General features: G+C 46.6%; 1 protein-coding gene across 1 annotated transcript; it reads right to left on the bottom strand.

Moving 5' to 3' along the window:
• Positions 1-26,412: 26,412 nt before the first annotated feature.
• On the bottom strand, positions 26,413-57,780 carry LOC149442000 (uncharacterized). The gene is made up of 10 exons (XM_089656649.1): positions 57,680-57,780; positions 45,265-45,369; positions 35,987-36,085; positions 33,528-33,629; positions 31,751-31,828; positions 29,175-29,264; positions 28,952-29,014; positions 27,360-27,508; positions 27,151-27,251; positions 26,413-26,638 (listed from the first exon to the last, which is right to left on the bottom strand). The coding sequence occupies exons 1-10, from the start codon at positions 57,744-57,746 to the stop codon at positions 26,533-26,535; spliced, it is 960 nt and encodes a 319-aa protein (XP_089512775.1). The 5' UTR covers positions 57,747-57,780; the 3' UTR covers positions 26,413-26,532.
• Between the last annotated feature and the right edge of the window lie 14,309 nt (positions 57,781-72,089).

Genomic DNA, 72,089 nt, shown 5'->3' with positions numbered 1-72,089 from the left:
CTCTGGACGATGCCGGGGCCACATTGTCATACTCAGAAGACTCCAGGACCACATTCTCATAAATGAGTGATGCAGGGACCACATTCAGAAAGCTGGATCCAGGGTCTGCACCCTCCCTATCAGATTCTGGAAAAACACAGAGTACATAAAGATGAAGGATGGTTGGAGGAAGAACGATGAACAGGAGAGACACTCCAGGAGATTAGAGTCCAGAAGTGTTGATGCCAATAAAATCATTAAATTAAGATCTGTAGGTGCAGGTGACAAGTTTCAGGAACCCAGAACTGCCCCATTCTTCAGGGATGTGTAGATTCGGACACGTCATTTGGTTTGAATGAGGGTTTGGTAAGGACATGTTGATTAGGTAAATATAATTATGTTGAATAAATATGTTTGTATAAATAGTTGGGTGTGGCAGAGTAATTTTGTTGGCCGAGGATTTATGGCATGAATGAGGGTGATTAATGAGGATATACTGTATGGGTTGTGTAAGGGTGGTTTGAGGGAGGCAATGTTTAGGTTGGGTGAGGATATTTGGGTTTGGTGAGAGTGTTGGGTAGGATGAACAGATTGGGGTTGAGGTAGTATGTTTATAATAGAGGAAGGTGTTTGGTCCGGGTAAAATGTTTGGGTTGGGTGATGGGTTAGGAATGAGCGAGGGGACTAGGTTGGCTGAGAGATTTGGCTTGGTAATGGTCTTTTGATTGATTGCAAGGGTAATGAGAAAGTTTGGGTTGGTGATGATGTGGGGGATGGATAGATCAGATGTGATTGGGATGAGTGAGGGTGGGGGGACGCTTAAGGATATTTGAGTTTGACATTCATTATAATTATCATCATTATCCTCTTCAGAGCATCTGCCCTGCCAAGGCCAGTTATAGATTGGGGCAGTTGCCATTTGTTTGTACTGTTGGTATACTGGTGAGGGGACACACTGGACACTTTGGCTGCCATTGTGCTATATGCTGGGTGTCCAGTGCACCCCTGTGCCTTCAAGGAGAGGTGGGCTCCCTCCAGCCATACCTGCCCTCAGTCTATCCATTATTATACATGTGCTTCTACTATGGAGGCTCTCACAATTATAGAGTTAGGACTGCATAAAATACTGGGGTACCGTGAAGAGGTTCTGCAGCTTACACATGTATTTGCAAATGTGTGCAAACTAAACCCCTGTTTTTAATGCAATCTCTCAGACAGAACAATCCGGTTGGTTGCAGGCTGGTTGAGTTGGGATTTTTTTCTCTGTTTGTTGTTTGAGTTGGGATTTTTTTCTCTGTTTGTTGTTTGATATAAATACTGAAGGATGTTCCTGACACTCATTAGAACTGAAGATGATGGTTGGAGAAGCTGTGAAATGTCTTCATTATTACAGAACAAGTCCAGCTGAATGGGATTAACTAGTACTGGTGATGATCGGTGTTCTCACTACCCATCTCCTCTGTCACCTTCCTTGGTCTATTCGTACTTTGACATCTACATCTCTCCAAACACTAATACCATGAATTGTATAATAATCTGCCTGAGGAAGAACAGAGCTGACTGTGTGTGCCAGTGATATGTTCAGATAATGGCCACCAATAGAAGTGTCTTATAGACAGTTGGTGATATGGAGGGTGATGATCATGGTGATATATTCAGGCAATGGCCACCAATAGAAGTGTATTATGGATAGTTGGTTATACGGAGAGTGATGGTCATGGTGATGTATTCTGGCAATGACCACTGGTAGAATAGTCTCATGGAAAGTTGGTGATATGGAGGGTGATGGTTATGGTGAAGTGTTCTGGAAATGACCACCAATAGAAGCGTCCTATAGACAGTTGGTGATACAGAGGGTGATGGTCATGGTGATGTATTCTGGAAATGACCACCAATAGAAGTGTCTTATGGACAGTTGTTGATCGGAGGGTGATGGTTATGGTGATATTTTCAGGCAATGACCACCAATAAAAGTGTTTTATGGACAGTTGGTGATACGGAGGGTGATGGTCATAGTAATGTATTCTTGCAATGACCACTGATAGAAGTGTTTTATGGACAGTTGGTGATAGGGAGGGTAATGTTCATGGTGATGTGTTCTGACAATGACCACCAACAGAAAAGTCTAATGGATTGTTGGTGATATGGGGGGTGATGATCATGGTGATGTATTCTGGAAACGACCACCAATAGAAGTGTCTTATGGACAGTTGGTGATAAGGAGGGTGATGGCCATGGTGATGTATTCTGGCAATAACCACCAATAGAAGAGTCTTATTGACAGTTGGTGATATGGGGGGTGATGGTCATGGTGAAGTTTTCTGACAATGATTACCGGTAGGAGAGTCTTATGGACAGTTGGTGATACGGAGGGGGATGGTCATGGTGATGGAGGGATGGCTTCAGGTACATATCTGCACATTTATGAATTGCTCCTTAGCACTTCTACATTCTGTGACGGTTCGGAGGTTAGATGTAATTGATAAAAAGACGCTCACAGTTGTGGCACAACAGAGAAATGAGATGGACAATCACTATTTGGAGGCACAACCACACAAAACTACATTTGTCTCTTTGGTCAGAAAAGAGACACAAAGATAATTGTAGACATTCCTACACTCACACTGCACAGGCAGACTGCTGATTTGAGCCTCAATTGCTTTATAAATGTTCTCACTTTGTTCTCTCCCAACCCTCCCCAGGTTACCTGCTTTCTGAGCGCTCCTCCGGGCAGACTTGGTGTCCTCCTCCATGTTGTCTCTGCTCTCATATGATGTTCTGTGCTCTCTCCGGCTGGAGGGGAAGTGGTAATGAGACCTGAGAGCTCCTCTGTGGTCAGCCTTGTATGGGGACAGAACAAGAGTGTGACGTCTATTAGAGATGATGGGGCTGATTTTCTAAATAAGGAAAGGAAATAAAGAAATACTGGAGGATCACATGAGAGTGCAAACACAACCCCCGCATCTCTCTAGCAGATGTACAGAGATGACCAATGTGTACGGAGCGGTCCTAGTTTGCCGTTTGGGTAGAATATCCAAATAATGCTGCTTGCATTTCATGCATGAAGGTAAAAAACCTTCTCTGTGCAGCAGCCCCATCAGCACTCCCTAATACTCACCTAAGCCCCCTCTCAATCCAGCAATGTGCACTGGATTCTCAGCTATCCCTCTCCTCAATCACAGCCAGCGAGCCAATGAGGAGAAAGAGAGGGCGGGACCAAGCCATGGCTCTGTGTGTGAATGGACACATGTAGTAGAGGGTGCCCCCATAGAAAGCTGCTGGCTGTGGAGGCACCCAACAGGAGGGAGGAGCAAGTAGCGCCAGTGGGGGGACCTGAGATAAGGACACTCTCTTCCCTGACGAGCACCCAATCAGTGCTCATTACACTGCAAGGTCTCTTTCCTCCCTGCTAGTTCCTGGGTGCAGTGCTGGAGACAGGAGGGGGTGAGGAGGGGATAAACAGCACGTATTAAATATTAAAAGTTTAAGTTGCCATAAAACCCCTTTTGTTTTCAAAAGCCCCAGACATTCCTGAAAGCACCTCAGATTTAATTACGATTTTAGTTAAGAAAAAAAATATTTTTATCTGGACAAGTATATTGTCATGAGAGACAACTTGGGACACGGATTTAGTACCTGGACAAGTAGTTTTTTTCAAAAATGTCCACACCCCTGAAGGACTTAATTCTATCTTATACAGTATATAGAAGGACATATATCATATAAAGAAGTGGATGGCAGTATATGGGAGTCATTATATAAACATTCCAGTATATGGAGGATACGTGGAAAAATACAAAAACGTGAAATGACTTGTTATGGGTTGTGGCACCCTGTGCTGACATGACAGGGCCATTTACACTGATTAGAGGAACCTGGACATGTATTCCACTGATTATGACCAGAAGGCACCTGGACCCTTGCTGAATGGTCTCTTGGTGTTGTCATCCTTCTAGTGTTGGCATTGGGCAGCATACACATGTAGGCAGGTGGAAGTGAGAGTTTCCCTTTATTTCTAGTCACCCCCCTTAGTAGGTGGGCTGGTAGCTATTGCCTGGCTATATTTATATTTAGTTGGAAGAGTTCAATTCTCTTTCTTTGGAGGCCTGCAGCAGTAGAGAAAGATGCCTGGCCAGAGTGAGAGCGCCCCCCCCAACCCTAGAACTTGGGTTAGAGTCCTATGTCCTGGGACGGATTCCAAATGGGACACTCAGTGGGTAGACCACAGCACCCCTCCTGCACCCAGTGTATAGTGGGACTGTTTCTAATTCACATTTTTAACTTTACCCCAGGATTTGAAACTGTTTATTGATGTCCTGCATCTAATACCATCTTTGAATAGTTAATGGAACAACCCCTGTATTCTGCCAATGTAGAGACTGTTACACATTTGTAGCCCCCCCCTCCTAGGTAGATAGGGGGAGCTAGAGTTCTAACTTTCAGTTAGAAGGGCTGAGTAGCAGCCCCGGTGTAATAGTCAGAGGGGTCAAATTTCAGTCAGGAACGAAGCTCTGCAGATCAGCTCTCTGGGAGGGAGACTTTGGAGAAAGTTCTAGAAGCAGTGGGAGGGAGTGAGGAGTGGCTGGTTTGCACTCTCAAGGGATCCTGGTCAATCCTCAACAGGAGGCTTGGCTTAATACCAAGACAGTCCCTAAGAGGAAATGAGCATGCTCAGCTAGAGGAGCAGGAGAGGAGAGAGTTTAGGTGAAATATGAAGAGTTTAGGCTGGAGAGCGGAACCCTGGGAGGGAACCCAATGGAGGGGAGCTCACCTCCAGGCAGGGATGTTGTAAAGGAGGAAAACTCAGCACCTTGTTGGCTCCAGAGAGAGGACCACCTGTGCAGCGGGGAAGGAGCCGGAGCCACCAACCCATCAGTTCACAGACAGAGGACTGAGTGAATAGACCTGCACCCCCTGGGCCAGACAGGGGAAGGTGCACTTCAGTGGGAAGCTGGCTAAGCTTACTGTTGTTCATTTAAAATGAGAGTCATTGGATCCCCTGACCAGGGATTCCTTCAGACAGCCAGATTAGGAGAATCTGGGGTCTGGGGTGGTACTACAGGAGATGCTGGCTAACTCTCCAAGAAGAACATTTTTGTCTAAAGATTTGTACATAATTCCAGGACGTTGTCCTCAGTTACTAAACTCTTGGGCATCCCATACACCCCTTACCCTATCCATGTTCAATTCCAAAAAAACAAAATCCCTAAAAAACAAGCTCAAGGACTGTTTGCTGTCTCCTGGATGCAAGTCTGAGTGAAGGAAATGCCTGTTGCCTGGCTGTGCAGGACTATAAAGGGAACCAAAACTTCAGCAACTCCTAAGGGGGTAGTGCTACAAATTTAAATACTTTTAAAAGTATTAAGCAATGGACCAACTTGTTTTGTTCTTGACTCAGTTGGGGACCAGTATCAGGGTCATGTACCATATGTAGTTACTGTCCTGCAGGGTGTGTGAAGAAGAACACATTCAGTTGAGTGGGGTCCTGGTAATTGTGAAGTGTTTGATGCAACCTGGTCGGTCTCAGAGCTGTTGGTGGTTGGACAGGTGGTGGTCGGAGAAACAGAGCCAACCCCCTGGCAGTGAGAGATGGCTCCATCAGGTTGCACGCACCAGGTGACATGGGCCCTGAGTGTTTGAATGGACTTTGGAAGCTGTGCCCTTGACCATGAGAGTATCACAGGCCTGTGTAAATGTGAGCTCTAAGTGAGAAGGGGCTAAGTAGTGGCTACCAGGGGATGAGAAGAGGCTGTGTGTGGCCTGTGGCATTAGCACACCTCTAAAAGTGAGAGATTGGCAGAAGGAAAGTTCATGCGCCTGAGGCTCTGTGTTATGGGTGGCCCACTCTCCTGCATATGGCCCCCTCATGTGTATGGTATACAGGGTGGTCCCACCCACATACAGCTCTATGCTCAATCCCACCAGCATTTTCCGGGAGTAACGGCATCAAAAATCCCAAACTTAGAAGAAGACCTGATGAAGATATCACTGCTGGCGAGGGAACTGGTGAACTCCACTGTCACAGTATAGCCTGTAGTTCCTGCCGGTGTAATTCCCACCACCTTGCTGCAGCACTTCTTCTAGACCTGATGACTTTCCCATGTGCTGCCGGCTTCTGTGCTCACCTATGGGCACCACCTGCTATTCTGTTGGTTTATATTTCCTTTTCCTTCTATCACTTCCTTGCCCACCTCCCATTTTGCTTCCCTATATAAGACATGCTCAGTAGAGCCCGCACTACCTGAGCAATTCCCTGTTTTCTTTGGGATGCTAGTTTACCTGGCAGTAATTGTATTCAGTATTAGACTTCCCTTGTACCATTTCTAGCTTCATACACAATAATTGCTTGCCTGCTGCCTACCCTGACCTTGGCTTGTTTCCTGGTTTTCCCTTCAGTCTCCTGCAGGTGTACGCTGCACATGCTGGGGGTCTCTGCATCCTCAGCTGGACGTACCTGGGGGTTGCAACCTGGCTCCAGCTTGCTGCAGGTCCATCCCCACCATCAGGGGCCCTGGTGAAGAAGTAGGCTGGGCCTTAGACTCGAGTTGACGTTCTACAAAGGCTCACAACCACAGAAACCTGACAGCCACATCTCTGGAATGGAGGGGAGTATAGTTCCACTTCAACAACCCACTGCAATGTTTTGATTCCCCTGTGCGTATATAAGGAAAGCTGAATTCTCTGTTGACGGCATGAAGGCCGCTATTTAAAAAGGGAGACGGGTATTGAATTTTGGGGGGACCCCACGCAATTCTTTTTGTGTGCGCTTCTCCTTGACATCCATACATATTGGCATTAAAATGGACAGAAATTATTTCAAGAATCTTTTCCCCTGGTATTTGGTTTCAAATTCAAGTTTGCAATTTTCAGATTTTTTGGCCGTGTTCACCAAATCTGCTCTCAAATTGTATCCAGACAGATACACCCATCACTATTCCCCTCTCCTCCCCTCCTATTGCCTCTCTACTCCCCATTCCTTTCCTCCTTCCCCCATATCCCTCCACTCTGTGTCATGGCCTACCCATACTTTCCCCATCTTATCCCTTCATCCAATTTTTCCTTCATTACTCTTTGGTCTTCACACCTCCCCTCTCCTATCCCCCCGCCTCTTCCTCTCTTATCTCCACCCCCCCCTCTGGAGACACACTGAATATATATAATTCTCTTATATTTTACCATTAAACTATCACCTTTGCAGTCTGACCAGAGATGTAAAATTTATGAAAATTTTGAACCATGTTAAAAAGAAACACATTTTTTTCCAGAAAAAAAAGTTAAAATGTTTTGAAAAATTGAAGAAAAAAATTCAGTTTGGAGTAGTTTTATAAATTGAAAGACATTTTGTCACACTGGGAAGTTGAAATGTGATGGATATAAAAGTACGGCTTCTTCAGTGAATAAACTAAACTTGCTTTTTAAAATTTGTGATGATCCAGAAGCAGCATGTCAGGGCTCCGGGTATGACCATAGGTGTGTGGACTGACACAGGGAAACGCAGGCTTCAGGTATAGAGTAAGCAAGACAATTTATTAAAGACTAAACAACACAAACGCAGTGAAAGGTAAACATAATACAGTGCAAACAACCCAACCTTCAACAGATAACCATATATACAAATCAAACGTAGTCGGGCAGGTCGCGTCGGTAGCAAACGGGCAAACAGGGTACCAGGAGGGAGTGGAAGAGTGGTCAGGAATAGCCGAGGTCAGGACAGGCAGAGTTCGTTCAGAGTCAGGTCAAAGCAGAGTCAGGATCAAGCAGAGTCAGGATCAGGCAGGAAGCAGACAGGATGCAGGTACAGGGGCTCATGGGAAACATACACCAAGGCCCTGACTGCAGGCCTGGCCATTCCTTAAATACACCTCCTGCAATCAGCTTCAGGTGATGGCTTGATTGCAGGAGTGAGCTTCTGGCTGCTGAGAGCACCCACTAGCCAGCCCTGGTACTGCATCCCACACGGCAGGTGAGTCCCACCACCAGTGGTGAATCCATTCCTGACACAGCAGAAATAGTGTTTCTGGAAGGATTAGTCTGAAGGGAAAAGCTCCTCCCACTTTCATTATGATTCTCATAATTTCATTCTATCAAGTATTTTTAATGTCTTCTGGCATGCCGGGATGTGTTTTGTCATCTTTGTAGCATTTGGAAAATAATATTTCTTCTCACAAAATTTTCACATTGCAGCTTTGTTCTCAGCAGACACTGCACTGTGGAAATGTTTCCAAACTCTAGATGTTGGTGTCACCATTTTACTGAGAGGAGGAAAGGAAAAAAAAGCAACTTACTGAGCAGACTATAGGGAGACATTATGCTGTGATGGTGGAGAACATTAATAGGAATCATTTAAAGGTTAAAAAGATAAACAAATTTGTCAGATGAATGTCCCCTCCTACCTGTCAATGAAGGCCTGAAAGGAGGACAGAAACTATCATTTACTCTTTCCCAACAATCACCCAACTGTAGGAGATACAAGATGGCACCCACAAGAAAACTAAACTGGAGCTTTTCTTCTGCAGTGCCCACTAGTGGCAGAAATGCACATTTCTCTTGTTTGAGAACTGCATTGAGAAGTACAGTGTTACTTGGATTGTATTCCAGGATTTGCGTGTCTTCAGCTTAGAGAACTTGCAAAATTTTAAACCTTTACATAAACTCTCAGAAATATTTAATTATGTCTTTATGTGGTTTGAATATCATGTCAGAGATACATTTTTAATCATTGTAAAATAATATATTTCACACTCCTTTTTTTCCAGGAAAACAAAACTGGGATTTGGAAAAAAAAAGAAAAAAAAAGCTTTTTTCCCCAAACTTTTCTATTCTTTTCAATGCCATCCCATCTGTAAGTCTGACATGTTTTTAGTGTACAACAAGACTTTGGCTTTTGCATGGGGTATGAGTTATTACACCTTTCAGAATGTTGAAGATTGAAATACAGTTGCAAGAAAAAGTATGTGAACCCCTTGGGATTACGTGGAGTTTTGCATGAATTGGGCATAAAATGTGCTCTGAACGTCATCTAAGTCACAACAATAGAAGAACACAGTCTGCTGAACATAATACTACACAAACATTAGATGTTGCCATGGTTTAATTACACATAACATGTAAACATTCACAGTGCAGGGAGGAAAAAGTATGTGAACCTTTGGGCTTAATAACTGATTGCCCCTCCTTTGGCAGCAATAACCTCAACCAAACGTTTCCTGTAGTTGCAGATCAGACCTGCACAACAATCTGGAGTAATTTTGGACCCCTCCTCTTCACAAAACTGTTTCAGTGTAGCAATATTCTTGGGATGTCTGGTGTGAATCGCTCTCTTAAGGTCATGCCACAGCATTTCAATCGGGTTGAGGTCAGGACTCTGACTGGGCCACTCCAGAAGGCGTATTCTGTGCTGTTGCAGACATTGTTTTGTTGAATGACTTGTATGCTTTGGGTCATTGTCCTGTTGCATCACCCATCCTCTGCGGAGCTTCAGTTGGCGGACAGATGGTTGTACGTTTTCCTGCAAAATGTCTTGATAAACTCTGGAATTCATTTTCCCATCAATGACAACAATCCGTCCAGCCCTGAGGCAGCAAAGCAGCCCCAAACCATGATGCTCCCTCCGCCATGTTTCACAGTGGGGATGAGGTTTTGATGTTGGTGTGCTGGGCCTTTTTTTCTCCACACATAGTGTTGTGTGTTCTTCCCAAACAACTCAATCTTGGTTTCATCTGTCCACAGTATATTTTGCCAGTAGTGCTGTGGAACATCCAGGTGCTCTTTTGCAAACTTCATACGTGCTGCAATATTCTTTTTGGACAGCAATGGCTTCTTCCGTGGTGTCCTCCCATGTACTCCATTCTTGTTTAATGTTTTCCTTATTGTAGATGTGTCAACAAAAATGTTAGCATGTGCCAGAGATTTCTGTAGGTCTTTAGCTGACACTCTGGGATTCTTCTTTACCTCATGCAGCATTCTGTGCTGTGCTCTTGCAGTCATTTTTACAGGGCGACCACGCCTAGGGAGAGTAGCAACAGTGCTAAACTTTCTCCATTTGTAGACAGTCTGTCTTACCGTGGACACATGAACATCAAGGCTTTTGGAGATACTTTTGTAACCCTTTCCAGCTTCATGCAAGTCAACAATTCTTGATCGTAGGTCTTCTGAGAGCTCTTTTCTGCGAGGCATGGTTCACATCAGACAGTGCTTCTTGAAACCAGTAAACCCAAAACAGGTGTGTGTTTTTTAAGGGCAGGACGGCTGTCAGCAACACATCCAATATCATCACACTGATTGGAGTCAAGGTTGGCTCACTCCTCGCTCCAATTAGCTCTGGGAGAAGTCATTAAGCTAGGGCCTCACATATTTTTTCTTGCAACTGTACATACATTTGTCTCTGAGGTTAGGGGAGACTTTACTCCTTGTCTGTGCTAATCTGGGATGTAGACACACCATCTGGTGTCCAGTGGGGAACACACAGGATATAAATGACCCCCATAAGGAGGATATACAGAATAAACATTTGGCCTCCCTTTGACACTTTATTACAGTCTGTCATAGCGTGTTTGCTACTATTTGTAATATTTTTATGAATACATGATTCAGGCATATTCAGTTTTGGTTGGATTACGACACAATCCTTCCATTCTTCTCACTTTCCCTTCTCTAACCTCCTGTCCTTTCCTTCCCTGAACTCTTCTTTCCTCTTCTTTCCTTTCATCAATCCTTATTTCACTTCTCCTTTTCTAACTTCCTCTCTTGAACAGAGGCGTATTTACCAGAAGGCAAACAAGGCATTTGCCAAGGGTGGCATTTTATAGGGGGGAAGCATTGCCTCCTGGAAGAAAGGACATATGCAGCGTGTGGACCAGGTCGGATCTGAGAGAGGCTATGGGCTACTTGATGGTGTATGAAGAGCCCGACTGTCATTCACAGGGATGTCCAGAGCTGTAAAGGTCTCTCTGCTGCGTAACCTACTATGAACACTCTTTGCCCAGAAGAGACATCTGAGGACGGTGCAAGAAAAGTCTCCTCATCCTTTCAATCTCACAAGACACAGTACATCAGTACACACATATTGGTACCAAACGTTTTATTATCTGAGAAATACAGAAATCAACACAAAACAGAAAATACAACTGTGACTCCATCTGTACTTTATATACAATTCAGGATTATTGTACAGAGAACAAAACATTCACACAATGCCTTTCCCACAGATAAAGTTCAGTTCAGTATAACAGTTCTCCAGTGTCAGACGTGATCCCAGCTTGGCACATGTTCCAGTCCCTTCGGTGACAGTTCTAGATAGGAGATGAATGGTAGAGAATGTACACAGTGATTGAGGATGAGCAGTAAGAAGATGGGGGTACAGAGGAGACCATGGAGTAAAACACGTACAGAGACCTCTACGTATGTAGTTGGGTTGGTGCACACACCGGCTGTCACACTCCAGTGTCTGGTGATGAGGAACCATAGAGGACACTGCATAGATATAACACGTCCAGTCCTATACAAGTGAATGGGGTCAAGGGGGGTATCAGAGGGGTCACTCGGGCCCATGAGGGACCCACTGAGAGAAGGGAGAGAGTGAGAATTGTCTTAGAATCTATAAGAGATTGGTCAGCATGGGGTGTCAGAGAAGATCTGTCATAGCCGTGGGCTGCTGATTAATGACACCACTTATTTGTACTTATTCATAGAATTCTCAATGGCTGTCAGAGCTCTGTAGAGGGAAATGAACTGTCCTGTCACCCATTCAGAGTGTGAGCCAATCATTGTGGAGGCAGAGAACCCCAACCCTGTGATACTTACTCTGTGCTTCCATCTGTCCATTTTCCTGTCCACACTCCACCTTGGGTGTAATAATGGGATATTCCAACCCAGAACTCCTTTCCTGTGATGGTCACCAGTCTCTGGAGAACACAATACACAGCAGATTATTCCCATCATCTACCTGGATGTCTCCTAAGTAGTACCAGCTTCTCCCCACCCCCCATCCCATCGGTGACCCCGACACTGACCTGTATGGTCTTCTCCTTCACAAGGGCAAGACTGGAATCACGTTCTGCACAGTCTTTGGTGCTCTCTGGACGGGATTTCTTCTCCTCAGAGAAGAAATAACACATATTATTGGTGGGGATCCAAAGATCTGGACATCTAGGAGACCGTCCTGTAATATGGAATGACAGAGACAGTCAGGAATGATGGAGAGACAGCCGGACACAGGAGAGACCGTCCTGTAATATGGAATAATAGAGACAGTCAGTAATGATGGAGAGACAGCTGGACACAGGAGAGACCGTCCTGTAATATGGAATGGTAGAGACAGTCAGTAATGATGGAGAGACAGCCGGACACAAGAGAGACCGTCCTGTAATATGGAATAATAGAGACAGTCAGTAATGATGGAGAGACAGCCAGACACTATTTATGGTATTTCCTGAGTGAATGTAAAGTTGTTCCATGTAAACAATGGAATGATGGGAAATGTTGGGTTTTCTGCTCAGGATTCCTAGAATAGAACGCTCCGTCTAGAAGCCGGACTCGGGATTCCTAGAATAGAACGCTCCATCTAGAAGCCAGACTCGGGGTTCCAAGAATAGAACTCTCCATCTAGAAGCTGGACTCGGGATTCCTAGAATAGAACTCTCCATCTAGAAGCTGGACTCGGGATTCCTAGAATAGAACGCTCCATCTAGAATCCAGACTCGGGATTCCTAGAATAGAGTGCTCCATCTAGAAGCCGGACTCGGAATTCCTAGAATAGAACGCTCCATCTAGAAGCCAGACTCGGGATCTCTAGAATAGAACGCTCCATCTAGAAGCCGGACTCGGGATTCCTAGAATAGAACGCTCCATCTAGAAGCCGGATTCGGGATTCCTAGAATAGAACGCTCCATCTAGAAGCCAGACTCGGGATTCCTAGAATAGAACGCTCCATCTAGAAGCCGGATTCGGGATTCCTAGAATAGAACGCTCCATCTAGAAGCCAGACTCGGGATTCCTAGAATAGAACGCTCCATCTAGAAGCCAGACTCGGTATTCCTAGAATAGTTCGCTCCGTCTAGAAGCCGGACTCGGGATTCCTAGAATAGAACGTTCCATCTAGAAGCCGGACTCGGGATTCTTAGAATAGAACGCTCCATCTAGAAGCCGGACTCGGGATTTTCTGCTTTCATTCCAGGAAACCTTCCAGCCAACACAGGAAATCCTCTCCTAACATTCCTGGATTCTTCCTCCTCCACTTACACAGAACTGATGTAGATTCGCTCTCATTGGACGATGTGTCATGGACATTCGGTATAAATACGCCCCTGTGTGTTGCCGGTTCCGGTCGCTCGGATCACTTCTGCCGTCACATGACACGGCTTTACCTTTTGTCTTCATTTGGAACGTGAGGGGAAAGCATTGACTATTGGTCTCTCCCGGGCTGCTGACAGTCATGTGATTGGCTTTGTGTGAGATGAAAGCTCCTTACTGTACCAATCAATGGCGGAGGAGAAGTGTACAGCCCTGGTATGATTATGTCCCTCCCCCGAGGATCACACATTTTTATAATAAATTGTGGTTGTTCCTTTTATTATTCATCAGTTATGTTTTAATTTCACAACTATTGACGCCACTTTAGGACCCCCCATAGCAGATATAATGCCACAGGGCAGCCTTCCTGTACAAAATCATGTATATAAATGCCTAGTTGGGGGCGTGTACGTTTGCCGCTGGCGGGCAGCTTCCACTGTGATTTTTCACATCAGAAGCCAATCAGTGGGTGCCAAGGAGTGGATGTCTTCCAGCACTCACCAATCATCGGGCAGAGACACAGATCGGAGCTCTGCCTATATGAACAAGGGAGAGCTCCCTTCTGGCAGGAGGGAAGTGACGGATCGTGTGTCCCTGCAAAGCCAGGAAACAGATCCATCACTTCTCTTAGTATAAGAAGCACACAGAGTACACAGAACACATTGTTAGACACACAGGTAACCCTCAGATCCCCCTAGATGTGTAACCCTTCCCAGCCAGTGCCATTAGTACAGTGACAGTGTATAGTATGAGCCCTGATCACTGTATTGGTGTCACTGCTTCCCACAAACTGTCAAAAGTGGCAGTTAGTGTCAGATTGCCCGCAGTCCCGCTATAAGTCACTGACTGCCACCATTCTAGTGTAAAAAAATACAATAAATACAAATTCCAGTATATACACCATTGTTTGTAGATGCTATAAGTTTTGCATGAACCAATCAATGTACATTTATTGGGACTTTTTTTTAACCAAAAGTATGGAGCAGAATACACTTCGGCCTAAATTTATGAATATATTATTTATTTATTTATTTATCTATCGAGTTTATATAGCGCCAAAGGGTTTGCTCAGCGCTGTACAATAGAGGGGGGGACAATACATGAAACAGTACAGTAACATCAAACAGCACACAAGGGGTAAGAGGGCCCTACTCTTTCGAGCTTACAATCTAGGAGGGAGGGGGTAGTGGTACAGGAGGAAATGGCTGTGGGGGATGGAGTGGTAGTAGGAGGGAAGGGCAGCGGCTGTTAGGTGAGGGTGGGGTAGGCTTCCCTGAAGAGGTGGGTTTTCAGGGAGCGCCTGAAGGTGGGGAGGGAAGGTGACAGTCTGATGGATTGGGGTAGTGAGTTCCAGAGGATGGGGGAGGACCTGGAGAAGTCTTGCAGTCGTGCATGGGAGGAGGCGACCAGGGAGCAAGATAGAAGGAGGTCCTGTGAGGAGCGAAGGGTACGGGTAGGGTGGTACCTGGGAATCAGGTTGGTGAGGTAGTTAGGGGCAGTGTTGTGAATGGCCTTATAGGTCAGAGTGAGCAGTTTGAATTTGATGCGTTGGGCAATCGGGAGCCACTGGAGGGAGTTAGGCAGAGGGGGGTGGCAGAGGTGGAGCGGTTGGTGAGGTAGATGAGTCTAGCCACTGAGTTCAGGATGGTCTGAAGCGGGGAGAGCTTGCACTGGGGTAGGCCGGTGAGGAGGGAGTTGCAGTAGTCAAGGCGTGAGATAATCAGGGAGTGTACGAGTAGTTTAGCGGTGTCTGGGGTAAGGAAGGAACGTATCCTGGCGATGTTCCGGAGGTGGAGCCTGCATGTGTTTGTAAGTGATTTGACATGAGGTTGAAAGGAAAGGTTTGAGTCCAGAATGACGCCAAGGACCTTGGCTTGCTGGGCGGGATTGATGGTGGTGTTGTTGGTAGTGATGGAAAGGATGGGGGGGGGCACGGGAAGGGGGAAAGACGAGAAGCTCGGTTTTGGAGAGGTTGAGCTTGAGGAAATGGAGCGACATCCAGTCAGAGATGTCGTTTAGGAGGTGAGTGATGCGGGCGGAGAATGTGGGGGTGAGGTGAGGGGTGGATAGGTAGATTTGAGTATCATCAGCGTAGAGGTGGTAATTGAAGCTGTGGGAGTGTATGAGTTTGCCAAGGGAGGAGGTGTAGATGGAGAAGAGAAGGGGTCCAAGGACAGAGCCCTGGGGGACCCCAACAGAGAGGAGGAGGGAAGAGGAGGTGGCACTGTTGTAGGAAACGCTGAAGGAGCGTTGGGATAGATAGGACGAGAACCAAGAGAGAGCGGTGTCTCTGATGCCAAGGGAGAGTAGTTCATTAAGGAGGAGGGGATGGTCAACTGTGTCAAAGGCCGCGGAGAGGCCTAGGAGAAGGAGGACAGAGTAGTCGCCTTTGGCTTTGGCGGTTAGTAGATCGTTGGTGATTTTGATGAGGGCAGTTTCGGTGGAGTGTAGGGGACGGAAGCCGGACTGTAGTGGGTCAAGGAGGTTCCTGTCAGTTAGGTGGGCGCTTAGGCGATCGTAGACCAAGCGCTCAAGGAGCTTGGAAGTGAGTGGCAGCAGGGAAATTGGTCTGAGGTTGTTGAGGTCAGTGGGGTCCAGGGAGGGCTTTTTGAGTATGGGGGTGATGTGCGCATGTTTTAGGGGGGAGGGGAAGACGCCAGTAGAGAGGGAGAGATTGAAGATGTGGGTAAGGGAGTGGATGAGGGAAGAGGGGGGTGACCGGAGGAGTTGAGAGGGGATAGGGTCCAGGGGGCAGGTAGTGAGGCAGGCTTCTGAGAAGACTCTGGTGACTTCCTCAGTGGTAGTAGGGCTGAAGGAGTGCAGTGATGGGGTGGTTACGGTAGGCAGGGCCTTGGGTGTGGTGGGGGGCAGTGCCGTTGCGAGGTCAGAGGAGGGGAGAGATGAGGGGGTGATGGAAGGGGGGAGGCTAGATGGGGAGGTAGATGCAAGTTGACTATGTCCTTGCGGATTGCGTCAGTCTTGTTGTGGAGATGAGTGGCAATCTCGTGGGCGGTAAGTGAGGTACTGAGTGGAGGAGGGGGGGGGGAGAGAGCAGGGAGTTGAAGGTGGAGAAGAGTCGGCGAGGGCAGGTGGAGAGGGTGTTGATCAGGTTAACGAAGTAGGCCTGCTTGGCGGCGTGGAGGGAGGAGGTGTAGGTGAGGAAGGCAGATTTGTAGAGGGAGAATGCATGAGGGGACCTGGTTTTGTGCCATAGTCTCTCCAGCGCACGACTGCGTCGTTTGAGGCATTTAGTATGGTCGTTCTTCCATGGTTGGAGCGGTCTGGGTTTGATGTTGCGTGTGGTTAGGGGTGCCAGAGAGTCTAGGGTAGCTGACAGTGAGTCGTTGTACGTGGAGGTGGCTAGGTCAGGACATGACAGTGGAAGGATGCTGTCGTGTAAGCGGTCGGCAGCAGAGTGGAGGGGGGCCGGGTGCAGGTTGCGGAGGTTGCGGCTGGTGATGGGGGGGGGGTTAGGGGAAGGGGAGATGGAGAACGTGAGGAGGTGGTGGTCGGAGAGAGGGAAGGGGGTGTTAGTGAAGTGGTTAAGGGTACAGAGGTGGGAGAAGACGAGGTCCAGGGTGTTCCCATTGATGTGGGTGGAGGATTGAGTGTATTGTGTGAGCGCAACCGAGAGAGGGGGTGATGGATGCGGGGAGGAGGGGGACAGGTATGAGGTTGAGGGGGGATATTAGAGGTTGAGGGGGGATATTGAGGGGGATATTAGATTTTTTTTTTTTTATTGGATACTTTTTTTTTAATGCTTTTGTTTATAGCGCAAACAATAAAAAACACAGTGTTGATCAAATGCCACCAAAAGAAAGTTCTATTTGTGGGAAAAAAAATGACACAAATTAAATTTTTGTACAACATTGCATGACCGCGTAATTGTCAGCTAAAGTAACGCAGCGCCGTATCACAAAAAAAATGGCCTGGCCAGGACGGGGGGGTACATCTTCTGGAGGACAAGGGGGTAATTCATGTAAAGATCTTAGAATTGTCCTACTGTGATATTTATTATCATTTATGATGTGCTATGGATTCGGTGCCCTTCACCTGTACGACCCGCACATTGAGAAGACAAAGAACGAGGCAGGTCCACACATCACCTGATGATCCTGATGATCCTGGTTCTGCACCGACTGACTCCTGGTCTTCTCTACCTGGAAATTGAAGCAGAAACATAAAGGATAGGTCCACCTTTTATAACATGTTACATGCTACACCCATATTCAGGGAGTAATATGTTGTGAAATGCCTGCCCCCGCTCCTTTCCATTCCCCATTAGCTGGTATGATATTACTTTGCAGGAGGATTTTTTTTTTATTTTGAAAGCACTCAACAAATACATTACAATGCATGGTTGAAAAATCTGTGAAGTGTTACTCTCACAAATCTACATGAGCTACTTTGGCGTGTTTGTATCATCCATAGGGCAGCCTTTGAAATCAATGGGCTGCCACATACATGTAACAAATAACACGCACACTGACACCCAACAACACGGAGCCAATTCACACTCAATACACCCGAGGGGCAACTGCAGATTCATTGTTTAAACAAATGTGAAAACTCCTAACTTGTTCCTTCCGTCACATGAAACACTAAACCGCGATCAAGTCAGAAATAAATATGGAGGAGTACGGAGGAGCACGGAGGAGTCCTGTCAGTCATTTGTTTGATGATAAAATGCGATATTGCAATCAAACCCATGAAGCTTCCAATGAGGAAGATTCACTAACACTGGAAAGTGGAGTACAAAGAATCTTTTGCACCTGTGCATAGTAACCAATCAGCTTGCAGGTTTTATTTTCAAAGCTTAATTGAAAAATGTGAAGTTAGAAGCTGATTGGTTCCTCTGCAAGTAGTATGTAAATCTCCCCCAATGTGTGGCAGCGGTCCCAACCACAACCCCACAGAGGGTTCCTTTTCTTTCTATGTATAGTGCATCCTCCTCACCTACATATCAATTATGTAAACTTTAGGAAATGATGGGATAGGAATCTCAATGACTCGGGTTGTACGTTGATAATTCTCCTCTAAAGATGTTCCTTTGATATATTTTCTCCAAAAGCAAGTTTAGAAAACAATTTCTCCTCACAGACTTGTGTGACAGTTGTAAAAGCATTGCGCCAATCTCCAGTACAAGTCCTGGCCAGGTACATGGATTGGTGCACGCTGCACGACTTTAGGAATTCCCACAAGACACTTTAGTATGTACAATCAGCCCCACCCCTGAGGAATCTTTTACCTGATAATCGGAGTGATATCAGCAGTGACTGCAGAGTGGCACATGTCAACAGCAACACCATGAGCAGTGCAGGAACCAGACAACCACAGCGGGGTGCTCCATGGACCACATGCTTTCTTCTTGATGATGTGATGACCTCATGCTGAGAGCTGAACATTTTAGGAATATTGCTGGACGATGGCAGGGCCACATTGTCATCCTCAGAAGAATCCAGGACCACATTCTCATAAATGAGTGATGCAGGGACCACATTCAGAAAGCTGGATCCAGGGTCTGCACCCTCCCTATCAGATTCTGGAAAAACACAGAGTACATAAAGATGAAGGATGGTTGGAGGAAGAACGATGAACAGGAGAGACACTCCAGGAGAGTAGAGTCCAGAATTGTTGATGCCAATAAAATCATTAAATTAAGATCTGTAGGTGCAGGCGACAAGTTTCAGGAACCCAGAACTGCCCCATTCTTCAGGGATGTGTAGATTCGGACACATCATTTAGTTTAAATGAGGGATTGGTAAGGACATGTTGATTAGGTAAATACAATTATGTTGGATAAATATGTTTGTATAAATAGTTGGGTGTGGCAGGAGTAATTATGTTGGCCGAGGATTTCTGGCATGAATGAGGGTGATTAATGAGGATATACTGTATGGGTTGTGTAAGGGTGGTTTGAGAGAGGCAATGTTTAGGTTGGGTGAGGATATTTGGGTTTGGTGAGAGTGTTGGGTAGGATGAACAGATTGGGGTTGAGGTAGTATGTTTATAATAGAGGAAGGTGTTTGGTCCGGGTAAAAAGTTTAGGTTGGGTGATGGGTTAGGAATGAGCGAGGGGACTAGGTTGGCTGAGAGATTCGGCTTGGTAATGGTCTTTTGATTGATTGCAAGGGTAATGAGAAAGTTTAAGTTGGTGATGATGTGGGGGATGGATAGCTCAGATGTGATTGGGATGAGTGAGGGTGGGGGGATGTTTAAGGATATTTGAGTTTGACATTCATTATCATCATTATCCTCTTCAGAACAACTGCCCTGCAAAGGCCAGTTATAGATTGGGGCAGTTGCCGTTTGTTTGTACTGTTGGTATACTGGTGAGGGGACACACTGGACACATTGGCTGCCATTGTGCTATATGCTGGGTGTCCAGTGCACCCTTGTGCCTACAAGGAGAGGTGGGCTCCCTCCAGGCATACCTGCCCTCAGTCTATCCATTATTATATATGTGCTTCTACTATGGAGGCTCTCACAATTATATAGTTAGGACTGCAGAAAATACTGGGGTACCGTGAAGAGGTTCTGCAGCTTACACAATTATGCAAACTAAACCCCTGTTTTTAATGCAATCTGTCAGATAGAACAATCCGGTTGGTTGAAGGCTGGTTGGTAAGTTGAGCTGGGAATTTTTCTCTGTTTGTTGTTTGATATAAATACTGGAGGATGTTCCTGACACTCATTAGAACTGAAGATGAAGGTTGGAGAAGCTGTGAAATGTCTTCATTATTACAGAACAAGTCCAGCTGAATGGGATTAACTAGTACTGGTGATGATCGATGTTCTCACTCCCCATCTCCTCTGTCACCTTCCTTGGTCTATTGGTACTTTGACATCTACATCTCTCCAAACACTAATACCATGAATTGTATAATAATCTGCCTGAGGAAGAACAGAGCTGCCTGTGTGTGTGCCAGTGATATGTTCAGGCAATGGCCACCAATAGAAGTGTCTTATAGACAGTTGGTGATCAGAGGGTGATGATCATGGTGATGTATTCAGGCAATGGCCACCAATAGAAGTGTATTATGGATAGTTGGTTATACGGAGAGTGATGGTCATGGTGATGTATTCTGACAATGACCACTGGTAGAATAGTCTCATGGATAGTTGGTGATATGGAGGGTCATGGTCATGGTGAAGTATTCTGGAAATGACCACCAATAGAAGCGTCTTATGGACAGTTGTTGATCGGAGGGTGATGGTTATGGTGATATTTTCAGGCAATGACCACCAATAGAAGTGTTTTATGGACAGTTGGTGATACGGAGGGTAATGTTCATGGTGATGTGTTCTGACAATGACCACCAACAGAAAAGTCTAATGGATTGTTGGTGATATGGGGGTGATGATCATGGTGGTGTATTCTGGAAACGACCACCAATAGAAGTGTCTTATGGACAGTTGGTGATACAGAGGGTGATGATCATGATGATGTAATCTGGCAAAATCCACCAATAGAAGAGTCTTATGGACAGTTGGTGATATGGGGGGTGATGGTCAAGATGAAGTTTTCTGACAATGATTACCGGTAGGAGAGTCTTATGGACAGTTGGTGATACGGAGGGGGATGGTCATGGCGATGGAGGGATGGATTCTGGTACTTACAGTATCTGCACATTTATAAATTGCTCCTTAGCACTTCTACATTCTGTGACAGTTCGGAGGTTACATGTAATTGATAAAAAGACGCTGACAGTTGTGGCACAACAGAGAAATGAGATGGACAATCACTATTTGGAGGCACAACCACACAAAACTACATTTGTCTCTTTGGTCAGAAAAGAGACACAAAGATAATTGTAGACATTCCTACACTCACACTGCACAGGCAGACTGCTGATTTGAGCCTCAGTTGCTTTATAAATGTTCTCACTTTGTTCTCTCCCAACCCTCCCCAGGTTACCTGCTTTCTGAGCGCTCCTCCAGGCAGACTTGGTGTCCTCCTCCATGTTGTCTCTGCTCTCATATGATGTTCTGTGCTCTCTCCAGCTGGAGGGGAAGAGGTAATGAGACCTGAGAGCTCCTCTGTGGTCAGCCGTGTACGGGGACAGAACAAGAGTGTGACGTCTATTAGAGATGATGGGGCTGATTTTCTAAATAAGGAAAGGAAATAAAGAAATACTGGAGGATCACATGAGAGTGCAAACACAACCCCCGCATCTCTCTAGCAGATGTACAGAGATGTCCAATGTGTACGGAGCGGTCTTAGTTTGCTGTTTGTATAGAACATCCAAATAATGCTGCTTGCATTTCATGCATGAAGGTGAAAAACCTTCTCTGTGCAGCAGCCCCCTCAGCACCCCCTAATACTCACCTAAGCCCCCTCTCGATCCAGCTATGTGCACTGGAGTCTCGGCTATCCCAGGATTCCCTCTCCTCTTTCACAGTCAGTGAGCTAATGAGAAGAAAGAGAGGGAGGGGCTGAGCCATGGCCATGTGTGTGAAAAGACACACGGAGCAGAGGGTGCCCCCATACCAAGCTGTTGGCTGTGGAGGCACCCAACAGGAGGGAGGAACCAGGAGCACAGGCGGGGGAACCGAGGACACTCCCCTTCCCTGACAAGCACCCAATCAGTGCTCATTACACTGCAAAGTCTCTTTCCTCCCTTCTAGTCCCCGGGTGCGGTGCTGGAGACAGGCAGGGGGTGAGGAGGGGATAAACAGCAATTAAAAATGTTAAACGTTTAAGTCGCCACAAAACCCCTTTTGTTTTTAAGAGCCCCAGACATTCCTTAAAAGTACCTCAGATTTAAATACGATTTTGGTTAAAAAAATTTCTTTTTATCTGGACAAGTAGATTGTCATGAGAGACAACTTGGGACACAGATTTAGTCCCTGGACAACTGAAAGACCAAATTCTATCTTATACAGTATATAGAAGGACATATATCATATAAAGATGTGGATGGCAGTATATGGGAGTCATTATATAAACATTCCAGTATATGGAGGATACGTGGAAAAATACAAAAACGTGAAATGACTTGTTATGGGTTGTGGCACCCTGTGCTGACATGACAGGGCCATTTACACTGATTAGAGGAACGTGGACACGTATTCCACTGATTATGACCAGAAGGCACCTGATCCCTTGTTACAGTATATGGTCTCTTGGTGTTGTCATCCTTCTAGTGCTGGCATTGGGCAGCATACACATGTAGGCAGATGGAAGTGAGAGTTTCCCTTTATCTCTAGTCACCCCCCTTAGTAGGTGGGCTGGTAGCCATTGTCCGGTCTTCTCCCTTTATATTTAGTAGGAAGAGTTCAATTTTCTCTCTTTGGATGCCTGCAGCAATAGAGAAAGATGCCTGGCCAGAGTGAGAGCGCCCCCCCAACCCTAGAACTTGGGTTAGAGTCCTATGGTCTTGGACGGACTCCCAATGGGACACTGAGTGGGTTGACCACAGCACCCCTCCTGCAACCCAGTGTATAGTGGGACTGTTTCTAATACAAATTTTGAACTTTACCCCAGGATTTGGAACTGTTTATTGATGTCCTGTATCTAATACCATCTTTGAATAATTAATGGGACACACCTTATATTTTTCCAATGTAGGGACTGTTACACATTTGTAGCACCCTCCTAGATAGCTAGGCAGAGCTAGAGTTCTAATTTTCAGTTAGAAGGGCTGAGTAGCAGCCCCGGTGTAATAGTCATAGGGGTAAAATTTTGGTCAGGAGCTGAGAGGCTCAGCAGAGCAGCTCTTTGGGATTTCCCCCTGTATTAGATCTTTGGATAAAGTTCTAGAAGCAGTGGGAGGGAGGAGTGGCTGGTTTGTACTCTTAAAGGATCCAGGATAATCCCTAACAGGAGGCTTGGCTTTGGACCAGGACAGTCCCTAAAAGGGACTGAGCATGCTCAGCTAGAGGAGAAGGAGAGGAAAGAGTTTGAGTGAAAGATGAAGAGTTGAGGCTGGAGATCGGGTTCCTGGGAGGGAACCCAGATGGTCTGGGGTGGTACTAGAGGAGATGCTGGCTAACTCTCCAAGAAAAACATTTTTGTCTAGAGACTTGTACATAGTTCCAGGACATTGTCCTCAGTTGCTAGGTCTTGGGCATCCCATACACTCCTTACCCTTTCCATGTTCAATTCCCCTAATAAAATCCAAAAAAAAAAAAAACTCACAGACTGGTTACTGTTTCCTGGATGCAAGTCTGAGAAAAGGAAATGCATGTTACCTGGCAGTGCAGGACTATAGGGGGACCCAAACTGTCAGCAACTCCTAAGGGGGTAGTGCTACACATTTAAATACTTTTAAAAGTTTCAAGCAATGAACCTACTTGTTTCATTCTTGACTTAGCTGGGGACCAGTATCCGGGGCCATATACCATATGTAGATACTGTCCTGCAGTGTGTGTGAAGAAGAACAAATTCAGTTGAGTGGGGTCCTGGTAACTGTGAAGTGTTTGGTGTAACCTGGTTGGTCTCAGAGTTGTTGGTAGTTGGAATGGTTGTGGTCAGAGAGGCACAGTCACCCCCCTGGCAGTGAAAGATGGCCCCATTAGCTTGCATGCACCAGGTGACATGGGCCCTGAGTGTTCAGATGAACTTTGGAAGCTGTGTCCTGGACCATGAGAGTATCACAGGCCTGTATAAATGTGAGCTCTAGGTGAGAAGGGGCTAAGTAGTGGCTCCCATGGGATGAGAAGAGGCTGTGTGTGACCTGTGGCATCAGCGCACCTTTACAAGTTCAAGCTTGGCAGAAGGAAGGTTCATGTGCCTGAGGCTCTGTTCAATGGGTGGCCTGTTCTTCTGCATGTGGCCCACTCATGTGTATGGTATACAGGGTGGTCCCACCCACATACGGCTCTGTGCTCAATCCCACCAGCATTTTCTGGGTGTCATGGCATCAAGTTGGCCGAAGTTCCCAAACTTACAAGAAGACGTGATGAAGATATTACTGCTGGTGAGGGAGCTGGTGAACACCTGTCAGAGCCTGAGTCCAAACCTGGACCTTCTGCGGTGAACAGTTATGTTTCTTCTTGCTGAGCCACATGGAATGCTGGTCAGCTTCCTTGGTAATTATTTGAATGATCATTCCTTGTCCTTGTTTGTCATGAACCTTGAACCCTTTACTCCTCCGATGAACTTCCTGATATAAGCCATGTCTCTGAACTTCCTGTTTGCCAGATTATTGTACTCTCCAGCCAGTATCTCATCCTTGCCTTCTCTGCTGTCATCCATATTTTGCTATTTTTCATTATTGACCCTTGGCTTGTTCTCAGCTACGCTTCTGCCTGATCCCAACCTGCGACTGGTTATTACTGACCTTTGGCTTGTTTACTGACTACGCTTCTGTTTGGATCCTTACCTGTTTAATACACTACTGGACCTCCGCTTGCTCACCTCCTGGTGGGGTGATCCTGAGGACCGCAACATGGTGCTAACATGCAGCCAAATCCATCTCCACCATGAGGAGCTCTGGTGTACACCAGTTAGTACTTAGACTCCGCACCTCAGGTGAGCCCTCTCCTCCACCAAGGTGACCTGCCTGTGTACCTATCCTGGTGGTTTCGGTGTGAGCCTTTGCACTGCCATAGCAACTGGTCTTTGAGCCTGACCCCTGATCGTGACAACGCCACTGCCACAGTATAGCCTGCAGTTCCTGCCGGTGTAATTCTCACCTCCTTGCTGCAGTACGTCTACTAGACCTGATAACTTTCCCATATGCTGCCGACTTCTGTGCTCACCTATGGGTACCACCTGCTATTCTGTGGGTTTATATGTCCATTCCCTTCTATCACTTGCTGGCCCGCCTCCCAATTTGCTTCCCTATATAAGACATGCTCAGTAGAGCCTGCGCTACCAGAGCAACTTCCCTGTTTCTCTGGGATCTTGGTTTGCCTGGCAGTACTTGTATTCAGTGTCAGACTTCCCTTGTACCAATCCTGGCTTCATCTACCATTATTGCTTGCCTGCTGCCTGCCCTGACCTTGGCTTGTTTCTTGCTTTTCCCTTCAATCTCCTACAGGTGTACTCTGCACATGCTGGGGGTCTCTGCATCCTCAGCTGAACATACCTGGGGGCCATGACCTGGCTCCAGCTTACTGCAAGTCCATCCCCACCATCAGGGGCCCTGGTGAAGAAACAGGCGGGCCTTAGACTCGAGTTGGTGTATTGCAAGGGCTCACTACCACAGAAACCTGGCAGCCACCCATCCATAAGTTTGAAATGTTCTTACTGTGCAGCCAGGCTTTTTCCTTTGCATGGGGTATTAGTTATTACACCATTCAGAATGTTGAAGATTGAAATTCATACATTTGTCTCTGAGGTTAGGGGAGACTTTACTCCTTGTCTGTGCTAATCTGGTGTCCAGTGGGGAACACACAGGATCTAAATGACCCCCATAGGGAGGATATACAGAATACACATTTGGCCTCCCTTTGACACTTTATTGCAAGTCTGTCATAGCAGGTTTGCTATTTTTTTCAACATTTATATGAATACATGATTTAGCCATATTCATTCTTGGCTGGATTACAACACAATCCTTCCATTCTTCTCACATTCCCTTCTCTAACCTCCTGTCCTTTCCTTCCCTGAACCCTTCTCTCCTTTCCTTTCTTCAATCCTTATTTCACTTCTCCTTCTCTAACCTCCTCTCTTGAACAGAGGCGTATTTACCAGGAAGCAAACAAGGCATTTGCCAAGGGTGGCATTTTTTAGGGGGGAAGCATTGCCCCCTGGAAGAAAGGACATATGCAGCGTGGGGACCAGGTCGGATCTGAGAGAGGCTACTGGCTGCTTGATGGTGTATGAAGAGCCCGACTGTCATTCCCGGGGATGTCCAGAGCTGTAAAGGTCTCTCTGCTGCTGGGGGGGGGGTGTTAGTAAAAGTCTCTCTCGAGTGGGGCTGATGATGGGGCAAGGGTGTTGTTGCTGACTTTAAGGCTCTCTCCTCTGGGGGGGGGTCTGGTGTTGGTTGATGCCAGCCTAGGACAGCACAAAACCCAAATACACCACTGCTCTTAAACCCTTTCCTATTTTTCTCCCCCCCTTCTAAAAAGCTCCATTGCAGTGTAACCTACTATGAATACTCTTTGCCCAGAAGAGACATCTGAGGACGGTGCAAGAAAAGTCTCCTCATCCTTTAATCTCACAAGACACAGTACATCAGTACACACATATTGGTACCAAACGTTTTATTATCTGAGAAATACAGAAATCAACACAAAACAGAAAATACAACTATGACTCCATCTGTACTTTATATACAATTCAGGATTATTGTACAGAGAACAAAACATTCACACAATGCCTTTCCCACAGATAAAGTTCAGTTCAGTATAACAGTTCTCCAGTGTCAGACGTGATCCCAGCTTGGCACAGCTTCCAGTCCCTTCGGTGACATTTCTAGATAGGAGATGAATGGTAGAGAATGTACACAGTGATTGAGGATGAGCAGTAAGAAGATGGGGGTACAGAGGAGACCATGGAGTAAAACACGTACAGAGACCTCTACATATGTAGTTGGGTTGGTGCACACACCGGCTGTCACACTCCAGTGTCTGGTGATGAGGAACCATAGAGGACACTGCATAGATATAACATGTCCAGTCCTATTACAAGTGAATGGGGTCAAGGGGGGTATCAAAGGGGCCACTCGGGCCCATGAGGGACCCACTGAGAGAAGGGAGAGAGTGAAAATTGTCTTAGAATCTATAAGAGATTGGTCAGCATGGGGTGTCAGAGAAGATCTGTCATAGCCGTGGGCTGCTGATTAATGACACCACTTATTTGTACTTATTCATAGAATTCTCAATGGCTGTCAGAGTTCTGTAGAGGGAAATGAACTGTCCTGTCACCCATTCAGAGTGTGAGCCAATCATTGTGGAGGCAGAGAACCCCAACCCTGTGATACTTACTCTAGGCTTCCATCTGTCCATTTTCCTGTCCACACTCCACCTTGGGTGTTATAATGGGATATTCCAACCCAGAACTCCTTTCCTGTGATGGTCACCAGTCTCTGGAGAACACAATACACAGCAGATTATTCCCATCATCTACCTGGATGTCTCCTAAGTAGTACCAGCTTCTCTCCACCCCCCATCCCATCGGTGACCCCGACACTGACCTGTATGGTCTTCTCCTTCACAAGGGCAAGACTGGAATCACGTTCTGCACAGTATTTGATGCTCTCTGAATGGGATTTCTTCTTCTCAGAGAAGAAATAACACATATTATTGATGGGGATCCAAAGATCTGGACATCTAGGAGACCGTCCTGTAATATGAAATGATAGAGACAGTCAGTAATGATGGAGAGACAGCTGGACACAGGAGAGACCGTCCTGTAATATGGAATGATAGAGATAGTCAGTAATGATGGAGAGACAGCCGGTCACAGGAGAGACCGTCCTGTAATATGGAATAACAGAGACAGTCAGTAATGATGGAGAGACAGCCGGACACAGGAGAGACCGTCCTGTAATATGGAATAATGGAGACAGTCAGTAATGATGGAGAGACTGCCGGACACAGGAGAGACCGCCCTGTAATATGGAATAATGGAGACAGTCAGTAATGATGGAGAGACTGCCGGACACAGGAGAGACCGTCCTGTTATATGGAATAATAGAGACAGTCAGTAATGACAGAGAGACAGCCGGACACAGGAGAGAGCGTCCTGTAATATGGAATAACAGAGACAGTCAGTAATGACGGAGAGACAGCCGGACACAGGAGAGAGCGTCCTGTAATATGGAATAATAGAGACAGTCAGTAATGATGGAGAGACAGCCAGACACAGGAGAGAGCGTCCTGAAATATGGAATAACAGAGACAGTCAGTAATGATGGAGAGACAGCCGGACACAGGAGAGACCAGGGGCGGACTGACAACTCATGGGGCCCCGGGCAATAGGGGATCATGGGGCCCCTGTGTCCTTGCCCAAACTCAAAAAAGCCTATGAAAAAGGTACCAGGGGCATCTCATGGGGTCCCCTACTGACCCCGGGCCCTCGGGCAGTGCCCGAGTTTCCAAATGGTCAGTCCGCCCCTGGGAGAGAACGTCTTGTAATATGGAATAATAGAGACAGTCAGTAATGATGGAGAGACAGCCGGACACAGGAGAGACCGTCCTGTAATATGGAATACAGAGACAGTCAGTAATGATGGAGAAACAGCCGGACACAGGAGAGACCGTCCTGTAATATGAAATAATGGAGACAGTCAGTAATGATGGAGAGACAGCCGGACACAGGAGAGACCGTCCTGTAATATGGAATAACAGAGACAGTCAGTAATGACGGAGAGACAGCCGGACACAGGAGAGAGCGTCCTGTAATATGGAATAATAGAGACAGTCAGTAATGATGGAGAGACAGCCAGACACAGGAGAGACCGTCCTGTAATATGGAATAACAGAGACAGTCAGTAATTATGGAGAGACAGCCGGACACAGGAGAGACCGCCCTGTAATATGGAATAACGGAGGCAGTCAGTAATGATGGAGAGACAGCCGGACACAGGAGAGACCGTCCTGTAATATGGAATAACAAAGACAGTCAGTAATTATGGAGAGACAGCCGGACACAGGAGAGACCGTCCTGTAATATGGAATAACAGAGACAGTCAGTAATTATGGAGAGACAGCCGGACACAGGAGAATCCAGCTGTAAGAAGCACACATTGAGAAGACTAGGAAAGGACTCATGTCTGCACATTACCTGATTGCCCATTTGATCCGGATGTTCCTGATTCTTCACTGCATGATTTCAGGCCATTTCCTTCTGGAAATTGAAGCAGAGACTTAATCCAACCCATCTCCATGCTGACTTACACATTGACACAGAGGGGTCCAGCATCCCAGCTACAGTCTCCTGGCATTGTACTACTCAGCACTTCTATAATATGCATTTCCTTATACACAGAGACATTGTCGGTACTCACTTGTGGCCACCACAGATATGACGGTAATCAGAATGAGACAGACGGTGATCAGCACACCAACCAGAAGCTTCACATGTCTTCCATCCCAAACTGAAAAAGATAATTGTTATTAGTATTATTAATCAAGACTTATAGAGAACCAACAAGTCACAGAATAGAAGGAATACAATCAAGGTGAGGGTTAGGAGGACTCTGCTCCTGAGATCTTACCATCTAAAAGGGAGGGGCTAGTGATACAAAATGATAATAACAGTGTGGAGATGAGATGATGAAGAGAGTAAACGTTCACAACCCTATCCATTCCAAAAACCCCAATTCATTCTAAAAACTTGATCCAATTCAAAGACCTAAACCATTTCAAAAACCCAATCCATTCAAAAAAACGCAACCCATTCCAAAAACTGAATCCATTCCATAAACTCAATCCATTCCCAAAACCCAATCCAATTCAAAATATCAATCCAATTCAAAAACCCAATCCATTCCAACAACTCGTCAAAATCAAAAATTCAGTTATTCCAAAAACTAAATCCAGTCCAAAGACCCAATTCAAACCCAACCTAATCCAAAAATTCAATCCATTCCAAAAATTAAATCCAATTCAAAAACTCAATCCAATTAAAAAAATCCATTCCAAAAACTCAATCCAATTCAAAGACCCAGTTCATTTAAAAAACCCAGTCCAATTAAAAATTCCAACTAATTCCAAAATCTCAATCCATTCCAAAAACTCAATGCAATTAAAAAAAACCAAAACTTTCCAAAAATCCAATCCTTTCCAAAAACTCGATCCATTGCAAAAACTTAATCCAATTCAAAAACCCAAACCACTCCAAAAACTCAACCCATTCCAAAAACCCAAACCATTCCAAAAACCCAATCCATTCAAAAAATGCAATACATTCCAAAAATCCAATCCATACCAAAAACTTCAAAAACTTAATCCAATTAAAAGAATCCATTCCAAAAGCTCAATCCAATTCAAAGACACAAATCATTCCAAAAACCCAATCCAATTCTAAACTAAAATTAATTCCCAAATCCCAATCTAATCCAAAAACCCAATCCATTCCACAAACTCAATCCAATCCAAAAACTTAATCCATTCCAAAACCAAATCCATTCACATAACCCAATTCAAAAACAGTGCCTTGTGTGGGGAATGTGTCTTTGGTCAGATAGGTCAGTTGCCACCTTGTGTGAGGAATGTGTCTTTGGTCAGATAGGTCAGTTGTCACCTTGTGTGGGGAATGTCTCTTTGGTCAGATAGGCCAGTTGTCACCTTGTGTGGGGAATGTCAGTTGTCCTTTTGTGTGGGGAATGTGTCTTTGGTCAGATAGGTCAGTTGTCACCTTGTGTGGGGAATGTCTCTTCAGTCAGATAGGTCAGTTGTCACCTTGTGTGGGGAATGTGTCTTTGGTCAGATAGGTCAGTTGTCACCTTGTGTGGGGAATGTCTCTCTGGTCTGATATGCATGTTGTCACCTTGTGTGGGTGAAGGTCTCTTTGGTCTGATATTTAGTTGTCCTCTTGTGTGGGGAATGTCAGTTGTCACTTTGTGTGGGGAATGTGTCTTTGGTCAGATAGGTCAGTTGTCACCTTGTGTGGGGAATGTGTCTTTGGTCAGATAGGTCAGTTGTCACTTTGTGTGGGGAATGTGTCTTTGGTCAGATAGGTCAGTTGTCACCTTGTGTGGGGAATGTGTCTTTGGTCAGAGATGTCAGTTGTCACCTTGTGTGGGGAATGTCTCGCTGGTCTGATATATCACTTGTCACCTTGTGTGGGTGAAGGTCTCTTTGGTCTGATATGCATGTTGTCACCTTGTGTGGGTGAAGGTGTCTTTGGTCTGATATGCCAGTTGTTGCATTGTGTGGTGGAGGTCTCTTTGGTCAGATAGGTCAGTTGTCACTTTGTGTGGGTAATGTCTCTTCAGTCAGATAGGTCAGTTATCACCTTGTGTGGGGAATGTCTCTTCAGTCAGATAGGTCAGTTGTCACCTTGTGTGGGGAATATCTCTCTGGTCTGATATGCATGTTGTCACCTTGTGTGGGTGAAGGTCTCTTTGGTCTGATATTTAGTTGTCCTTTTGTGTGAGGAAAGTCAGTTTTCACCTTGTGTGGGGAATGTGTCTTTGGTCAGATAGGTCAGTTGTCACCTTGTGTGGGGAATGTGTCTTTGGTCAGATAGGTCAGTTGTCACCTTGTGTGGGGAATGTGTCTTTGGTCATAAAGGTCAGTTGTCACCTTGTGTGGGGAATGTCTCTTTGGTTAGATAGGTCAGTTGTTACCTTGTGTGGGGAATGTGTCTTTGGTCAGATAGGTCAGTTGTCACCTTGTGTGGGGAATGTGTCTTTGGTCATAAAGGTCAGTTGTCACCTTGTGTGGGGAATGTCTCTTTGGTTAGATAGGTCAGTTGTTACCTTGTGTGGGGAATGTCTCACTGGTCTGATATGTCACTTGCCACCTTGTGTGGGTGAAGGTCTCTTTGGTCTGATATGCCAGTTGTTGCATTGTGTGGTGGAGGTCTCTCCGGTCTATTTAGAGGAGGTCTCTCTATCTTCTATGTCTGTAGACTTACCTTGTGTAAATAAAAGTTTCTTTGCTTTGATATGTCCATTTGCTGTAGACTCGCGGAGCATCTGAACATCTTCATATGCTTGGGAAAGAGACAAGACATATACGTACAGTGCGGTGAATAGGGGACATTATATATCATGCTATTGAAAGCCTCATCCTTAGGGAGAAGACCCCTGTACACAATGCAACTGTAGGGACCTCTGTATACAGTACTCTCATATTCCATTGTAGTCTTCTGTTGGGGGGTTATGAGAAGTGGCCCTCCCCAAGCAGGGTGTGGTGCTAAACCTGCATGCAAATAATAGAATCAGAACCTTCACTAAGTGGAAGATTGGGTTTGATAATAAAGTTGGCATTGCCTTCACCCAGGACAGGGCCTCCACCTACGACAGGGCCTCCACCTACGACAGGGCCTCCACCTACGACAGGGCCTCCACCTACGACAGGGCCTCCACCTACGACAGGGCCTCCACCCAGGACAGGGTCTCCACCCAGGACAGGGCCTCTACCTACGACAGAGTCAGCTCATACTAACTTGGAATAAACCTGCTTTAGGAAAGAAAAGGCAAATTCCCAGGGCTGTATATACTATGAGGCACTCATGAGACTGTAATATATATAAAGGTGCAGCACTAATAAAATTAAGAACCAAGTAAAATCAATGATTCAATAACAGCAAATAATTCAATAAGAACAATTAATAATAAAAATATATAAAAAGTTCCACTGTATATTCAATAAATAAGATAAAAGGTGACTCTGGTGCTCTGGTAACTCTGGACCCGGTAACAGTGCAATAGTGGTGAAGGTAATGCGCACTCACTGGACGCGCATGTAAAATGCGCTTTATATAATTAATCCAGATGTCATCAGATAAGGAAGGGTCAGAAACTGGAAGGTCTTCCCTCTAAGGGACGGTGGGTCATCAAACAGGATACTATGGGATTGATATGGGTGGTCCTCGTCCTCAAGGGCTCCCCTTTTCAAAAACCTGATGTTGCTCCCTGGGTATGTGGATATCCACTATAGGTATGGTGATCCATCCTGGAGCAATGGGTCTGCGAATGTAGAGAGCTCCTCTGCTGCCACTTCCACCAACTTCTCCTCTCCACTTCCTCCTGAAGCAGCGCCAAGCTAACTGGACAGGACAGTGTGAGTACTTCTACATTCTCTGGGCCAGAGAAGGGAGAAGGCAGTGAGGTGCCATACCTAACTAGTTCTCTTAACTGCAGATCTTGGAATCCCTTGCCCAGTGACACCGTAAGTACAGCCGGGTGAAAGAAGGATTCATCTGGGCTCTGAGGAGGTACACCAAAGGGGACTTAGTGCTCCTTAAAGAGACAATTGCTGATTTTTGTCCACATTTTGTACAGTGTTGTTGCTAAGAAGTTTGTCCTCAGGTTTTACAGTTCCTTGGACATCCCATGTACCCCTAGACCCCGTCCAAGTTGTCACCCCTCAATAAAAACATCAAAAACAAGCTCAAGGAACGTTTCACTGACTCAGTAAGTAAATGTGGAAAATGCGTGTTACCTGGCTGTGCAGCACTTAGGGGGACTAAAAAAGGGATTAGCGCTACCCATGATATGACATCACACAATGTATTTAATACACGGGCTCTGAAGGTCATCACTACGCTGACAACATTCATCTCATTGGCTGATTCTCTTCCAAAAATGTATGATTTGTTACTATGTGTCATAATTTAGACTTTGCTCCAACTTTACAATGGATGTGAATAACAGGTCCATCATTTTAGGTGATGACATCATTCTTACCGTGTGTGGTCTTGGTGGTGGTTGTGTTCTCCTTCTGTGCTGACTTCTTGGGTTTATTGATGGCCGTGTACAGTAAACTGATATCTTTTGCCTGCCGAGAGACTAAGATCACGTGACACATAAATTCCCCTACACAGGCTATGACATCACACCCTCATACTGAGCAGGGATCACGTGACACATAAATCCCCTACATAGGCTATGACATCACACCCTATACTGAGCCGGGATCACGTGACACATAAATCCCCCACACAGGCTATGACATCACACCTTATACTGAGCAGGGATCACGTGACACATAAATCCCCTACACAGGCTATGACATCACGCCGTTATACTGAGCTGGGATGACGTGACATATAAATCCCCCACACAGGCTATGACATCACACCCTATACTGAGCCGGGATCACATGACATATAAATCCCCCACACAGTCTATGACATCACGCCGTTATACTGAGCTGGGATGACGTGACATATAAATCCCCCACACAGGCTATGACATCACACCCTATACTGAGCCGGGATCACGTGACATATAAATCCCCCACACAGGCTATGACATCACACCCTCATACTAAGCCAGGATCACGTGACACATAAATCCACCAACAGGCTATGACATCACACCCTCATACTGAGCCGGGATGACGTGACATATAAATCCCCCACACAGGCTATGACATCACACCCCCATACTGAGCCGGGATCACGTGACACATAAATCCTCCGCACAGGCTATGACATCACACCCTCATACTAAGCCAGGATCATGTGACATAAATCCCCCACACAGGCTATGACACCACACCCCCATACTGAGCCGGGATCACGTGACATATAAATCCCCCACACAGGCTATGACATCACACCCTATACTGAGCCAGGATCACATGACACATAAATCCCCTACACAGGCTATGACATCACACCCTTATACTGAGCTGCCTGCTCAGGCCCCAGAACTTCCCTTTTTAGCCCCCAAACACTGCTGCCCATGTGTGATTTGTATCCATATTGCCATCCTTTCCTTAGGAAGGGAAGAGGAAGCGCAGATCCTTTATGATGTACAAATGTATCTCTATGGTAACATCATCCGGATATGACGGAATAGATCGAATAGAATAGACAGAAGAGATCTCTGGGATATACAGATTAAGGTACAGCATAGGAAAGAGGTGGAGCCTGATATGGGAAATCCATTTTTTTTTGTTTTGTAAAATTCGGATATCTGCTTGGAAGTGTGATCTATATACCACGGACCTGCAGACACAACCATCTGAACTGAGGAAAAGCTACGTCACCGGAGCAGAATAGAGGGACTCCTAATCTACCATCAATCTGCATTCTTTTGGACATCCGGCGCTCCTTCTTACCTGTTATTCCAAGTCTATGTGTGGAAATGGTCTTAAGGCCGAACCAGAAAGGCAGCAGCCCAATCCTTAAGAGGGTATACCGCCAGTATCCACCATTAGGCACAACCGACTGGAGGGACATCTCCCTACCCACCCGCTCAACCAGCGACTGTTCCAGCCAGTCCAGTGCTATCTTCAGCACAAACAGAATAGAATAGAATGGAATAAAACAGAATAGAATATAAAAGAAGAGCATATAAAAGAATGACATATAAAGGAATGGGATAGCATACAAAATGTAATAATAAAATAGAATACAATAGAAAAGAATAGAATAGAAAAAAATAGAATAGCTTTAGAACAGAATAGAATATCTTAGAATAGAATACAAAAAATAGAATAGAATATAAAATAAAAGAATATAAAATAAAATAATAGAATAGCCTAAAATAGAATAGAAAATAGGATAGAAAATAAAATAATAGAATAGAAGAAAAATAGAATAGCTTAGAACAGAATAGAAAATAACAACATAGAAAATAAAAGAACAGAATAGAAAAAATAGAATAGCACAGAATAAAATATAAAAGACTAGATTAGAATATAAAAGAATAGAATTGAAAAAATAGAATAACTTTGAATATAATAGAATATAAAAGAATAGAATATAAAATAAAAGAATATAATAGAAAAAATAGAATAACTTAACATAGAAAATCATAGAACAAATATAGCCACTTCGGAAAGTTCGAATTTCAAATGTCAATATATACGAAACAAATCCCAAAAACAAAACAAATGTTTCTTTTATGCACACCTTCATCTTCCAGTGAGGACACCTGTCCTGGTGACAAATGTCTGAGGAATTCTCTCACTTTGTAGAGATGTCCTCTCACTTCCTGTTGTGTATGTCAGACAGGAAATGAGGGGACATTTTCCCAAAGATGGCAATGATAGAGGCTACAATCCTCCAGTCTCTACAAAGAAGGAATGCTTTGCCTGGCGTGACACCAGAAGAAGGTGAATGTTGTGCGGTTGGAGGTGTTCAGCCCTCAACCTTCATTTGATGGTACTGTTTCTCATTCTATGGAAGCTCTACCTTCCTCCGTCTTCACAGGTTTCTTGTTCTTGTCTGCTTCCTTCTTCTGTTTGTTCACCAAGGCGTATGTGACTGAGGGGGCATCTGGCTGTGGAGAGACTGAGATACCAACACACAATGAGGAACCATTGGAGATATCACACACACAGCGATCGTATAACCCAAACCGGCACAAAATAGCTCAAATGTTGAACATCTCCTTTCTGTTGGGTCATTGGAAATTACAGCTCCAAAGGTTCAGCTACCTCAACAACCACCAAGTGATGAACCCCAAAGTGTCTCCACCCAACAGTGCCCATTTCCTCCATCTCTACCAGTGCCCAACAGTCGGGGCAGCAGCTGGCTTAGTTGTTAGCAGTATCTGCCTGGAAGGTCGTTTATTGGCCTGGCTGATGAAATTTGAAATGTAGGGTTAAGAGTAGACAATGTGACGAAGAAATGGATCAGAAGGCCATTATGTTGTTTTTACAAAATGTTAGATTTCCCTGATCCTCTGACCCCAGGGTGCCCGGCCTGATCTCGGCCCAGAGAGATAATACAATAAGATATATGCCCATTTGATTTCCATCCTAAATTTGGCACCGCCAGCTTATGCCTCCCGCTGGGCAGCTGACATTGACACCCTGCTAGAGCCTGAGAACTGGTCCAAATTCTGGAAATCTACAAAATCATCTACAGTTACTATAATACATTAGCACCAGAAATGAATTATAAAGGCGTATTCCCCTCCCCCCTAAAGCATGCGCACATCACCCCCATACTCAAAAAGCCCTCCCTGGACCCCACTGACCCAAACAACCTCAGACCCATCTCCCTGCTGCCACTCACCTCCAAGCTCCTTGAGCGCTTAGTCTACGATCGCCTAAGCTCCCACCTAACTGACAACAACCTCCTTGATCCACTACAGTCCGGCTTCCGTCCCCTACACTCCACTGAAACCGCCCTACTCAAATCACCAACGACCTGCTAACCGCCAAAGCCAAGGGCGACTACTTTGTCCTCCTTCTCCTGGACCTCTCCGCGGCCTTTGACACAGTTGACCACCCCCTCCTCCTTAATAAACTGCACTCCCTTGGCATCAGAGACACTGCTCTCTCCTGGTTCTCCTCTTACCTATCCCGACGCTCCTTCAGCGTTTCCTACAACGGTGCCACCTCCCCTTCCCTTCCCCTCTCTGTTGGGGTCCCCCAGGGCTCTGTCCTTGGACCCCTTTTCTTCTCCATCTATACCTCCTCCCTTGGAAAACTCATACAATTCCATGGCTTCAACTACCACCTCTATGCTGATGACACTCAAATTTACCTCTCCACCCCTCACCTCACCCCCACAGTCTCCGCCCGCATCACTCACCTCCTAAACAACATCTCAGACTGGATGTCGCTCCATTTCCTCAAGATTAACCTTTCCAAAACCGAGCTCCTCGTCTTTCCCCCTGCCCCCCCCCATCCTATCCATCACTACCAACAACACCACCATCAATCCCGCCTCGCAAGCCAAAGTCTTTGGCGTCATTCTTGACTCAAATCTCTCCTTCCAACCTCATGTCAAATCACTTACAAACACATGCAGGCTCCACCTCCGCAACATCGCCAAGATACGCTCCTTCGTTACCCCAGACTCCACTAAACTACTCGTACACTCCCTGATTATCTCACGCCTTGACTACTGTAACTCCCTCCTCACCGGCCTACCCCAGTGCAAGCTCTCCCCGCTTCAGACCATCCTGAACTCAGCGGATAGACTCATCCACCTCACCAGCCGCTCCACCTCTGCCACCCCTCTCTGCCTCTCCCTCCACTGGTGTCACCCCCCTCTGCCAATCCCTCCACTGGCTCCCTATTGCCCAACGCATCGAATTCAAACTTCTAACTCTGACCTACAAAGCCATTCACAACACTGCCCCTACCTACCTCACCAACCTGATCCCCAAGTACCACCCTACCCGTACCCTTCGCTCCTCACAGGACCTCCTTCTATCCTGCTCCCTGGTCTCCTCCTTCTTACGCACGATTGCAATACTTCTCCAGGTCCTCCCCCATCCTCTGGAACTCACTACCCCAATCCATCAGACTGTCACCTTCCCTCCTCACCTTCAGGCGCTCCCTGAAAACGCACCTCTGCAGGGAAGCCTACCCCACCCTCACCTAACAGCCGCTCTCCTTCATTCCTCCTACCACTCCATCCCCCACAGCCACTTCCTCCTGTACCTTTACCCCCTCCCTCCTAGATTGTAAGCTTGAAACAGTAGGGCCCTCTTACCCCTCGTACGTTGTTTGTTATTGTTGTATTGTGCCATGTATTGTCCCCCCCCCTATTGTACAGCGCTGGGCAAACCCTTTGGCGCTATATAAACTCCATGTAATAATAATAATAAAGTATTAAGCAGATGGTACTTAGTTCCAGCCAGAATACCTAAAATATTGCCTTCATACCCTTCAAACTGTTTTAGGGGTCGCCCTGACGAAGGAGCCCATATGCATACACTGTATGGTAGGCCTGTCCAGAAGTCTCCTTATTTTGGACTGAAGTATTTGGTAGGCTTTCGTTCCTATTGGACACCCAAATTCCACCTGATCCGGCCACAGCTCTACTCAGCAATCATCCCCAAGATCTGAAGTCTGCACAATTCAAACTCCTCCCACTGCTACTAATCGGACCATTGCTAGATCTTGGAAAAAATCCACCTTGTGCATCCTTGAGGTGAAATATAGAGTAACTCAATGCATGAGACACAGCAACATTGAGGCTACATTGCTGGATCTTGTCCCAAAACACCTGAAATTCTGGCAACCATGGGTAGAACATTACCTGCCACCCAACTTTGATCAATCCTTGGTGGAACCCTAGCTGCTCCAAGAGGAGTCTGCATGCTTCTCTTGCCTGTTGAGGTGTTGTTTGCCTGTGAGAGACTCCAAACATTCACTTCCCATTCTCCCCATTCTCTTATTTTTCTCTTCCTTCTCCCAGCTTTCCTCTTCTACATTTTAATTTTCCTGTTGCATTTGTCTTTTGCAATAAGATGTGTTATCATTCACTCTGAGTAGGGCACCTTGGAGCTTTGGGTGCCTCACCTTGCCTGTATGACAGGGAGCTGACAGGGAACTCAGGAGTGTCTTAATAGCTATCATTTGCTGAGATATTGCTTATACAGTAAAACCATTTAATATACAGTGATTGGTGCTAATACAAAGCACTGACACTGTACTAATGGCGCTGGACAGGAAGGGGTTAGCATCTAGGGCAATCAAAGGGTTAACTGTGTGCTGTGTTACTAGGGAGACATGCTGTGCAGAGAGATACAAAGCAGCATGTCCTTGCTGACAGGGGATAGACCTATGCTATTTACACACAGGTCTCTCCCCTATCGGCTTTCCCCGACAATAGCCGAGGAGTTTCTGGCCCGGGACCCAGTGATTGACATCCCCAGCCGCCAATGGTGGTGCAGGTAGGGTGGCACACGTGCGCGCATTCTCTATCCGGAAATGAAAATCACGTATGTATACATGATTTTCAGCAGCCCTGACACCCTGTAACAGTATTTTTGCTATAGGGTGGTGGGCAAGCGGCTAAACATCTCCACAACTTTATCCTTGACCTGTCTGGTGTGTTCTTTGGCCTTCATGATGCTTTTTGTTTTTACTAATGTTCTCTAACAAACCTCTGAGGGCTTCACAGAACAGCTGGATTTATACTGAGATCACATGACACACAGGGGGATTCTATTTACTAATTAGGTGACTTCTGAAGGCAATTGGTTCCACTAGATTTTAGTTAGGGGTATCAGAGTAAAGGGGGCTGAATACAAATGCACGCCATGGTTTTACAGATTTATTTGTAAAACATGTTGAAAACCATTTCTCATTTTCCTTCCACTTCACAATTATGTGCCACTTTGTGTCGGTCTATCACATCCAATCCCGATAGATACATTGTAACATGACAACATGGGGGGATACATTGTAACATGACAACATGGGGGGATACATTGTAACATCACAACATGGGGGGGATACATTGTAACATGACAACATGGGGGATACATTGTAACATGACAACATGGGGGGGGGGATATATTGTAACATCACAACATGGGGGGGGATACATTGTAACATGACAACATGGGGGATACATTGTAACATGACAACATGGGGGGATACATTGTAACATCACAACATGGGGGGGGGGGGGATACATTGTAACATCACAACATGGGGGATACATTGTAACATGACAACATGGGGGGGATATATTGTAACCTGACAACATGGGGCAGATTTCATGGCAACAAAATGTAACAAAATTGCCCTTTTTTGAAAGCTCTGTTACAATCTGTACGCTGATGGTTTCTACAATAAAATATTTGAAGAGGAAAATTTCCACCAGGAGCTCTATGTTCACACCATTAGATATTCTACCCATACTGGGGTGAGAAAAATCTACGGATGAATTTGTTGGCTTTCACACTATTTCATTTTCTTTGACTTTGGTTTAAAGTGGAGAAGATTTTTTGATTACTTCCTGTGATGTCTTTGTGGAGATCTCACTTGTGACAGGAAGGCACCAAGAGCCATAGGCGTATAGTCAGACATTTCCCCCCTTCGCTGCTCTACTAAAAATGGGTTTTGTTGTTGTCCATGTTCCCAGTGGGAGGTTTTTCAATCAATTCCTGTCCTTACAGGGAGTCAGAAAAAATGTCCCCAGCAAAAACAGAGAAGACTATAAAAGTTGGGCTCTCTGACTCCTTCCCAACCAAAAAAATAGTAATCTGGATGAAGTTGGGCATCTCAGCCTTTATAACTACACCACCAGAAGCCTTCCAGAGAACATAATAGAAACCTCTGATGACAGGAATATACAGCACAACCAGCTACTCAGGTACATTGCAGCCAAAATCTTTTATAGAGGCGTAACTAGAACCTCCAGGAACCTGGTGCAAGAAAAATGCACTTTCCTCCAGTCCCAGATGCTTTCTATTGGTCCCAGAACTCTTTCCTACAATTCCAGGGCCCTTTCCTCCAGTCCTGGGCCCTTTCTATTGGTCTCAGGGCTCTTTCCTCCAGCCTCAGGGCCCTTTCCTCCAGTCCCAGGGCTCTTTCCTCCAGTCCCAGGGCTCTTTCCTCCAATCCTGAGCCCTTTCTGTTGGTCCCAGGGCTCTTTCCTCCAGTCCCAGGGTCCTTTCCTCCTGTCCCAGGCCCTTTATATTGGTTCCAGGGCCCTTTCCTCTGGACCTGGGGCCCTTCTCTCCTAGCCTGGGGTCTTTCCCACTGATCCCAGGGCCCTTAACACTCATAAAGTTGCACAACAAGTCAAAACACATTCATCTAATTGGTGCATTCGAAATCAATGCGGCTCAAAAAAACATTCCTGCACTATTTTTCTGTGACTTTAGTGCAATTCGAGCGCCATAGACTGCAAAGCTATATCACAAAAGTCACAAGGAAATTGCAAGCAAGTCACATGACTTTGAGGTCACGGCAGTGTGAACCGAGCCTTATCCTAGGTGCCCACATATGTGGTGCAGGAAATGCAGTATTTCTGTGCGTTTCTCGCACCGCATTGCAATGGCGCTGTGTTTGCAAACCACTGTGGGAGTCCATACAAGGTTAACCACACCCCAGATGGATAGAAATGTAGTGCGGTTTGCCTACACTGGGATTGCACCTGATCACATCTGATCACATAGTACAAAATGAACAAACAATCCAAAAAAGGCTCCAAAAACGGTACCTGTGAAATGGTGCGATTTGAGCCTATTCAAAATGAATGGTCTCAAATTGCACCACACTGAAACGCGGGTGAATTGCACAGAAATGTCATGCAGTTCCTGTGCAATTCACATGCGGGTTATAGTGTGAACCAGGCTTACGGTCCCACAGCGAGACCCCTTCTGCCGTCTTGGGTCAACCCCCCATGGTGGCAGAATGCCAAGGCCCAGTGTGACCTTTGTGACCTTGGTAGTTCCATCATTGCTTTATTACCATATTACAACCCATTTCTGTCTTAGTCATTGGGCCATTAGGGCCATAAATAGTCTGCCTATAGCAGAGGTGGAGTGATAGCTCATGGGGCCCCCTACTGCCCCTGGGCCCTCGGGCAGTGCCCGAGTGCTCGAATGGTCAGTCCGCCCCTGGCCTGTAGTATAAAGACCTTCACTTCTCATTCTTTGCATACATCACATCAAAGCAAAGAGCTGGAGCAGAGAACACAACACATCTCAGATCTTCTCCTCTTGGACCTTTGCTTTGATATTGTGGTTGAACAGACTGGAGGGGTGAGTTTTATACTACAGACAGACACACTTCTCGTTATTGATAGATTTTTCTCTGGGGTCTTGGATAAAGAATATCAGTGTTGGTGTGGTGAGGAATTCCAGAACCCAGGTAAGTCTTTGTTGTCTGGAGAACATCAATCCATGAGTCAGGAGACTAATGCAGCTAACGCTCATTCCTGTGCAGCTAATGCACATGTACCAGCACACAGACGAGCTCAGGATAATATCCAGCGTGCACTGAGATGTAGGTGCATTTGTGCATCGGTGGGATCGTCCTCCCAACATTGGCACCAAGCTGCCTATTTAAAGGAGATCCTGCTGAGTTCTAATGGCTGGAAGCTCCTCAGCTCCCGTGTTGCTGCTTTTGCTGACTGACCTTCTGTTCCTGACCTTGCTCTGTGGAATCTGGATTATGACCTTGACTTGCATCTGACTATTCTCTGCCTGATCTCCTGGTACTGACCTTGCCTTGCTACTGGACTTTGCTCTGCCTGCTTCCCTGGTACCAACCACGCCCTGCTTACTGACCATGCTGCTGTCTCACCGTGTATGACCCTGCCTCACCTTGACTACATCCCTGTCTGTGGCATTCACCTGCAATCTAGCTACTGGCACCCATGCTTCTTTGAGCCTTATACTTCTGTCATCACAAGGGAAGCCGTCTCGTCAATTCGGCCTCCAACCAAGGCATGTGGCACCATGAGCAAGAATAAAACCAAGCATTCATGATACCGACCCCAGCCTGCTTACTGACCACACTGCTGTCTCACCATGTAGGACCCTGGCTCACCTTGACTTACTCCCTGGCCATGGCATTCACCTGCAATAAAGCGACCAGAACCCGCGCTTCTCTGTGCCTTGTACCTCTGTCACCACATTCCAGGGCACTCGGACCAGAGCCGTAAGAGAAACCCTTTCGTTAACTAGGCATCCAACCAAGGTACATGACACCATGAGCAAGAATAAAGCCCAGCATACTTGATATCAACCCCAGCCTGCTTACTGACCACACTGCTGTCTCACCATGTATGACCCTGGCATCGGTGTTGGAGGGTCCAGGAACCAGTACTTTCAAAAGGATGTCATCCAAGAGACCCGGTACCAGGACAGGTTCATCCAGCACCCAGGACAAGGATGCAGAACTGTGACTCCCTCCCCCACTGCTAATGCCTGGCGTAGACCTGCACCTATTTGTTGTCTTAATAATATGTGCAGGGTGTGTTTGTGACATCAGTAGCTATTACAGCAAACCTTAACCACTTCATGTCCGGACACTTCCCCCCCTTCCAGTCCGGACACTTTCCCCCCCTTCCAGTCCGGACACTTTCCCCCCCTTCCAGTCCGGACACTTTCCCCCCCTTCCAGTCCGGACACTTCCCCCCCTTCCAGTCCGGACACTTCCCCCCCTTCCAGTCCGGACACTTCCCCCCCTTCCAGTCCGGATACTCCCCCCCCCTTCCTGCCCAGGCCAATTTTCAGCTTTCAGTGCTATCACACTTTGAATGACAATTGCGCGGTCATGCAACACTGTACCCATATGAATTTTTTAGCATTTGTTTGAGACAGATAAAGCTTTATTTTGGTGGTATTTATTCACCGCTGGGATTTTAATTTTTTTTTGCTATATAAATGAAAAAGTCCAAAATTTTTTAAAAAAATTGTTTTTCTTATAAAATTTTGCAAATAAATAATCTTTCATCATAAATCTTGACCAAAATGTATTCTGTTATATTTTTAGTAAAAAAAAAAAAGCCAAATTAGTTTATAACCAAAAATTATAATTTTTAAACATTTTATTTTAATTTTTATATTATTATTTGTTTTTTTTTGTTTTTTTTTTTACATACTGTCACCCTAGCAGTACAGTGTCACCATGGTGACCCTGTACTACTTGTGGGGGGTGATGAAGATTTTTTTTTTTTTTACAGTGATTGCTTTTACACCCATATAGGATGTAAAAGCAATAATTTCTCTTTCTCTCTGTCTGCATTCTTGCAGTCATTGAGAAATACTGAGTGAGCTGTGATTGGTCACAGCTTGTCACATGGTACAAGGCTGTTGTGAGTGGCCCTGTACCATGTGACCTCTGTGATCATTCACAGATTTCACACGTAGTAAGCAATGATGTCACAAGTGACATCTTGCTTACTACTTTGCATGTGATCACTGATTTGCCAATCAGTGATCACATGATCGGGACCTCTTATCGGTCACATGATCGGGACCTCCCATTCGACGATTAGTGTTTCACTCTGTCCGGAGGACACAGCGGGCACTGGATCACCAGCACCGGATCCCAGGGCACCTTGGGATCTGGATCCCAGGGAGCGCGCACAGCTAGAAAAGGCGGGTGCTGTTTATGAACGGCAACCCGCCCCTGGAGTGCCACTGCCCTGCCGTTTATAAACAGCAGGTGGACGGCAAGTGGTTAATCCCACTGCCACTGATCTGGATCATGCGTGTGGTGAGGGTGTCCCCTCTACTGCTGCACCCAGGGCAGTTTCCACAACTGCCCACCCCTTGTCCAGGCCCTGAAGAGACATCTATAATTTGCTCTCTTTAGTTTTCATTTCAATCCAGTTTTCAGCAGTTAAAGAACCTGAAGATGGGTACACAAATTAGCAGACCCAGGAGAGTTGGAGGTTTTATAAATCCAGATAATTTGTGTTTTTCCAGCTTTGACTTGGCGCAGTATGACACCCCTGTACCAAGGATGGGAAAACTCTGTTGAAGAACTATCAAACATCAATGCCTGTAGGTCAGATAATTATTGAGCTACTAAATTGAACAGTTCCCAGATAGAAGTGTGTAACCACATGTGCGTGAGAGCTCACAAAGACCAGAGTTCCTCTAAGTCCCTCTTCTTGAGGAACCTGACAACATATACAGTGCTCCATAGCCTTATACATCTGCTGATATTATGTGTTGCATCTGACATATTCTACAAGAATGCTTAGGGAATGAGTGAACCAGCATCACGTAGAGAACACAAGAATGGAGGCTTCACCTTGTTGGGTCAGGTTCGATTTTGTGTTAGATTTTGTCTTCTTCTTTCCTTCTGACTTGTTCTTCACAGCTGCATATGTGGTCACGTCTTCGTTCTGTGCAAAGCCTGAAAGGATACAGAAGACGGGAACTAATTTCATATTTACAGATCATTCACTCATCTCCCCCCACCTAGAAACTAAACTACACGATGTCAGCAGCCATTAGGAGGTAACAAGTCTTATTTCATAGACTCACCTGCTCATTGGATTCTCAGCTGCAGCAGGAAGGATCCTCCAACCATAGTATATATTTATTACATGTAGCTCCATCCTCATCAGGCTGTTAGGTAAATTTAGTTTTTGGGCTCCTTCAAAAATCAAGGAAACAGAGATTGTTTGGCCTGGTCTGTTCAGGGTTTCACAGGCTGGGAATTTGATTGCTTCATTCTGCTTCTAGAAGATGCTTCTAGAGCTTAGGGAGGGAGAATTAAAAAAAACCCATCCTGAATATTGATCAGAGCCTAGCCAATGCCTGGGGAGGTATGCCCAAATGGTGGTTGGGAAGCTGATAAATTATTATTATACAGTATTTATATAGCGCCAAAGGGTTTGCTCAGCGCTGTACAATAGCAGGGGGGACAGAACATGAGACAAGACAGTAACAGTACATGAGGGGATCGAGGGCCCTGCTCTTTTGAGCTTACAATCTAGGAGGGAGGGGATAGTGGTACAGGAGGAGATGGCTGGGGGGGATGGAGTGGTGGTGTCAGAGCCTGGAATCGAACCTGGGCCTTCTGCAGTGAGAGACAGTGTTTCTTCTCACTGAGCCACCTGGAATGCTGGACAGCTCCCTTGACAATTTGTTGGATGATCCTGCCTTTGCCCTGTTTTGTCTTGAACCTTGAACTCCTTGCTCCTCCCATGAACTTCCTATAAAAGCCATGTCTCTGCACTTCCTGGTTGCCAGATTATTGTGCCTTACCAGCCAATATCCCGCTTACTGTTCCTGCTGCTGTCTTCATCTACGTTACCGACCTTTGGCTTGCTACTGACTACGATTCTGCCTCATCCTATCTACTACCATTGGTGACCGACCCTTGGCTTGTGACTGACTCCGCTTCTGTTTGATCCCTGAACTGTTTGATCCGCTTTTGGTTTCCAGCCTACGCGTTCACACGCAGCCAAATCCATCTCCACCATTAGGAGCTCTGGGGAAGACCGGTGGATGCTTAGACCCCGCACCTCAGGTGAGCCTGCGTCATTCCCAGGGTGGGCCACTGGTGTACCAATCCTGCTGGTTTCAGGTAAGCCTTACAACTGCTGTAGCAACTGGTCTCTGAACCTGACCCAGATCGTGACAGGTGGGAGGAGTAGAGGAGGTTAGTTGTTAGGTAAGATCGGGTGTTAGGTGAGGTTGGGGTAGGCTTCCCTGAAGAGGAGAGTTTTCAGGGTGCGCCTGAAGGTGAAAAGGGTAGGTGACAGTCTGATGGATTGGGGTAGGGAGTTCCAGAGGATGGGGGAAGTCCTGGAGAAGTCCTGCAATCGGGCATGGGAGGAGGAGACCAGGGAGCTAGAGAGTAGGAGGTCTTGTGAGGAGCGGAGGGCACGGGTAGGGTAGTATTTGGGTATCAGGTCAGTTATGTAGTTTGGGGCGGCGTTGTGAATGGCTTTGTAGGTTAGAGTTAGCAGTTTGAATTTGATGCGTTGGGCAATCGGGAGCCAGTGAAGGGATTGGCAGAGGGGGGGAGGCAGATGTGGAGAGGTTGGTGAGGTGGATGAGTCTAGCCACTGAGTTTAGGATCTACTGGAGTGGGGATAGCGTTCGTTTGGGTAGGCCAGTGAGAAGGGAATTGCAATTCCAGGCGTGAGGTGATGAGGGAGTGTACGAGTTGGGAGTGGGAGAGGGAGTGTAAATAGTCTGGAGCCCTGAAAAGATTGTCTTTCCACAGTAAAGGGAATTTCCAGCTTCAGGGGGCTATTTTCCTAGAGGCAGCCTATGGACTGGGTTGCAGTTCTGTAAGGTCTCAGTAGGTGCAGGGCTGGGACATGGAAGTGATTGCAGGACTTCATCAAGGTCTCTGGTCTGGAGAAGGACTGCCTCATTCACTGGATTGTGTCCGGAGGAGGCTGTAAAGTGGCAGCTATCTTGGAGACTTGTGAGTAAAGACCCTAAACTGATCCCTGTGACTGTGTAGTGTTCTGGAGATTGCACTGGGTACCAGCAGTTGTGCATTAGTGCAAAGCAACCAGATGCCCAAGAGACGTGCCCCATGGCCTTCAGCTGTGAGAGAATAGACTGTTCATTGTTCATGTTTGCTTGATAAGATCATCCTCTAAATTATGTTTGTTCTTTGTTTAGGAATATCCCATGCCCTAATCCCCCTCCTATTACAGGTTCTGCAAGCAATAAACTACACATAGACAACCCCTAGACTGTTTATTGGAGCCACAGTGCATGTTGCTTGGGTGACTGGTGTCCTCTGCACTGGGAAAGAACCAGATATTATCTGCTGCCCCCAGGGGGGTAGAGCTGCGTACGCATCATACTGTTTGTATTAAGTATATTTTACAATTTAAAATGACTCAAAATAATATTCAAGTGACTGTGGTGACCATGAATGCCGAGAGCTCTGGATCTGGTTGACCGGGTGATGGAGATTCACTGTGTGTTGTGACTCAAGAGAAGTGTTGTCCATGCGTCTGTTACCCTAACACTACAATGTCTATCTTTCCCAGCAACTATTCATTGTTCCTTTGCCTTAATGAGCTCTGCACTTGTTCTTCATTAATCAGATATACCCCTCAGCATCCCTATCTAGTGTCCCTTGCCTTGTTGACCTTGTATCCTCACTGCCTGCCTGGTTCATGGCCTTCCTCTGATTATACGCTATTGGCTGACTTGTTGCTTAGTCATGTTTTTTTCACCATTTCACCCACCCTCCCCCCCCCGGTGTCTGGAAGATCCTTCCTCACTCATTGGTGTCCTTGGCTCTGCTCAGCTATGACTATTTAAAAGTTCTACATCTTGAGAGTGTCAGACTTCATTACTGTTATAAGCTCTGAAGAAAGTTGGGCATTTTAAGGGTTCTGAGGGTTCTGCCCTCTCTATGCATTTCCAAGATTGAATGTGTTTGTTATAGCATAAAATTAATTCCTCCAATTGATTTTGGTCACCATCCCATATCATGAACATATCATCGATGTACCTGTGTATCAGTCTCGTGGGGGAAGGGTGCTGACTGGGCCACGAGCAAGACAATCAACAAAAGTTTAAAATTATGTGGTTTTGGATCCATATTATAAATGTAATGGTTCTGATGGGTAATTGAGGCTGAGTAATTACAGTCTTGGTGCAGAAATTTATAATGGAAAGAGATTAAATATTTGTAACTGAATTGAATGCACTTTACTATTACTATTTACTTTTGATGCTTTAGTGGATGAAATAATAAAACATATAAGAATGTTAACAGTTTGTCACTGTGATCATATGAGTAACTAAAACTCATGAAAAGTTTCCAGTATTGGGGAGTCAAACAAAAACAAGAAATATATCCTCACTATGTCTGGTGATATGAGGCAGCTCACACCAGGGTCCTGACATAGCTGATTGAGATACGCCTATCGGCAAAACACGTTCACGTCACACATCAGTGATGACACGTATGGCCACGATCCCATGGTAGATCCCAGCCTATGATGGAAGGCCAAGACTACGGCCTGTGGAAACAGTTAGCAGCTCTAATGAAGGACATAATGGCAATTACAACAGGCAGTGGCAGAGAAGACCCATGAGATGATATTTCAATCATCGGTTTGGCAGATATCACGGTAGGAAATACTCTTCTGACGAGAGGGTAAGCACAAGTACTATGGATGACACATAGTGAACCAGTGAGCAAGAAAGCCTTTTACATTCACCAAAAGACCATTCTTTATCCTGCTGGTATTCCGGGGCTGGAGGCTTGTGTTGAACTGCCTATACTTACTACCATATATATTGCCGCTGACGCTCTGTGTGGACGTATTATCTGTGCTGCTTTGCCTGTGTCATTAGCTGACTTTTAGTTTCCCAATATAAACCTGCTCTTGATAATCGTCTCCATGTGCACAAGACCATCTGATTGCCAGTCAGGCAACAAGGCATTGATGGCCTGTCCTTGAATGGGATTTGTAGAACTTCGTGTTAAGATTGGACAAGCCACGCTGTGGATCCATACTGCCAGTCTCCATACCGTTCAGTTCAGCTGCACTAATTACATCCACAGCCATACCGGGCTGCGTAATGACTTGTTATGACTCTCAACATCTTTACCCTCTATTATTATTATTATACAGTATTTATAAAGCACCAATAGTTGGCTCAGCGCTGTACATTACAAAGGGGGACAGAACATGTGACAGAACAATACCAATACAATGCAAAACATGAGGGGATTGAGGGCCCTGCTCCTTGGAGCTTACAATCTAGGAGGGAGGGGATGGTGGCACAGGAGGAGAAAGCTGTGGGGGATGGAGTGGTAGGAAGAGTGGAGGAGGTCGGCAAGTTAGCAGGGGGTGGGGTAGGCTTCCCTGAAGAGATGGGTTTTCAGGGTGCGCCTAAAGGAGAGGAGAGTAGGTGACAATCTGATGGGTTGGGGCAGGGAGTTCCAGAGGATGAGTGACACCCTGGAGAAGTCCTGGAGGCGGGCATGGGAGGAGGAGACCAGGGAACTAGAGAGAGAAGGAGGTCTTGTGAGGAGCGGAGTGTGCGTGCTGGGCGGTACTTGGATATTAGGTCAGTGATGTAGTTCGGGGCAGTATGGTGCCCATAAGGATCTGAGTGATAGCTAGATAGATGACTAGTGTTATAGTCGCTATTTGGACTCTTACACTTTCTGGTTTATGGCCATACTGTGACTTCTGATTTTACTATTTGGGGGACAAACAACGTTGTCTGGGGTGAGGTGATGGATATGTGAGTTTAGACTGTTGATCTTGATTTCTAATCATATTTATGTGATTGTGCATTCAATAAATGTCATAATTTTGTGATATACTGCACTAGTCCTTTAAATAACCGCTTTTTGGTGGACATTATGTCTACATATCCTCTTTATACAAGGCAGTATAACAAACCTATGCCAATGTATCCAAATTAAAAGAGTGCAGTGCCAGTAAAATAAAACCCCTTGCTAATGTCCTATTGGACGAAACATGTTTGAGAGGAGCTTTCAGTGCTGATGTTACTGCGCATTCCTGGGTCGGCAGCGGCTATACATGTGTTTTTATCCATTCCTTTTAATAAATGTTACACTGTTAAAGATGTGTCTGCTTCTGGTGAGCCTTATCTTGTCATAGCACGTTTCTACCAAGAAGTACCTGTGGATGCAACTATTGGGCAACTACGTCTACACACTGGGTTTTTGATATGACATTTGGGCACTTATGCTGTTGTAATGGCAGATATCAGTTCTGGTGAGTTTTGAATTCACAGGGAGGTGGTGGTGGACCTCTTTCTTTATATGAAGAAGAATCACATTTGGTGGAGGATTGAAATGTTCACATTTCTTTGCTTGAACTTTATGTTATGTGGACTGTTTTTTTTCATTTTATGTTTAAAAAAGATTTTTGCATAACTATTTTTTGGATCACATTCTTGTATATGTAAACTTATTTTACTGGCGCTGCACTCTTTTAATTTGTTTCCAGTATTGGTGTTTGGCCAGTCTGTGTTTAGGTACTCGGGTTTTGTTGTATTGATGCATCAGAGTATAATAGCTGAATAGGTAACCATGACCACAATGAGATATAGATCAACAAAGTGGGAGGATGATCATAGATGGGTCAAGGGACAGAAGTCAGGAGATCAGAACCAGACAAACAGAAATAAGGAGCAGCATGACTTCACAGTGGGCAGACAAGCTGCAGTGAATCAGGAAAGCATGGACACGCTGGATGGGTTAACTCAACTAAAATGAGGTATAGATGGACCAGGTAGAAGGATGATCATAGATGGGTCCGGGGACAGAATTCAGGAAGTCTGAACCAGACAAAAAGAGAAGTGAGGGGCACCATGACTTCACAGTGGTCAGGGCAAGCCGCAGTGATCCAGAAAACCAAGGACAAGCCGTAATGGCTAGATAAAAATTGATGATCAGTGGATAAACTGACAGCACCCCAGAAGCAGCAAACTAACTGCCAGCTCCAGAGGCTTTGTAGGGAGGGATAAAGTCTTCAATCCTGGGTCCTGATTTTGAGAACACCCAGCACTCTGATTGGGCAGTGCTTTTATTAGAGGCATGACTATGGTTCATGACTTCGCCATGGTGGACAGAGGAGGTCTCTGCCCGGGAGTCAGGAGGGCTCCACACAGGAGACAGATGGGGGGGCCAGTATAGCTGGGAGCTACATAGTGGGTACATTGAGTTTGTGAAAGAAGATTGGAGAAGACAAGGGCCTGGGTATTGAGGCCAGATCCGTGGTGCTGCAAGTGCAATCCAAGAGGCTGAAGAACATTTGTTTTTGTGGCAGAGACATGCTGAGAAACCCCTGCGAGGGAGACCACGTGTGCTGAACTGGAACTTTGTGTTAATAAAAGTGGGTCATTAAAGAAAACTGTAAGATCAAAGGAGAAGAAACACTCCAGTTCTGTGGACTGCACTCATAGTGAGGATTTTCAGTATTGAAGGCAGAGCCGTCTTAATAGCATCATGGGCCCCTGAGAAAATAATGCACTGGGGCCCCAACCAGGCTGCCCCAATTTACACACCTAATATCAAGAATGAAAGTATAAATGGTTGATAGATTTGAACATATACTTATTGGTACTTTTAATAAAAACTATTTTAAACAATAAGAAAATATGCCATAAATCAGAGACTAATCACAGCAAAAGGGCGCAGTACGGGGGGAGGCAGAAGAGCATAGTAGGAGGGGGGGAATCAGGACGGCACAGTACTGGGATCAGAGGGGCAAAGTACGGGGGGGGAGGGGGAAATCAGGACGGCACAGTACTGAGATCAGGCGGGCAAAGTATGGGGAGGAGGAAGAAGAGCACAGTACGAGGGGGGGAATCAGGAGGACACAACACTGGGATCAGAGGGGTGCAGTACAAGGGGGGGGGGGGGGGAATCAGGAGGGCACAATACTGAGATCAGGCGGGCAAACTATGGGGAGGAGGAAGAAGAGCACAGTGCGGGGGGGAATCAGGAGGGCACAATACTGGGATCAGGTGGGCAAAGTATGGGGAGGAGGAAGAAGAGCATAGTACGAGAGGGGGAATCAAGATGGTACAGTACTGGGATCAGAGGGATGCAGTATAAAGGGGGAATCAAGAGGGCACAATACTAGGATCAGGGGGGCAAAGTACGGGGAGGAGGAAGAAGAGCATAGTGCGGGGGGGAATCAGGAGGGCACAATACTGGGATCAGGGGGGCACAGTACGGGGAGGATGCAGAAGAGCCCAGTACGAGGGGGGGAATCAGGAGGGCACAATACTGGGATCAGGGGGGCACAGTACGGGGAGGATGCAGAAAAGCACAGTACGAGGGGGGGAATCAGGAGGCCACAATACTGAGATCAGGGGCACGGTACGGGGAGGAGGCGGAAGAGCACAGTACAAGGGGGGAATCAGGAGGCTACAATGCTGGGATCAGGGGGGCACAGTACGGGGAGGAGGCGGAAGAGCACAGTACAAGGGGGGAATCAGGAGGCTACAATACTGGGATCAGGGGGGCACAGTACAGGGAGGATGCAGAAGAGGAAAGTATGAGGGGGGGGGGGGAATCAGGAGGGCACAATACTAAGATCAGGGGGGCACAGTAGGGGGAGGATGCAGAAGAGCACAGTACGAAGGGGGAATCAGGAGGGCATAATACTGGGATTAGGGGGGCACAGTACGGGGAGGAGGAAGAAGAGCACAGTACGAGGGGGGGAATCAGGAGGGCACAATACTGAGATCAGGGGGGCACAGTACAGGGAGGAGGTAGAAGAGCACAGAATTGAATTGCTAGTTCAATTTTGTTCTCAGCTCCTTTACCCATTTCTCTAAGAGCGGAGGAGGATCAGATCCCTCCATATCAATAAGGATCTTATAGATCCTGGAGATAACATGTTTTTGAACTGTATTTAAACTTAACATTTTTTTCAAATGGATACACATCCTCCAGCATCCTAAGTGGTTGTGGGAGAACTGCAACAAAATGTTCTAGTTGATAGTATCGCCATTAATATAATGTGAAAAATATTTTTTTCCTTTTAAATCTTGAAAAGTGTGTAATTTCCCTTTTTCTACTATACCCTTTAAACTTGTATTTCTGTCTTTAATCCATTTCCCCAAAATATTATCTTTCCTGGTGGAAAATACTCCGTTCCCACCAGAGGTATTAATATTGAGTTATATTTCCAACCCATTTGCCTGTGCAATGCATCCCATACTCTTAATACTTTCCGTGTCAAAGTGCTATTGTCTCCATCTAATATACGAAACCTATGTGCAGGAGCGGACTGACAACTCATGGGGCCCCCGGGCAATAGGGGATCATGGGGCTCTTGTGTCCTCGCCCACACTCAAACCACACCCAAAAAAGCCTATGAAAGGTAGCAGGGGCATCTCATGGGGCCCCCAACTGACCCCGGGCCCTCGGGCAGTGCCCGAGTACCCAAATGGTCAGTCCGCCCCTGCTTATGTGGTATCCAAATAATCTTCTCTAATTGTGCCTTACATAAAATACCTTCCATGTTTACCCAACATTTCCCTTGTGAATTATGTGTCCAATCTACAATTTGTGATAATGTCACCGAGTGATAGTATTTTCTATAATTAGGCAGGTTTAACCCCCCTTTCCCCTTTTTATTACACAAGACCTCGTATTTAATTCTTGGTTTCTTATTTGCCCATATAAACCTGAGTATCATTTTTTTATTATCCCAAAGAAAGACCTTGGTGTATGCCCTTGGAACGTGTGAAACTTATACAAGATTTTTGGTACTATAACCATCTTTACCAAATTTATACAACCTATCCAGGAGGCCCTTCCCCTTGAACGTCTCCCCAACTCATCCTTTATTTCATTTATTAGTGGGATATAATTTGCCTGGTATAGGTTCTTTATTGATGTTAAATTTATTCCCAAATGACTTAATTCCCTTTCCCTCCATGAGAATGGGAATTCTTTTTGTAGGACCTGCTTCTCTACCTTTGAAAGGTTAATATTCAAGATCTCCAACTTTGAGGGGTTTATTTTCAGATTTGATAACTCTCCATATTGGCAGGGACATATTTACCACAAGGCATTTGCCTAGGGCAGTGGTGGGCAACCTTTTTTTTTCAACTGAGCCAAATCTCGCCAAAACCACGATTGAAATTTATTTTGAGAGCCACATTTTTAAAACTGAAAATACATAGGATGGTACACTGTTTTTAGTTTCAATAAGTTTTTATAGTAATTCATCCCCCCTATAGTAATTCATCCCCCATATAGTAATTCATCCCTCACAGTACTATTCCCCCCCCAAGTAGTAAGCCAAGTCCCCCCTGTGTCAATTCACTTACCTTTGCTCCGCGCGTTCCTCTCGCCGTGTTCCCGCGCCGTTCCGGTCTTCAGGGCGGACTGTGAGAGGAGCCTAGCTCCTCTCACGTTCGTCACGCTGTCCCGCCTACACACATCCTGACAGCCAATCACTGGCTATCAGGATGTGAGTGGCAGCGAGACTGGCCAATCATTGCATTTGAGCGCGCTGCCCTGGCTGTTTTTTTTTTTTTTTGGATCACACTGCAGAGTCCCTGCCGCCCGAGAGGAGGGAGGGGAGCGGGCGCCCGGCACACAAGAGCCACATTAAAGCGTGTAAAGAGCCGCATGTGGCTCGCGAGCCACGGCTTGCCGACCACTGGCCTAGGGCAACATCTTTTTAGGGGGGCATTACTGCCCCCCCGGAAGAAGGGGCAAATCCAGCATGGGGACCAGGAGGGATCTGAGAGAGGCTGTGGGCTGATTGATGGTGTATGCAGAGCCTGATAGTCCTTCCTGGAGATAGCCAGAACTGTGGAGGTGAGTATCTTTCTCTCTGTTGCCGGGGGGTGTGTGTGTTAGTGGAAGGCTCTCTGGTGTTGGTCAGTTTCATGCTGTCTCCGTGGGGGAGGCGCGTTCTGGTGTTGGTCGGTGTCAGGCTCTCTCCGCAGGGTGGCCATGTTCTGGTGTTGGTTGGTGTCAGGCTCTCTCTGTGCACCGGGGGGGGGTTGGTAGTGCAGTCTGGTGTTGATTGGTGTCAGGCTCCCTCCATGGGGGGGAAAGGGGAGTGAGGTCTGGTGTTGGCCAGTGTCAGGCTCTCTCCGTGGGGGGTAAGGTGGGTGCATTCTGGTGTTGGTCGGTGTCAGGATCTCTCCGTGGGGGGTGCATTCTGGTGTTGGTCGGTGTCAGGCTCTCTCCGCATAGGGCAGCACAAAATCTAAATACACCGCTGCATATTGGTTTAGCAGTCTCGCTAAATTTGGTAGCGATAATCTGGGGTTCTCCATATAGAGCAGATCATCTGCATGAGCTGCTACTTTATGTTCCACTTCACCTATCTTAATTTCTGTTACATCTACACTCTTGCCATCGCTAGTAAGGGTTCCAGAGATATTACAAACCGCAAAGGAGAGAGTGGACATCCCTGTCTTGTATGTTGGGCCCTCAGGCCACCCTCATGAAGTCTGTTTCTGATTGTTTGGTCAGAGACATTCACACCAGTGGCCTGCTGGAGGTCATTTTGTAGGGCTCTGGCAGGGCTCATCCTGTTCCTCCATGCACAAAGGAGCAGATACCGGTCCTGCTGATGGGTTAAGGACCTTCTACAGCCCTGTCCAGCCCTCCTAGAGGAACTGCCTGTCCCCTGGAATCTCCTCCATGCTCTTGAGACTGTGCTGGGAGACTCAACGTCTGGCAATGGCAGGTATTGATGTGCCATCCTGGAGGAGTTGGACTGCCTGTGCAACCTCTGTAGGGTCCAGGTATGGCCTCATGCTACCAGTAGTGACACTGACCCGAGCCAAATGCAAAACGAGTGAAAAACAGTCAGAAAATATGAGCAGGGAAAAATGTCAGTGGCCTCCACCTGTAAAATCATTCCTGTTTTGGGGGTCATCTCATTGTTGCCCATCTAGTGTACCTGTTATTCCTTTCATTAACACAAAAGCAGCTGAAACTGATGAACACAGTTCTGTATCTAAGACATAATGTATCTATATATAATGTGCTGTATCTAAGATATCATGTATCTATATATAATGTGCTGTATCTAAGATATCATGTATCTATATATAATGTGCTGTATCTAAGATATCATGTATCTATATATAATGTGCTGTATCTAAGATATCCTGTATCTATATATACTGTATTGTATCTATATATAATGTGCTGTATCTAAGATATCATGTATCTATATATACTGTATTGTATCTATATATAATGTGCTGTATCTAAGATATCCTGTATCTATATATAATGTGCTGTATCTAAGATATCCTGTATCTATATATAATGTGCTGTATCTAAGATTTCATGTATCTATATATAATGTGCTGTATCTAAGATATAATGTATCTATATATCATTTGCTGTGTCCTACATATCATGTATCTATATATAATGTATTGTATCTACATATCATGTATCTATATATAATGTACTGTGTCCTACATATCATGTATCTATATATAATGTACTGTGTCCTACATATCATGTATCTAAGATATCATGTATGTAATATACAATGTCTATGTATCTGAAACTTTTCTCATCAACAAAGGGAAAGAAAACAAACTGTTGAAGATAATAAGTAAATCTGAAGCTGGAAGAGAAATGATGACGATGTGTGATCTCAGTTATTACCATTTACAGAACGCTGGTCTATACACCCCAGATCATTTGTTAAGGTGTCAGGAATTTTGAAAGGAAGCAGATAACTGACAAGAGAACACAATCTCACTCTACCAACAAACCCCATTGTATTCACTCCCAAAGGTCCCATGGACATCAGGACACCTTCCTGAATGACAGCTCAGACAGTATTTATTGCAGACTGTAGATACTTCCATCCTGGCTGATGGACATTTGGCTTGATATCATTGTCTGATCTATTGTCTTATATACATCAGATGGTGAACCAAATGTTAATTTCTGATCTTTTTCATCTACTATGGAGCTCTTTCCTCATAATGTTGGAGGTCATATAGACCACATGGTACTTCCTACTGGAAATTGTCTGCTGATCACCGATGAACTGATCAATATCTGTGTAGGTGATCAATTAATTGACACAGAATAGAATTAAAAGCAGCTCAGATGTCTCACCTTCCTGCCCTGACACCGAACTCAGTTCTCCTTCCTATGTGGAGTGGTCAGGGTTCTGTAGTCCAGGAAAGTTCTGGTAGATAGAACCCCCTCCCCCCTTCCCCAATATCCTTCTTACCTGATGAGATTCGGGAGTTGTGTTTATTGGTGAAGGTCATCTCAGAGTAGGTGATGGTGTCCCCCATGTTTGCTGTGTGTGATCAGCTCTGGTCTCTGCTGAGAAGTGAGACTGTAGAGGGGAAGTGACCCTAGTATAAGGAAGTGATGGGTGAGCTCTGTACAATGCTGGGTGTCCCAGTGATGGGGCCTCCCTGTGATGGGGTCTGCCAGTGATGGAGCCTCCCTGTGATGGGGTCTGCCATTGATGGGGCCTTCCCGTGATGGGGTCTGCCATTGATGGGGCCTCCCAGTAATGGGGCCTGTGCTAGTCTCAACTCTGACCCCCTGCCACATCTACAGATCACACTCCTCCATTCTGTGCCAGTCTCAGGTAGTATCATCTTTTACTCCATCTACAATAACAATGGAAGCAGGACATTGCTCATTTTAATTAGCAAAAGTGTTTATTAGGACATGTGTATGCTCTGTGTGCCCACCATCTGTGCCTACTCTCTGTGTTCACTCCTGTGCCAAGCTATGTGCATGCTATTCTATTCCTGCTCTCTGCCGATACTCTGTGCTCAAATCCCAATACTAGTCCAGGCATTTATCTATCAGGTGCTAAAGGGGTGTAACCACATCTTACCACTAGAAATTGTGTGATCTCACTGTGCCCTCTCTATGTCCTTATCATTGTGTCCACTAACCGTGTCCTCTCTATGTCCTTATCATTGTGCCCGCTCACTGTGCCCGCTCTATGTCCTTATCATTGTGCCCGCTCACTGTGCCCGCTCTGTGTGCTTATCATTGTGCCCGCTCACTGTGCCCGCTCTGTGTGCTTATTGTGCCCGCTCACTGTGCCCGCTCTGTGTGCTTATCATTGTGCCCGCTCACTGTGCCCGCTCTGTGTGCTTATCATTGTGCCCGCTCACTGTGCCCGCTCTGTGTGCTTATCATTGTGCCCACTAACCGTGCCCTCTATGTGTGCTTATCATTGTGCCCGCTCACTGTGCCCTCTCTGTGTCTCTCATTGTGCCCCCACTCTGTGCGTCTCATTGTTCCCCTTCACTGTGCCCTTTTTCTGTGCCTCTCCTTGTGCCCCCTCACTGTGCCCTCTCTCTGTGCCTCTCCTTGTGCCCCCTCACTGTGCCCTTGCTCTGTGCGTCTCATTGTTCCCCTTCACTGTGCCCTTTTTCTGTGCCTCTCATTGTGCCCCCTCACTGTGCCCTCTCTCTGTGCCTCTCATTGTGCCCCCTCACTGTGCCTCTTATTGCCCCCTCATTGTTCCCTCTCTCTGTTCCTCTCATTGTGCCCCTCTCTGTTCCCTCTCTCTGTGCCTATCATTGTGCCCACTCAGTGAGCCCTCTCTATGTGTCTCTCATTGTGCCCCCACTCTGTGCATCTCACTGTTCCCCTTCACTGTGACCTTTTTCTGTGCCTCTCATTGTGCCCCCTCACTGTGCCTCTTATTGCCCCCTCATTGTTCCCTCTCTCTGTACCCTCTCTCTGTGCCTCTCATTGCCCACTCTCTGTGCCTCTCATTGCCCACTCTCTGTGCCTCTCATTGCCCACTCTCTGTACCCTCTCTCTGTGCCTCTCATTGTGCCCCTCACTGTGCCCTGTATTGATGTGTGGGGGTATGTGGGAGGAACACCCACAATGGCCAGTGAGGACACATTGCCCGACACACCTGGATATATTGAAAAGCATTCTGATGGTGCAAGGCCTGGACACGGGGAAGATAGTTGGAAAAAGGACGCAGGGTTCACACATGTGCAATGTGTGGGACTCTGGAGTATTGATTTTGAACAGAGAACTGTTTTTTTTTACAGCTTTCTCCAGATTTTGATATTCCAGGATTAGGCTCTATATGTAGATTTCAAAGTGCCTTGGGAAGGAAGAAATCTCCAACCCAGTGTCCGGGATCTGTTGAAGACCAGCAGGGTGTGTGTCCAGGTGCACACAATCCTTATAAAGAAGGACTGATAACAGCTCAGGGCTTCAGCCAGGGGAGAGGTGGGCTCCTATTATGAAGACAGGGCTCCACTCGAGAGCCAGGGAGTATTGCTGTGTTCCGACAAAAGGGCCTCATCTTAGGAGACACCTAGGAGCCAGTATTGCTGTGTGCATCGAAGAGCCAATAGTCTGAGGGGCCCATTACTAAGAGCAATGGTACTGCTGAACTGAGAGCCAGGTGGCTTGGTATTATTGTTATCTGTATGTACTGTGTGCATCTGAAACCCCTGTGTGGGCACGTCTGTGGACATTTCTTCAATCTGTTTTAATAAAAGTGGTCTACCAGGCCCTTACAAATACAGTTCGGATGAATTTTGCTAAAAAGTGCATCTACCGCTGAGCTAACCTCCCGCATGTCACAGCAGCTGAACCTTCCACCCACCAAAAAGATCTTCTTTCTGTGTCTGCTTTCACAGGGTGGAGACGGGGTGTCTTTCATGCTGGTCTCCAGCACACACAGTTAAAATGTTTACTGCAAATATTTCTAATTTGCCAAATAATTTGCAATTCTGTCCATCCCATCCTGATATATACACAGCTCTACTAGACTGCAGAGTCAGATCGGTGACCTGCCTTTCCTCTACTGCAGTGGTCTCCAAACTGCAGCCCATGGGCTGGATGTGGCCTTTAGCTTGCTTTTATCCATGCCTTGGGGCACCATTCCATACCTTGACACCAATCATAGAGCATCATTCCATCCACTAACACTAATGATGGAGCACCATTCCATTCACCTACCCCAATGATGGAGCATCATTCTGCCCACTGACCCCAATGATGGAGCACCATTCCATCCACTGACCCCAATGATGGAGCACCATTCCGTCCAATGACGGAGCACCATTCCGTCCACTGACCCCAATGATGGAGCACCATTCCGTCCACTGACCCCAATGATGGAGCACCATTCTGCCCACTGACCCCAATGATGGAGCACCATTCCGCCCACTGACCCCAATGATGGAGCATCATTCCGCCCACTGACCCCAATGATGGAGCATCATTCCGCCCACTGACCCCAATGATGGAGCATCATTCCGCCCACTGACCCCAATGATGGAGCACCATTCCGTCCAATGACCCCAATGATGGAGCACCATTCCATCCCCTGGCACTATTGGTGGGGCACTATTCCTCTTACTAATACAATGGGTCACTATTCCTCTTATTAAAATCAATGATGGGGCTTTTCTAGGGTTGTCCAGGGTATTTTCTACTTCCACTGGCCAGAGTTTGGCTCCCCTAAAACCTGAAGGACCGTAAACTGGCCCTTTGTTTTAGGAGGTTTGGAAACCCCTGCTTTACTGCAGTTAATCACCACATGTGTTTGCAGGACAACCAGTTTGCTCAAAGTACAGTCCCTCCCTCTCCCAGTCTGAGCTCTGCTGTATAGGAGGGTATAGGAAACTGGCATGACAAATTTAAATGGTTGCATTTGAAATACATGGAATGATTTTTCATGAATACAATTATGTCAATGGATTTACTGATGTTTTTAGTATCTGCCTTGAGTCCATGGAGGGTAAGGAGAACATGGTGACTTCTGCACCATCCTGGAATATGATTGGACATTGTGTTCATCAGTAATTTGATCTAAGTAGTGAAAGCGAAATTAACAGTTCATTTTTTTTTTTTTTTTTAAATAACAAACATGTCTATACTTACCTACAAGGTGCAATGGTTTTGCACAGAGCAGCCTGGATCCTCCTCTTCTCGGTTCCCCCGCAGGCTCTCCTGGCTCCTCCTTTCTGTCGGGTTTCCCCACAGCAAGCAGCTTGCTATGGGGGCACCCGCTGCTCCCTGTGTCCATTCACAGCCAATGAGGCCCATTCCCCATTTCCTCATTGGCTGACTGGCTGTGATTGCCAATGACAAGATTGCCAGTCTTGTCTTGCTGTCTCAGCCAATGAGGCAGAGACCTGAGACAGCCGAGGTTGTCATTCACATCGCTGGATCACGATGGGGCTCAGGTAAGTATTAAAGAGGCTGGGGGGGGGGGGCCTGCTGCACACAGGTTTTTTTACCTTCATGCATAGAAACTTCAGCCTTTACAACCACTTTAAGGACCAGATGGGAGTCATAAGAGAATACTAGGATCCAGTAGGATCCCGGGATTGATCCGTCTTACCTGATGGAATAAATTGGCCCCATGATGGAAATAGAGGGGGAGGGGAGAGGGTCTGTTTTGTCTAGTCTGGAATTTGTGGAAATTGATCATATGTCTCCCAGTAACTGTAAATCTGAAAATAGGTCGAGGAAAGGGAGGGGAAGGTGGATTCTGAAAGATATTTCAGTGAAAACAGGTACTGAGATATTGTATTTCCTCTTCCACTATTACTAGGAGGAAACCTCCACTGTACAGGCTGGATCATGACACCGACACCCTTCATCCAACATTATGTAACTTGTGTAACAGGAGAAGATTCTGACACTGTGAGAAGATAGAAAAATGTGATACAGGATTCTCATTTAGGGTGAATGTGACCTTCCAGACTTGTGTTTCTGGGCAGAGAAAGCTGCGGATTTGGCTTTCTCTGGATTTTGCAGCTCTGGATCAAATCATTCAATCCTGTGTCCAGGTTGCCTGCAATCTGGAGCACACAGGTGTATGGTGTCATTATATACTCAGGTCTGAGACTAGCTCAGGGCTCCCAGTTGGGGACCACTCCCAGAGGGGGAGATGAAGGTCTTATTGACGACCCAGCCAGAAGCCAAGAGTCAGAGGTTTAAGTTCCAGGAGTCAGGTTGTATCGGGGTGTCAGGAGAACCCCATCTGTAAGATTTGAGTGGATAGGATAAAGATTTGATTAGTAGAAATATGGAATCGTCGCCATAACAGGTTGAATGGATAGGATATGATCAATAGGCTGAAAGCCGGGCTTCTAGGATGTGACACATATTGTGTTGATGTGACATGAAGGTACAGACTGGAGTAGATTAAATGTACACAGGCCCTTTCATTGTAAAGGTGGGTGTTCAGGAACAGTCTGGTCATTAAGGATGTATATTGAGCCCCTGGGCAGTAGGGAAATGAATGGTCATCCATGGATCTGGGATACAGATGTGTATGTATACACAATTACTCAATAGGCCTTACAGACTCAATCATCAATTAGCATTAATTAGTCTAAAGCCCCGCCTCCTGGAGGTGACACCTTTTGTGTGTCAATCAGGTTATCAATTTCTGGGGAAACAGGTTTGGAGCCAAGTGACAGCAGACAGATTGTCTGCCTGGTGTGGAAAGCTCTATTGGTATAATTCACATCAAAGAAGTATGTTTCATCTCTCATAAAAGCTAAAATATTAGTTGCAGAGATATGAACAGACTCCCTTCTTGTAGGCCATTCTGTACGCTACATTTGCATATGAAAATCATAGTTGTGGCTTGGGGGAAAAAGCCAGGAAAACGCAGGAAACGGTTAGATGACGCGGGGGTGCGACAGTCTGATGGTGTTTGGTACTGTCGCGATTGGGCTGATGCGCTGGTGTCAGAAATCCAATCCCCGACTTGGTGTTCAGGCCAGTCTTTGCCCAATTGAACTTTGGCAGGTCCACGCACGGTACCTCTTGTGGGCAGGTCAGGACCACCTCTCCCAGGGTCAATTGGCCGAAGACTAATGTCCCGCCCATGTCCTAATCCCAATAAATTGAGTACACAGACATTTGGACATTTGTAATTCGTACGGAGCTGGTTCGATCGACCAATGGATTGCTAAGTTTCTGGCTTGCTCCAGTCGCAGGGTAAAGTTTTATTGTCTTTTTATTCCCTTTTATTTTATAGTAATTAGTCATTTGTGTGTCTTCTTAGATCTTTTGTATTTTCTGTAACTTTTTATATTTTATACATATTTTATGCCCCCGCCCACTTTGGGAAATAAAATCTTAAAATCAATTATTGAACTTCTGTGTATTTAAGCACGTGCTCATATCTTCGGAGAGACTAGATCGGGGAGACTAGATCGGGGAGACTAGATCGGGGAGACTAGATTGTATTGTATTTTAGTGCCTTTAAAACGCTCGGTTAAGCTCATTGCCAATCTGTATGCAATTGCTCTGTGTCAGGGCTCCGGGAATGACCAGAGGTGTGTGTGTGGGGTGTCTCAACAGACCATTCTGCGGGTAAACTGCTGGGTGGTGGCAGGCTACCTTTTGTGGTGTGTCTGGTGTGTGGGGGGGGGGGGGGTGGACAGTGGAAGGGTTATCAACACCAGGGTTCAAGCTAGGATAGCTGGAGGGACCTTTGGAAGGGTGTTTGATTACTAAGCTGGTCCTCAACTCTAATCAGGGCACCAGGTTGTATGTAAGATCGTATCTGCCAGTGTGTGGTCGGTCAGCTGGAGTGGAGTCTCCATCTGGTGGTGGCCAGAGGTAGTGCGGGCTGTGAAAGTGTGTCACGGCTGATCTTATATACGGTTTTATATATTCAAGTTAAATCCCCTTTATTCCCCCTCTTTACGACCCTGTCGCGGCCGCACGTGCGCGTCTCGGTTAGCTAGTCGCTGTGGGCGTGGCGTGTGGTGGACACGTGATGGGGTGATCGTTGACAGATCCTTGACACCATCTATAGGTCAGAGGTGGGCCTTACAACAGGGTGCTGTGTCTAAAGGCTAGAGAGCCAAGTATCCAGGAAAGGTCCTGCAATTGAAGTTGAGCGAGCTTATGAACCAAGTGGCTCAGCATTTCACAGCTCATGGATTCCTGATAAAGTTGGAGAAGATCCCCTACGTGGGAAAACCATTTGTTTGTGAACTTTTGCTTTATTTTAAAATAAAAGTGGGATACCAAGCCCTTAAAAATAGTTTCTGTCTGCCATGGACCCACTAAAATTATTATTATACAGGATTTATATAGCGCAACAGTTTGCGCAGTGCTTTACAATACATCTGGTGGAGGTGATTCAAGTACAGTTCTTAGGTGGAGGTGGGGTAGGCTTCCCTGAAGAAGTGAGTTTTCAGAGATCGCCTAAAGGCAGACAGGGTGGGGGCTGACCGGACATGTTCTGGTAGGGAGTTCCAGAGGATGGGAGAGGCTCTGGAGAAGTCCTGGAGGCGAGCGTGGGAGGAGGTGATAAGGGAGCTAGAGAGGAGGATATCATGGGAGGAGTGGAGTGGGCGATTTGGGCGATATCTGCAGATGAGGTCGGTGATGTAGCTAGGGGCAGTGTTGTGGATGGCTTTGTAAGCCGTTGTTAGTATTTTATATGTTGGGTTAGTGGAAGCCAGTGAAGGGATTGGCAGAGGGGGGTGGAGGACACTGAGTGGAGGCCAGTGGAGGGATTAACAGAGGGGTGGAGGACACTGAATGGAGGCCAGTGGAGGGATTGGCAGAGAGGGGTGGAGGACACTGAATGGAGGCCAGTGGAGGGATTGGCAGAGAGGGGTGGAGGACACTGAATGGAGGCCAGTGCAGGGATTGGCAGAGAGGGGTGGAGGACACTGAATGGAGGCCAGTGGAGGGATTGGCAGAGAGGGGTGGAGGACACTGAATGGAGGCCAGTGCAGGGATTGGCAGAGAGGGGCAGCAGTCGCTGATCGGTTGGTAAGGTGTATGAGTCTAGCAGCAGCATTCATAATAGACTAAAGGGGGGATAGCCTGTGTAATGGAAGACCAGTGAGGAGGGAGTTGCAGTAATCGAGGCAGGATATAACCAAGGCGTTGATACGTTGTTTTGTGGTGTCATTGGTCAGGAAGGGGCGGATTTTGGAAATGTTCCGGACGTTGAGGCAGCAGGATTTAGCCAGTGAGTGGATGTGGGGCCCAAAGGAGAGGTGAGAGTATAGGATTACGCCTAGCACCCTGGCATGAGGGGAAGGACCAATGGTTGTGCTGTTGATCTTCATGGTAAAGTCATGAGTGGGGGATCGGAGGGGAGGTAATATTACAAGCTCAGTTTTTGAAAGATTGAGTTTAAGGTAGTGATGTGACATCCATGCTGATATGTCGCTTTGTAGATTTGTGATACGTGAGGAGATTGAGGGGGTGAGCTGGGGAGTAGAGAGATAGATCTGGGTGTCATCAGCATAGAGGTGGTATTGGAAGCCATGGGAGGTTATCAGTTGACCCAGGGAGGAGGTATAGAGAGAGAAAAGGAGGGGCCCAAGAACAGAACCTTGGGGTACCCCAACAGAAAGAGGAAGCGGAGCGGAGGAGGAGGAGTTGTATGTGACACTGAAAGTGCGCTGAAAAAGGTAAGAGGAAAACCAGGAGAGATTAGAGTCACGGAGGCCAATAGAGTGGAGTTTACTGAGGAGGAGCGGGTGGTCGAATGTTTCAAAGGCAGCGGAAAGGTCAAAGAGTATGGAGTAATGGCCATTGGTTTTAGCAGTTAGTAGGTCATTAGTAAGTTTTAGTAGGGCAGTTTCTGTGGAATGTTGTTGTCAGAGCCTGGGTTCAAAGCTGGGCCTTCTGCGGTGAGAGGCAATGTTTCTTCTTGCTGAGCCACCTGGAATGCTGGACAGCTCCCTTGACAATTGTTTGGATGATCCTGCCTTGGCCCTGTTTGTCTTGAACCTTGAACCCCTTGCTCCTCCCATGAACTTTCTGATAAAAGCCATGTCTCTGCATTTCCTCTTTGCCAGATTATTGTGCTCTCCAGCAAATATCCAGCTTGTCTCTCCTGCTGCCGTCTATACCTTCGCTACCGACCTTTGGCTTGTTCCTGGACTACGATTTTGCCTCATTCTCATCTATTACCGTTGGTGACCGACCCTTGGCTTGTTGACTGACTCCGCTTCTGCTTGATCCTTAACTTGTTCGATCTGCTACTGGTTTTCAGCTTGCTCATTCCCCGGTGGGGTGATCCTGAGATCTGCGACCTGGTACCAACACGCAGCCAAATCCATCTCCAGCATTAGGAGCTCTGGTGAAAACCGGTTGGTGCTTAGACCCCGCACCTCAAGTGATCCTGTGTCCTTTCCCAGGGTGACTTGCCTGTGTACCTATCCTGCTGGTTTCAGGTAAGCCTTAACACTGCTATAGCAACTGGTCTCTGAACCTGACCCAGACCGTGACAGTTGTGGGCGGAAGCCAGACTGTCGGGGATCAAGAAGGTTTTGTCGGTGAGGTAGCAGTTCATACGGTTGTGAACAAGGCGCTCAAGAAGCTTGGAGGCAAGCGGGAGCAGGGAGATGGGTTTTACAGTTGCAAGAAAAAGTATGTGAACCCCTTGGTATTACGTGGAGTTTTGCATGAATTGAGCATAAAATGTGCTCTGAACGTCATCTCAGTCACAACAATAGAAGAACACAGTCTGCTGAACATAATACTACACAAACATTAGATGTTGCCATGGTTTAATTGCACATAACATGTAAACATTCACAGTGCAGGAAGGAAAAAGTATGTGAACCTTTGGACTTAATAACTGGTTGACCCTCCTTTGGCAGCAATAACCTCAACCAAACGTTTCCTGTAGTTGCAGATCAGACCTGCACAACGATCTGGAGTCATTTTGGACCACTCCTCTTCACAAAACTGTTTCAGTGTAGCAATATTCTTGGGATGTCTGGTGTGAATCGCTCTCTTAAGGTCATGCCACAGCATTTCAATTGGGTTGAAGTCAGGACTCTGACTGGGCCACTCCAGAAGGCGTATTCTGTGCTGTTGCAGCCATTGTTTTGTTGAATTACTTGTATGCTTAGGGTCATTGTCCTGTTTCATCACCCATCCTCTGCGGAGCTTCAGTTGGCGGACAGATGGTCATACGTTTTCCTGCAAAATGTCTTGATAAACTCTGGAATTCATTTTCCCATCAATGACAACAATCCGTCCAGGCCCTGAGGCAGCAAAGCAACCCCAAACCATGATGCTCCCTCCACCATGTTTTACAGTGGGGATGAGGTTTTGATGTTGGTGTGCTGGGCCTTTTTTTTTTCTCCACACATAGTGTTGTGTGTTCTTCCCAAACAACTCAATCTTGGTTTCATCTGTCCACAGTATATTTTGCCAGTAGTGCTGTGGAACATCCAGGTGCTCTTTTGCAAACTTCAAACGTGCTGCAATATTCTTTTTGGCCAGCAATGGCTTCCTCCGTGGTGTCCTCTCATGTACTCCATTCTTGGTTAATGTTTTCCTTATTGTAGATGTGTCAACAAAAATGTTAGCATGTGCCAGAGATTTCTGTAGGTCTTTAGCTGACACTCTGGGATTCTTCTTTACCTCATGCAGCATTCTGCGCTGTGCTCTTGCAATCATTTTTACAGGACGACCCCACCTAGGGAGAGTAGCAACAGTGCTAAACTTTCTCCATTTGTAGACAGTCTGTCTTACCGTGGACACAGGAACATCAAGGCTTTTGGAGATACTTTTGTAACCCTTTCCAGCTTCATGCAAGTCAACAATTCTTGATCGTAGGTCTTCTGAGAGCTCTTTTCTGCGAGGCATGGTTCACATCAGACAGTGCTTCTTGAAACCAGTAAACCCAAACCAGGTGTGTGTTTTTTAAGGGCAGGACAGCTGTCAGCAACACATCCAATATCATCACACTGATTGGAGTCAAGGTTGGCTCACTCCTGGCTCCAATTAGCTCTGGGAGAAGTCATTAAACTAGGGACTCACATACTTTTTCCTCCCAGCACTGTGAATTTTTACATGTTATGTGCAATTAAACCATGGCAACATCTAATGTTTGTGTAGTATTATGTTCAGCAAACTGTGTTCTTCTATTGTTGTGACTTAGATGACGTTCAGAGCACATTTTATGCCCAATTCATGCAAAACTCCACGTAATTCCAAGGGGTTCACATACTTTTTCTTGCAACTGTAAGTTATTCAAACAGGTGGGGTCCAGCAAGGGTTTTTTTTTTGAAGATGGGGGTAACCAGTGCATGTTTGAGTGGGGAGGGAAAGGTGCCCATGGAGAGTGAGAGGTTGAAGATGTGGGTTAGAGAGTTTAGGACAGAGCAGGAAGGAGGCTGCAACAGTTGTGAGGGGACAGGGTCCAGGGGATAGTTGGTGAAGTGGGCCTTGGAAAGGAGTTTGGTAACTTCCTTGGTGGTATTAGGGTCAAAGGAGGAGAGTGTAGAGTTTGGTGTTGGGCCTGATATGTTGGTTAGAGGAGGAAGCTTGGCACTGGAGACCTCATCACGAATTGTGTCGATCTTCTTCTTGAAGTGACTGGCAATCTCCTGTGCAGTAAGTAAGTTGGTGAGTGGAGGCAGTGGGAGGTTGAGTAAGGAATTAAGGGTAGAGAAAGGGGCGGACTGACAACTCATGGGGCCCCCGGGCAATAGGGGATCATGGGACCCCTGTGTCCTTGCCCAAATTAAAAAACGCCTATGAAAGGTACCAGGGGTATCTCATGGGGCCCTCTACTTACCTCGGGCAGTGCCAGAGTTTCCAAATGGTCAGTCTGCCCCTGGGTAGAGAAGAGTTGACGAGGATTGGATGAGAGGGTCTTGATGAGAGTGTTATAGTAGGTTTGCTTAGCAGTGTGGAGGCTGGAGTTGTATTTGAGAAGAGTGGATTTGTAGAGGGTAAAGTCTTTCAGGGATTTAGTTTTACGCCATGCTCGCTCAAGAGTGCGGCTGCGTCTCTTGAGACTTCTGGTGTCATCTGTTTGCCAGGGTTGTGACAGGCGAGGCTGGGTCTGCATGTAGAAAGATAAGCAAGAGCGTCCAGGGAAGATGATAGATAGTTGTTGTAGGCAGATGTGGCCAGCTCTGGGCAGGACAGGGGGGCAATTTCATCATAGAGGCACTCAGTAGCAGAGTGGAGAAGGTCAGGGCTGAGGGGATGAAGGTTTCTACAGATGACGGTTTGCTGGTTGGAGGCATGGTGTTAGGAATGGACTGGCCAGCAATGGTGGGACTCACCTGCCTTTTGATCTGCAGTACCAGGGCTGGCCAGCGGGTGCTCCCAGCAATCAGAGACTCAACCTTTCAGCCAGCTAACACCTGGAACTGATGATGCTGGGGTATTTAAGGGATGGCCAGACCCACAGACTCTGCCTTGGTGTTGTGTTTGTCCTGGGCCCTGTATCTGTCCTGCATCCTGTTTCTGTCCCTCTGCCTGACCCTCTGTACTACGCTGCTTGTTACCTGTTTTGATCTCTGGCTTGTGACCCTGACCATCCCTCTGCCTGACCCTCTGTACTACGCTGCTTGCTACCTGCTGAACCTGGCCTGTGACCCCGACCATTCTCTGCTTGCTCCCCCTGTACCTACCTGCCCAATTGATATTGACCCGGCCTGCCTGACGACGCTTGCTTGTATGTACTGTTATCTGTGGGTGGTTGGTTGGGTTTGTTTGCACTGTATTATGTTTAGTATTGCACTGCGTTTATGTTTGTACTGTTAGTGTTAATAAATTATATTGTTTATCACATATCTGAAGTCTGTGTTTCCCTGCATCAGTCACACACCTCTGGTCATACCCGGAGCCCTGACATTACACAAAGGACAATCCTGACCAGAAGTGGCTGCACAGGGAAGCCATCTTGGCTTGTTGATGGGAAGGATGGATCTTGATGAGGTTGTGTATTTATATCTGCTAGTGTTTGATGACAGGGAGTATGCTTATCAGACTCTGAAGGAGTATCCCCGGGATGAACTGCTAGAATGTATACGGCTCGCTCATGTTCTAGTAGATCAGGGCACAGAGTTCTCTGAGGTGCAGCCTTTGATTGAGGTTTGTGCAGAGTTGGTTTCATCTGGTTCCCCCGAATGCAGGGATGAATTTTTGCCACCATTTAGTGCAGACCAGGTAGAGTCCCTGGTGTGGTTATTAGAGGATGATGTGGGTTACTTTCTGGAGCGTTATTCCACATGTTCACCACAGACACTAAGATTGTATAAACGCAGTGCAGTCATTGGTCAGACAGGCTTTGTGTAAGCTCAGCTTTGTTCAACCCATACTGCAGACATGGACAGACTTGTTGCACCCAGCCTCAGTCAGCTTACAAAGACCCCGTCCTGCTTCTAATCTATTTCCTCAAAGCTCTATTCCTGCATTCCCAACAGCTCCTCCTGCCCTGCTATCTAACGCATGTCAGTCCCCTGTTCCCACTCGCTGCACCTATCCTGCCTTTAACCCTGTAAAAGAGCCCTCTGTAGCAACTGCTCCCTCTCCTGTCCCATCCTCCAGTTCTTCTCTGGCTCCAGCTGCTCCATTTGTTTGCAGATCTGCGTTTACTTGCAGTGCTCCAGTAGTTAAAACCAGAAAAAAGCGAACATTCTTTCCAACCAATACCATCCTGCCAGTATCCAAACCGGTGAGCCTGCCTTCCGTGGTTCGTCTTGAAGCCTCTACTCGGCCTGAAGCCTCTACTCGGCCGGACGCCTCTACCCAGCATGATGAACTGATCCAGCCTGACGATCCTATTAGGCCAGTTGACTCGATGCCCGCTGTTGATCCAGATGATCCGGTACCTGATCCGGTGCCCGCTGTCGAGCCAAATGACCTGATGCCTGGTGACCCAGTGCCCGCTGTCATACCTGGTGACCCGATGCCCGCTGTCGAGCCAGACAATCCGGTACCTGATGACCCGGTGCTCACTGTCGTGCCTGTTGACTCGGAGCCCACTGCCTTGCCAGATGACGCGGTGCCCGCTGTCGAGCCAAATGACCTGATGCCTGGTGACCCGATGCCCGCTGTCCAGCCAGACGATCCAATGTCTGACCCAGTGCCAGCGGTCATCCCAGTTGACTCGGAGCCCACGGTTGTGCCTGGTGACTCGGTGCCCGCCGCCCCGCCTGGGGGCCTGAGACCTGTCGTTCCGCCTGGGGGCCCGACGCCCGCCACTCCGCCTGGGGGCCCGACGCCCGTCGCCCCGCCTGGGGGCCCGACGCCCGTCGCCCCGCCTGGGGGCCCGACGCCCCGCTGCTTCGCCTGGTAAACCGATGTGCCTCTGCCCGGTGTGCCTCTGCCCGGTGTGCCTCTGCCCGGTGTGCCTCTGCCCGGTGTGCCTCTGCCCGGTGTGCCTCTGCCCGGTGTGCCTCTGCCCGGTGTGCCTCTGCCCGGAGTCCAGCCTGGTGTGCCTCTGCCCGGAGTCCAGCCTGGTGTGCCTCTGCCCGGAGTCCAGCCCGGTGTGCCTCTGCCCGGAGTCCAGCCCGGTGTGCCAGTCTTTGATATCCCGCCAGTTACCAGACCCGGGCGGTGGAACATTTTGCCCAGCTAGGACTGTTTGGAGCGTCCTGAGGCCGCTCCTTGGGGGGGGGGGGGGGGTACTGTTAGGAATGGACTGGCCAGCAATGGTGGGACTCACCTGCCTTTTGATCTGCAGTACCAGGGCTGGCCAGCGGGTGCTCCCAGCAATCGGAGACTCAACCTTTCAGCCAGCTAACACCTGGAACTGATGATGCTGGGGTATTTAAGGGATGGCCAGACCCACAGACTCTGCCTTGGTGTTGTGTTTGTCCTGGGCCCTGTATCTGTCCTGCATCCTGTTTCTGTCCCTCTGCCTGACCCTCTGTACT

Source organism: Staurois parvus, unplaced genomic scaffold (assembly GCF_062004578.1).
Source record: "Staurois parvus isolate SC_StPar_1 unplaced genomic scaffold, SC_StPar_1.0 ptg000926l, whole genome shotgun sequence".
Taxonomy (NCBI): domain Eukaryota; kingdom Metazoa; phylum Chordata; class Amphibia; order Anura; family Ranidae; genus Staurois; species Staurois parvus.
This window is presented reverse-complemented; position numbering and strand designations above follow the sequence as displayed.

What these genes read in the sequence shown, in the direction of transcription:
- LOC149442000 (XM_089656649.1), bottom strand. Translation starts at nt 57,746, where the DNA reads ATGGGGGACACCATCACCTACTCTGAGATGACCTTCACCAATAAACAC. An exon ending in ATCGAACCTGACCCAACAAG is followed by an intron (nt 36,086 to 45,264) that starts GTGAAGCCTCCA and finishes TTGGTATCTCAG; the next exon opens with TCTCTCCACAGCCAGATGCC. An exon ending in ACCTGTGAAGACGGAGGAAG is followed by an intron (nt 33,630 to 35,986) that starts GTAGAGCTTCCA and finishes ACGTGATCTTAG; the next exon opens with TCTCTCGGCAGGCAAAAGAT.